At 45.6% G+C, this 72089-nt stretch overlaps 2 protein-coding genes and 1 pseudogene across 2 annotated transcripts; 2 read left to right on the top strand and 1 right to left on the bottom strand.

Moving 5' to 3' along the window:
• Window positions 1–24220: 24220 nt before the first annotated feature.
• LOC118473023 (protein TPX2-like) lies at window positions 24221–62079 on the bottom strand (annotated as a pseudogene).
• LOC100284580 (uncharacterized) lies at window positions 34067–35110 on the top strand. The gene has a single exon (XM_020541824.1). It carries the CDS (start codon window positions 34197–34199, stop codon window positions 34806–34808), a length of 612 nt encoding a protein of 203 aa, XP_020397413.1. The 5' UTR covers window positions 34067–34196; the 3' UTR covers window positions 34809–35110.
• Window positions 62080–62238: 159 nt separating the features above from the next.
• LOC118473022 (uncharacterized) lies at window positions 62239–64865 on the top strand. Its single transcript, XM_035961237.1, has 5 exons — window positions 62239–62320; window positions 62375–62620; window positions 62840–63168; window positions 64004–64034; window positions 64747–64865. The coding sequence occupies exons 1-5, from the start codon at window positions 62239–62241 to the stop codon at window positions 64863–64865; spliced, it is 807 nt and encodes a 268-aa protein (XP_035817130.1).
• The last annotated feature ends 7224 nt before the right edge of the window (window positions 64866–72089 follow it).

The raw sequence follows: 72089 nt of genomic DNA, 5'->3' as shown, positions 1-72089 counted from the left end.
CAAGCGGCAGATATCGGGGCACAGGGAGATTGCACAAGGTGACTGACATTAGTTGCTCTGGGTATTCCATCTGTTATGTCCCTAGGCCCACATGTCGGGGTTCAGTGTCTTTGTACGTGCCCCCCTTGAGCTATAAAAGGGAGGGCACGCGACACAGATAGGGTTAGACTCTGAACTCTTAGGCTTCCACAGCAATCCAACACATAGTGGAGTAGGGTATTACGCTCCGGCGGCCCATACCACTCTAAATCCTTGTGTGTTCATGTGCTCGGTGATCGCTTAGCAAGACAGGCAAAACGCTTAAGCCCCTTCCTCATCTTAGGATTTAGGGCGGGTGCACTCCGCCACCCGGTCGGAGAATTCCCTCTTCGACATTTGGCACGCCAGGTAGGGGGCTAGGCATTAGGTTTTTTCTTGTTTCCTCGCTCAACATGATGGTGCAAATCGTGGAGCACCGTGCCGAGACTTCAATGGATTTCCTAGTGGAGGAAGAAGTAGTTTGTTCCACGCCACAGGTTCCCAACCGCCCAGTGCCGAGCACTACTGCTGTGCACGCTGCACGACAGCATACAACTGCGCAGACACCCCAGACTCTGTCGAGGGCGGCTCCGGGAGCATTGTTAGCAGCCAGGGAGTTGTTGTGTCACCCTCCAAGCTCCACGGCCTCACCGGGGCCATGAAGCAGTGGCGGGACGACGTCGACCGACTGCTTGGCATGGCACATTCTACCTCGACCAGGTCGAGGCCACGGTCATCCCGGCGCCAACATGAGGCGTCGGCGTCTGTGCGCTCACCCTCAGTGAGGGGTGCACAGACCAACGACCTCCGGGCAGAACTCAACCGCAGGCGTGCGGGAGAGGACGCCAGGGTCTCTTTGGAAATGGCGAGCAAGCGCCGCCAAAACATCGAGGGTCGCAACCTCGATCAAGACTTCGTTGCGGTAGCACCGCAGGCCCCAATGGGCACCCGGTCCCAAGCGGGTGTCCCCTTGGCCAGCGTGGGCTGCGCCGCTCTCGCGGATCATCTCTGCGCGGCGTCATGGCCACCCAAGTTCCGGTCGCACCTGCCGGAAAAGTACGATGGAACGTCAAACCCGTTGGAGTTCCTGCAGGTGTACGTCACTGCTATCATAGCAGCAGGTGGAAACACCGCTGTGATGGCAACATATTTTCATGTCGCCTTGTCTGGACCTGCCCGGACTTGGCTCATGAACCTCACCCCAGGGTCAATCTACTCCTAGGAAGAGCTCTACGCGCGGTTCATTGCGAACTTCGCCAGCGCTTACCAGCAACACGGTGTGGAGGCCCATCTCCACACAGTAATGCAGGAGCCCAGGGAGACTCTCTGGACATTCATATCTTGCTTCACCAAGGTACGGGGCACCATACCTTGCATATCAGATGCTTCCATCATCATGGCCTTCCGCTAGGGAGTACCTGATAAAAAGATGTTGAAGAAGTTAGCCACGTACGACGTGGAGACTGTCTCCACTCTCTTCACTCTGGCAGACAAGTGCGCCAGAGCAGCCGAGGGCCGCGCATGGCACTCGGCGCCGCAAGCCGGAGTCGACAAGATGGGAGGCACCGGTGCAGTCTCCCAGGACGGCAAAAGAAGAAGAAGAACCGCGGCTATGAGAAGCCACAGTTTGCCGCTCCGACTGTCGCAGCCATGACTAGAGGACGGGGCAAGCGCAATAAGCGCCCCCGGCCACAGGGAGGCAATGGCGGCTCATGCCCAGTGCATCCCAATGCTCGCCACAGCGCCTCGGAATGCCGTGAGATCATCATGCTCGCGAAACGTGTCAGTGAGCGATGCGAGCAGTCGTCCAAGGATGCCTCCCCGCCCCGTCGCCGGCCTGGTAAGGAGAGGGTCAACGATGACGAAGTGATCGTAGGAGAACGAGAACTCGGGTATCAATCACCCAAGGGGGACCTCAAGGACGTCTTCACTGGAGATTCCGACTCCAGGGATGACAGCGACCGCCGCAAGAAGCTATACGTCATGTACGGCGGGAGCTGGGAACTCACCTCCCGCAGGAACGTCAAGTCCCTACACCGTGAGGTCCTGTCTGCAACTCCAGGGGTCCCGAAGGCTGCCCCACATCAACGATGGAGGAGCACCACCATCTCCTTCGGGGAATCCGACTTCCCCGACAACATGGCAGGGGTCGTCATACTACCACTCATCACCGCCCCTGTCATCGCCAACATGCGGCTGCACCATGTGTTGATTGACGGCGGGGCAGGCCTCAACGTCATCAGCCATGCTGCGTTCAAGCAGCTGCAAATCCCGGGGTCCCGTCTGGGACCCTCACGCCCATTCTCTGGAGTGGGCCCACAGCCGGTGTATCCCCTTGGGAGCATCGCACTCCCGGTTACATTCGGGACTGAGGGGAACTTCCGCATGGAGAACGTCGTGTTCGACGTTGCGGAAGTCAACCTCCCCTTTAACGCCATCATTGGCAGGCCGGCCTTGTACCGGTTCATGGCCATTGCCCATTACGGGTATTTGGTCCTCAAGATGCCATCCCCGATTGGGGTCCTCACCGTGCAGGGTAACCGTGCCGCCGCACTTGCGGCCGTAGAGAAGCTACATGCCCTGGCGGCAGAGACTGCTCGCCCAGACGACGGAGGGAGGAATCCCTCAACCTCTAGTACCAAGGCGCCTCCCAAGGCGCCAAAGGTACAACCATCCGGAGTGGATGGTGTCCCCGTCAAAGCCATCCGGCTCGCTGAGGATTGCACCCAGACCACTCGCATTGCGGGTGATCTGGACGAGAAATAGGTACTCGCGCTCGTCACCTTCCTCCAGGCAAATGCCGACGTGTTCGCATGGGAGCCGTCGCAGATGCCTAGGATCCCCAGGGAGGTGATCGAGCATCGCCTGAAGATCAACCCCGACACTAGGCTGGTGAGTCAGAAGCCTCGCAGACAGTCTATTGAGCGACAGGACTTCATCCGAAAGGAGGTCCAGAAGCTGCTAGACGCTGGCTTCATCAAAGAGGTTCATCACCCAATATGGCTGGCCAACCCAGTCATCGTCCCCAAGGCGAATGGGAAGCTTCGGATGTGCATCGACTACACCAGCCTGAATAAGGCCTGTCCCAAGGACCCGTATCCACTACCACGTATAGACCAAATCATGGATTCTACCTTCGGGTGCGACCTATTGCCATTCTTAGACGCTTACTCTGGTTTCCATCAAATCCAGATGTCTAGGGAATATAGGAAGCATACCGCTTTTGTAACAGTGGATGGGCTTCACTGCTATGTTGTTATGCTGTACGGTCTGAAAAACGCCTTGCCTACATTTGTGCGGGCGATGAGTAAGACTTTCGGGGACCTGATTAGGGACAAAGTAGAAGTCTATGTCGATGACATCATGGTCAAGACTGAGAGGGTCAACCCTAGTGGAAGACTTAACCCTGGTCTTCGACAAGCTGTGGGCAACCCGCACAAAGCTGAACCCGCACAAATGCGTTTTTGTCATTTCCGCTGGGAAGTTGCTGGGATTCCTGGTTTCGTACCGGGGCATTGAAGCGAACTCGGAGAAGATCAGAGCGATTGAGGCAATGAGGCCCCCGGTCCGAGTCAAGGACGTCCAGAAGCTTACGGAACCATTAGCCGCCCTTAGCCGCTTCATTTCGAGGCTGTCTGAGATAGCGCTGCCCTTCTTCAAGCTGCTGCGGAAGTCCGGGCCCTTCTCTTGGACCGAAGAGGCGGAGCAAGCCTTCCAGGAGTTGAAGCAGCACTTGGTGTCCCTACCAATATTGGTAGCTCCGGAACTAGAGGAGCCGTTGTATTTATACATCGAGGCGGCCGCGGAAGCGGTGAGCATGGTGCTGGTCGTCGAGAGACCGGTACCAGAAAGCCAGGAACCTGAGGACTCGGGACCGACTGCAGGGGTCCGAACCATTCAAAGGCCGGTCTACTACGTCAGTGAGGTCCTTCATGAGGCGAAAACTAGGTACCTTGAGACGCACAAACTCCTCTATGTTGTGTTTGTCGCGTCCAGGAAGCTGCGCCATTATTTCCAAGCGCATAGGATTGTGGTGGTGACCTCCTTCCCATTAAGGGCCATCCTCCACAACTCTAACGCCACAGGCAACATCGCCAAATGGGCCACGGAGCTCGCTGAGTTCTAGCTAGACTTCTGACCTCGCCACGCCATCAAGAGTCAGGTCCTGGCTGACTTCATCGTAGAGTGGACGCCCCCCTCAAGCGTCCCTGGGGGTTCGGGTCCTGATTCGGACCCCACACCTACGGAGCCCAGGGGTCCAGTCTTCACCGAGCCCCACTGGACGCTCTACTTCGACGGATCTACCTGCCAACAAGTTGGTGGGGCCAGGGTGATCCTCATCGATCCAAGCGGAGATCAAGTGAAGTACATGGTGCACCTTGAGTTCAAGGCCACCAACAACATGGCAGAGTACGAGGTGCTGATCTTCGGCTTATCGGCAGCCCTATCCCTAGGGATCCGCCAGCTCCTGGTGAAGGGAGACTCCCAGCTGATCATCAAGCAAGTCCGCGGAGAGTGTAGCTGCAATGAGCCCAGGCTCGCGGCCCACCTTCTTCACGTGAGGAAACTGGAGAAAGACTTCACGGCCCTAGAACTACAACATGTTCCTCGGGCCGACAACTCAGTGGCAGATGACCTCTCCGTGAAGGCATCAACTTGGGCACCCATGCTCGAGGGCGTCTTCAAAAGACGGCTGCTGAGACCCACCGCCCAGCCTGCCGAACTGGGCGAAGGGGGCGAGACTAGAACCTCGAAGCTAGCGGTCCTGGTGGCATCCCAGAACCCACCAAAGGATGTGTGTGCTACAGGGGGGCCTGCTAGCTCCTTAGCGCCGCAGCCAATATCTCAGAGTGGTCCTGATGCATGGATCTCTGAGATCTAGGACTACCTGAAGGAGAATATCCTTCCTGAAGACCATGTGTCCGCAGAACGCATAGTGCGGTTGGCTAAGCGCTACGCGGTGGTGGAAGGGGATCTCTACCGCCATGGCGCCAACGGCATTCACATGTGTTGCATTACCCAGGAGGAGGGCCTGAGTTGCTCACGGAGATCCATAGAGGAGAGTGCGGAAGTCATTCATCATCCCGCACACTGGTCGGTAATGCCTTCCGGCATGGCTTCTACTGGCCTACCGCTCTCTAGGATGCAGCTGAGATGGTGAAGTCCTGCAAGGCGTGTCAATTCCACGCAAAACAGATACACACACCAGCTCAGACCCTGCAGATGATTCCACCCTCTTGGTCATTCGCTGTATGGCGGGTGGATATCCTGGGACCATTTCCCAGGGCCGTTGGCGGGTACCGGTACCTCTTCGTCGCCATCGACAAGTTCACCAAGTGGCCAGAGGCCACCCCTGTGGTCAACATCACCCAGGGTGCCACTGTCGCCTTCCTCAAGTCCATCGTCTGTAGATTTGGGGTCCCAAACCGTATCATTATGGACAATGGAACCCAGTTTACAAGTTGGATCTTCCAGGAGTATTGCGAAGGCATCAGCACCCAGCTCTGCTTCGCATCCGTGGCCCACCCTAGGAGCAATGGCCAAGCGAAAAGGGCAAATGCAGAGATCCTCAGGGGACTCAAGATGTGCACCTACGACTACTTGAAGAAGCATGGTGCGAATTGGGTCAGTGAACTCCCATCCGTGCTATGGGGGAACCGGACAACACCCAGCCGAGCCACCGGGGAGACCCCGTTCTTCCTGGTCTACGGGGCCGAAGCCTGTCTTCCCCCGGAAATCATCATGGGCTCCCCTCGGGTCCAGGCTTTCGAGGAATCTATGCAGGGACAACTGCGGCGTGAAGACATGGACTTCATCGACGAGCGTAGATGGCAAGCAGCTATCCGAAATGCACGGTACAACCAAGCGCTCAGGCGCTACCACCAACGGTTCGTGCATAGTAGGGAGCTCAGGGTCGGGGACCTAGTCCTAAGGTGAGTACTGAACTGAGAAGGACTCCATAAACTCTCCCCCAGCTGGGAAGGACCCTTCAAGGTGATGGAAGTATGCCGACCCGGGTGTGTCCGCCTTGCCACAACTGAAGTAGAGTCTCTTCCCAATCCCTGGAACATATAGCACCTCCGTAAGTTCTTCCCATAAAAGCAAAGCTGGGGAATGCAGTTTTCTTCCTTTGTAACTAGGTAGCACATATATGTACGCCAGCCCGGTAAGGTCCGCCCTTATAAACCCGGTCTGTTGGTTTACGCTCATGAACATCAAGTTATGAAGAGAAGATTCACCTCCCCAGATTTGCTTTATGGTGGTTTTATTCTTCTTAAGCTTGCAACCATTATTTTTATCTAACCCACCCATACAGATTCCCTCCTTTGCTGGTACATTGACATCCGGATTGAATAGCCAGGCTGTGTAGCCTGGGGGCCAGTCCAAGAGAATGGATAATCGTTCATGGGGAGGTCCGGAGCCGTGCGGCTGCTTAGCTTGGTCCAGTACCCTAAGCCCACACGCTCCACCGCTCTGTGGCGGGTGTCCTAGTACCCGGAACTATAGTCCTGTAGGTCCGGAAACCCGAGGTCCGGCTCTAAAGAAAGGACACACGTCTCATGGAGAGGTCCGGAGCAGCGTGGCTGCTTAGCCTGGTCCCGTACCGTAAGCCTACGCACTCCACCACCATGCGACGAGTACCCTAGTAATTAGAAGCCGTGACCCAGGGGGTCCAGACACACGGGTTGGCTTCCCAGTCTAAATCCTATAGGTCCTGTTGCGTAAGTCAAAGGGTGAAGGATACCAGTTAATGGGTCCGATGGGTGCACTACTGAAACTCCCTAGTTAAGGTTGTGTGCAGGTCTGGGTCCCACTTGACATAACCTCTTGGGGGCCAGGTCACCAACTCTTTCTTAAATATACTGGCATCCAGCCTCGACAAGTCGAGACCACATCCCAGAGGGGCCAAGTACCAGGGAAGAAGTTGACGACAACACACATAGCAAAGGGAAAGTAGCATGCAGATAAGTTGTAATGTTGCTTGACAAGTAGTACTTAAAAGTATCTTACAAAACCAAAATATGATAAGCCACTTCCCTGCGGAACTCTTGCTTTCCCTCTGCAAATCCGACTACTCATCATTAGCGGGATCCCGCTGGAAGCGCTTGGCCACCACGTCTACAGCGTCTTGTACGCTCCCCGGGCGGCGTCTTCGGTATCGGCCACCAGACCAGCAATCACCAGCCCCAAGGAGATGGCTGGGTCGTGGCTCCAGAAGCAAGTCAGGATGTACTCTATTACCGCCCGGCAGAGTCTACTGCCCTCAGCCTCCAAGCGGGCGCCAAGGATCTGATCCAGGCGTCGGAGGCGGTCAACAGCGGAATCCAGCACCGGGAGCGCGTCGGAAATGGACACCGACTGCTTCGACACTGGGATGGGGCTCACCCCAGCGGCACTAGAGCCGAGCTCGCCTCATCGGCCCATGCGGCGATACGCTAGACCCCGATGCGATGCTCCGCCCGAAGATCTTCTAGCGTCTTCTTCATCACCTCCACCGCTTGGGAACCCGGAGCCGCCTGCGCTGCCTGTGTCACCTGGAACCGGCGGACCCGCTCCTCCAGTGTCTGCTCCTCCTCCAGTTTCTTCTCCTCCTCCACCTTGAGCTCGTGCTCGGCTAGCAACTTTTCTCGCCTTTCCCAAATCTCCTCCCTCTAGGCGAGGTCCTTCTCCTGCCGGACGAGATCCGTCGCCCGCTACTCCAGGGAGGCATCCTTTGCCTTGAGGTTTTCCTCGGCGAGAGAGATGTTGCTAGCCCTGTCATCAAGCTCCTGCCGCAGCTTTTGCATAGCCGCCTCAGTCATGGTCTGCTCATCCCGCTGCTTCTCCAGCATCACATTATAAGCTTTCAGCTTCTCATGGAATTCCGTGATGACTGCCTCCCGCTGGTCCAAGTGCTCTTTCTTCTTGACCAACCTCTTCTCCTCCTCGGTCTCCTCTCGTTCCCGCTCGAACACCTTCTCCAGGTCCTCACGCTCTTGCTCAAGCTCGGACCGCTCCGAAGCAAATTGGCAGGATCGCCGCCTCGGTCTCCAGGAGAGCCTGATGAGCGCGGGACAGCACCCAAGGGAGGGGAGGCGGCACCGTTTCTGGCCCAGCGCCGGTCTGGAGCCACCGCCCAAGAATAACCTCCGGCTCCTCCGGAATGGGCGGCGGGATGGAGTCGGGCGCCCCCCCCCCCCCACGTCTTCCGCCGTTGCCGACGGTATATTCGACGACATCGCCGCCGCCGTTGGGTCTGCAGTAGCCGTTGGCGATGCTGCTGCTACTGGACCCCCGACTGCAGCCTGGGGACCCGACAGCACTGCCTCGGCAGTGGTAGCTAGAACCTGGGGGCCCGACGACACTGCCGCGGCAGCAGCAGTCGGAACCTGGGGGCCTGACGGCGTCGCATCGGCAGTGGCAAGTGGAACCTGGGGGCCCGATGGCGCCGCTTCGGCAGGCAGAGGCAGGTCGCCGGCATCGAGGCCAGCAGACACCTGCTGCTGGGAGCCGGACTCACTAGTGGGAGCGACTTTAGAAGCAGAGGGAGAAGAGGCCCTGATAAGCAAAGGACGGATTAATACCCGTCAACATGGTAACTAGACCAATGGGGAAAATGAAAAGGGGTACACTTACTTGGGGCCCTGGACCTTCCAGCGACCTTGGAAGCGAGACGTCTGCTGCCCCTGCTGCTGTTGCTACCGTTGATGCTGCTGCCCCTGTGGCGGTGGCGAGCCAGATGATGGTGGCAGCGGCGGGACTGATGGTGGTGCTGGTGGAGGACTGACGCACCTCTGCGAGCCCTGGGCCAGGGAGCCGGCCTCCTCGACCCCGCCAGCTGTCCTCTGGCGCTTCTGGGGGAGGTCCGAATCAAGGGGCGGATCCGCGATGAAAGACCCATCGGTGCGACGCAGTCGGTGCCGCCTCTCTCCCTCCGACCTCCCGGAACCACCCGGGGCGGAAGAACTGCTCGCAGCCCCCTTGCCCTTGTCTAAGGGGCTGAGGGCCGAGGGGGAGCTCTGGAGCCAGCATCGGCGGGCCAAGAACCTCCGACCGGTACACCGGGGATCTAAATCCCGTGGTGGGGGTCCCGGCCGACGATCTGACGAACCGCTATGCCGCTCTCGTCAAGGGTCAACAGTCAATCCAAGATCGCTGCCCTTAACCCTTGGTCGTCGCAAAGCAGAGGAATGCCCTCGGGAGGAATTAAGGACTCAGCGACGAAGGACTCACCAGTAACCCCCTTCACCAGGAGCTCCAGTTCCTCCCAGGACAGGTCAGTGCCTGGCCCACGATGGACCTGGCCAAGGACGTTCGGGCCAGTAAACCAGTAGCTCAGGCGTGCCCTCGCCTGCAGCGGCGTGATCCGGCGCTTCAAGAAGTCGCCGACCACGTGCATCAACGTTAGACCGCTGGTCGCCAGGGACTTGATCCTGCCCAATACGGGCTCGAACTCCGGTGTCAATGGCGGCTTGGCCCTCCATTGCTTCTTGTCGAGCCTCGGCCCGTCACTCGGTAGTACGAGGCGGTCGCTGGCCTCGGTACTAGCGATCACCCATTCGGCCCACCATTTTTCCCACCTCGCGCCACTGAAGGAGGAGATATAGGCGCCGATCGAATCCACCCTCGTATGGAAGTAGTACGCACCGAGATGGTCCTTGGCCTTCCCGAACTTCACCAGCACGAAAAAATGGCAGAAGAGAGAGGTGCACGGCGCCACCCCCACGAACATCTCGCATAGATGAGCGAAGATGGCCGCCTGAAGGATGGAGTGGGGCATGAGGTGCTAGAGCTGGAGACCGAGATCCTCCAACAGTAACATGAAGAAGGGGGACATTGGCAACGCCAACCCGCACGAAAGGTAGGAGACAAAGAGCACAAACTCCCTGGCGGCGAGATCAACAAGGGGGGTAGCGCCGGCCTGGATCCTCCAGGCGTGCGACGGCGCACTCCATCCGAGCAGGCGGCGCACCATGTCGAGTCTCCTCTCGGTTTGGTAACGCTCGGGATGAACCAATGAAGCCATGGCGACTACAGTGGCAAAAAGCAGAAAAATGCGAGTGCAACAGAGGCGCAGAGGACTCGGAGGAGAAAGGACGCAACAGTTGAAGGAAGTGCAAAAGCGTAACTGCTGGCCGTAGGATGAGTCCCCTTTTCAAAGAAGGCTCTCCCGCTCGTGTCCCAATCCCATCCGATGCGCACCTAGTGCTCGCAGTGACACAGTCCCCGACATAGGGGCCCAGGTCCACATGTCACGCACCTGGAGAACCAGCCTCCGAGTGAGTAGAAGACGGACCGTCCTCCCGGAAGCAAACCATCACGCACGACCGCACGTCACCTAGGGGCCGCTGAAGGATGTTTTTAACTTAGGCAACGGCAATGGGACGCCCCGTGCACGGCCCGACAAAACCGCAAGGCGTGAGGGCCACGTACCTGCCAGCTGCGGGGATACACGTGGCAGGCGGCATGACTGAAGGCGGGTTGGCGGTGGCTATTTTAGCAAGTGCCCGAAAATGGCACGCCAATCAGGCTTTGGCCCCACCTTCAGGCTTGTAACCTCCCCTGAGGTGGGCCCGGGGCCACTGTCGGTACACTGGAACAGGGGTACCCTTTACTATAGTATGAAGGCGCGGTAAACAGCGCCCGACCCCACCACGTGGGCGACTCCGGGGCCGCTATGTGACCAGAGAAGGTAACATATAGTGTGATATCATCAGTGGATCCGGACCCCTGTGAGAAAGTGTCGGACCCCAGCATACATGACCTAGACCTCTGGGTACGACCCGAGACCTCCACGTTCCCCCGAATGGGACATGGACCCCTTTAAGTGAGGTCCGGGCCACCCACGACAAGATCCCGGGACGAAGAATACCCTGGCCTAAGTCAAGGACGTACAGGGGTCCATCGCAGACACTTGTCAGGGTCTTGCCCACTGTGCTTCCGCTCCCCGCCTGACATAAGGGCTCTGGGCCATGCGATCTTTGCATTTATTGCGGAAAAGACGCGCCGCCTGTCCGCCCTGCAGACAAGTGATGTGCCATCTCGGCATTTAATGTGCCCCGTCCACTCTGATGGCAGGCAACGACCAGACCACCCTACAGGCGGCGTGCCTGTCCAATCAGACAACGAGCAGTACGCCCATACCGCTGCGCGCGCGCAATGGTCATCATGACTTGTACGATGCCGGGGAACCTTCTGCTGCACGTCAATGCTACTCAAGCGGCGGATATCGGGGCACTGGGAGATTGCACAAGGTGACTGACATTAGTTGCTCCGGGTATTCCATCCGTTATGTCCCTGGGCCCACATGTCGAGGTTCAATGTCTTTGTACGTGCCCCCTTGAGCTATAAAAGGGAGGGCACACGACACAGATAGGGTCAGACTCTGAACTCTCAGGCTTCCACAACAATTCAACACACAGTGGAGTAGGGTATTACGCTCCGGCGGCCCGAACCACTCTAAATCCTCGCGTGTTCATGTGCTCGGTGATCGCTTAGCAAGACAGGCAAAACGCTTAAACCCCTTCCTCATCTTAGGATTTAGGGCGGGTGCACTCCGCCACCCAACCGAAGAATTCCCTCTCCGACAAACGCTAATCGATGAGTTTGTTCAACTCTAATCGATGAGCTTGTTCAAATCAAATCGTATGGTGTGTGCATTTAACTCAAAGCTGAATCTATTCAACTCAAATCACATGAGTGGTCAACTCCAATCAACGAGTTTGTTCAAATCAAATTCATGATTTTTTACTCTCAAATCACATGAGAGTGTTCAACTCACATTGCATGAGCTTGAACATATCACAACATTAATAAATATGATATCAATAATAATGAAATTATATGAAATCTCATGGATCATTTGAATAATACTCAAAAGCGAGTCATCTAACAAAGTGGTCTTCTCTTAGAAAATAAGTGTTGTCGCGTGATTTAGTTCAAATCACGATTTACACAACCAACCACTGTTATCATGTCAAATGGAAGATTAAAGTACAGTTCATATCTTAGCTTTCATGAGTAGGTTGCATCTATTGTGATTTAATATACAAGATTAGATACTTGGGCATAAAACACTATATCATGTATAGTGTCATGACGAACGAGTTTGTAATTCTCATTGCCCTTCTCTTTCTAATGTGCTTGTATATTTGCTTCTTGTTGTATTTGCATTGGTCAGCCGGGTTCATAGGTTAATAATAGTGTCAATTCAGTGAACCACATGTTATTCTCAACATTATTCTAAATACTATGAACCTCACAAAAGGGGCGCCACAAAAAAATTGGCATTAACGACGAGCCTTCAAAAGAAGTTCACCATATTATTCATTATGTGTTTGGAAAATGGAGAATAATGTTGATAGTATGCAAAATGTCAACCTCAAACAAAGATTTAGAATACAAAAGTTTAATCTACAACATAATGTAGACACTTACTCATAAGTCCATATCTCTTATGATTTCCTTTGCTATTCATTTTGCGCTAGCATATTAAGCCACAAAAGCACATAAGTTCTTTTCATAAGAACCATAAGAGAAAGAGAGCATCACACTTCTTCTAAAGTGCAGAGATGAATCCCCATATAATGCAAAAAAATGATTTTGATATCCAATGGACATTGAGGATAATTAAGCCCATTAGGTGATTTCATCGAACTCTATTAAATAATTATTCTTCAAATCACATAATCAATTTTCACAAAATATATCATATCCTCATATAATGGAGAAATCTAGGTTATCACATAAAGTGTACCAAAATGATTTTTGATAATTGGTGGACACAACATAGATAATCTCCATGTAATGAAGCAATAGAGTAGATCTCCCAGTGGTGGGCAAACTTTTGCTGCCTAAAAGCATGGCCTCGGGCTGATATATTCAAAGAAAATACCACAGCCAATGCTTAGGACTCCACTACCCTGTACTTGACTAAAATTTCAAAAATATAATGGTAATCACCATAAAGGTGAATAACCAACATCACATCTCCTACATACCTACTTGGGAAAACACATATAGGTAATCATCATCATCATATGATGTAGACCTCTTACTGATGGGCAAATAACCTTTTGCTGTCTAAAAGCTTGGTCTCATGGCATATAAATTCCAAGAACTTATTGCAACCAAAGCATATATATCCATCATGTATTAAATAATCCCAAGTTGAATATATGCATCATATTTTGCAGGAATTCATCATTTAATTAATTTACACTTAATTAAAAGAATTCTTTGAGTTGCCAGCATGTCTGTGATGTCCTGCCTAGCTTCATATCACGCGACGCCCATGTAAATTAAGAATCATGATTGGTGGTGTTGTAAGCTCAAATGCAAAATCCTTAAAATTACATACGATATGAGATGCATGAAGGTACTCAACCTTACAATTGAATGAATATTTTGAGTGTTGGTGAGCATTGTATAGATAATCCTCAAATTAATGAAGTAGATCTCCTAGTAGTGTGCAAGAAAACTTGCTGCCTAAAAGCACGGTCTCTAGGCTGATAAGTTCATTAAATGAACAAACCACAACCAATGCTTAGGTCTCCACTACCCATGCTCAACTAATTCTCAAAATAATATCCAAGAACTTCATATGATTTTCTTGGGTTAGCACTTATATGTAATCATCTCAAAAGATGTAGACCTTATAGTGATAGGCATTTCAAATGCGGCCTAAACCACGGTCTTTGGGCTACTAAATTATATAAAAGAATTTAGCACAACCAGTGCTTAGGACTCCACCCTATGCTTTTCCCAATTATGTAATTTTATTTTGCATGAGTTCCATTAAGTTTTGACTTAATGATGTGCTATGTTTTCCATGCAAACATAAAATAATGCAAAAACAATAGCACATAGAGGTATATGAATTATAAATGTAAAAACAAATATAATTCACGAACAAGTCTGAATTTTCCAATAAAACGGACATATATGTACAATTACATGTAACATCAGGTATCTAATTATTCTAAATTAGGTACACATAATACTGATGCGAACTGTAATAAAACATAGTCCAATTCTTATTTTTCAAAAAAATATAAAAATGTGCAACCCAGTTTAGCCTAAATCGACCCAAAGGCGGCATTCCCAGCCAAACCACCAGACAACCCAGGCATATAGAGGGGGTTGGGCGGTTAGGGTTGAAACCCTAACCGCTCATCCTCATCTCCTAGTGGTAGCCGCCATAGGCCATGCAGGGTCGCGGCGGCACCGGCCCTACACGGACGAGCGGGCGGCCACAGCACGAAACGGGTGCGCGTCCTGGCCAGGCACGGACCCCAGCGCAGGAGCGCAACCTTGGCACGATTGCGTGGGCGCGGCCCCCTGGCTATGGCTCGTAGCCTCGGTATCGCGGCGGCCACCTGTGGGCGGTTCCAACCAGCCACAATGCGGCACAGGTGCGGTGGCAGCCTCAGCGCGACACGGGTGTGTGGCCCGGCCAGGCGCGAGCAGCCCTGGAGCGACGGCGTGGGTGCGGCCCCCGTCTGGGGTGCGCAACCATGGCACGAGTGCGCGGGCGCAGCCACCTGGCGTGAGTGCGTAGCCATGGGCGCGGTGGTGCGGGCACGCGGCTTCCGCCCGAGCTCGCAAGCCCGGCACGAGCGCGGCTCTAGTGCAGGCTCACTGCCCTAGCGCGGACGTATGACCCTAATGCACGGATCCGGCGGCATGGCAAAGAAGACACACAGGCAGTGGTTTTAGAGTTGAAGAGGAAGATGGAGTACTGACCGCCACCCATTGACACGTAGGCAGTTCTTCATTTCCCTTTCTTCCACTTTCTCGCTTCTCTGATCTCGCGACCAATGTTGATAACATGTTGGATTGCAAATGTAACGAGACATAGAGAGTGGCTAGAAGTAAATCAATCCATAGTTCTTTATTGATAGAATGGTTGTTTATATAGAGGACAAGGGGTACGACGTATGGACACGTCCGTACGCCGAAGGGGTGTGACAAACGGACGTGTTCGTTCACCGATGACCCTTCCACAAAGGGTGGCTGTTGAGATCATCCTTCAACAAAAATAAGGAAGTTTACCGGTACACAGAGCTTTATAGTAGCGGTTCGCAAACTATTTATACTGGTATTTTTTAGAACCGTCAGTACTAGGGACCAGTAGAAATCATTTTCTTTACAAGCGGGTAATTGAGAACCGCTAGTGGAAATCGATTTCCACTAGCGATTGTGTAAAGAAAACCATCAGTGGAAATCGATTTTCACTTGCGGTCGAGATAAAAAACCGTTTTTTCAGGAAACATAAAAATGGTTTAGAAATAGCAAAAAATTAATCAAGGAGGACTCGCCCATCTTCCTCAACCACTTTGTCTTTAAGTTGCCTTGTGCTTAAATTACAATTTTGATGCTTACATATGATAACTAACTGAGTGTAAATTGACTATTTAAGACCGTAAATTAATTGAAACAAAAAAAGTTGTCAACTATAAAGTTGAATAACTTTTGAAGTTCTACAACTTTTATTTTGATACTTTTCCATCTGATGTCATTTGCAAAAAATTGCATTCTGAATTTGACAAAATTAGATGCAATTTTTGAGAGCGAAGATGATTTCAAATAAAAAATTAGTCAACTACAAAGTTTCATAACTTTTCAAGATCTGCAATTTTTTCTTTTGATAGTTTTATCATCCGAGATCGTTTGAAAACCTCAAAAAATAAGGATAAAAATAATTTCTAGTGGCGGTTTCTTATGAAAACTGCAACTAGAAATCATACATTTCTATATGAGGTTTCGATTTTCTTAACGAATCGTCTGTAGAAATATGATTTCTATTAACAGGTTTCTTAAGGAGTCGTATGTACAAATAGCATTGTCGATTGATAACCGAGTCTGTCTGTAAAAATTAGATCTCACTGTAGTCTTTAAGTTTCTTTACTAGTGTTTGTAGTATAGATAACATTGATTGCATAACACTGATTTGTATATTGAAATTTGAAATAATGAATGTGACAGAAAAAACTGTTGGGATAGCCTAACACGTGCACTAGCCCTGTCGGCCAGCTACCACCCGGTCGCGACTCCTAACCGCTGGTGCGACCCCACCGCCGGTCGTGAATAGGCACGGATGCAACCCTAGCCAGCCACAAGCACACTAATGGAAGGGGTGCAGACATGGGCTTCGCGGCTCCGCCTCCGCGAGGCACAACTAGGAAGGAGGACGTCACCATTGAGCGTGATGGGGAGATTGAAAATATGATATTTGAAACATTTTATTATTTATTTAAGAAATTATTTTTTATCTTGTAATGATTTTATTCAAATATTTATAAATGGATTACATAAAATAAACTTAACTATGGAAAATAACATGTGTAGATGGTCGATATTATGAATTGTGATGTAATGTGTTAGCCCCTACATAGCCAAAATTACCTTACAACGATAGCAATTTGGAGCAAGAAGCTCAAAGTTGTCATTAGGATTGACAGCAAAGAAAGTAGCCACTAAAGAGCACAATGATCAAACACTACACTTCCTTCGGCACCACCTCTCGCTGACTTTAAAAATGAATATATGACTGGGAGTAACCGAGTAAGACTAGGAAACATTGAACCGCACTAAAAATCGGTATAAAAAGATAAAAGTACAAAATCTTGCTCTAGGGACAACAAGTTTGGGCTCACCTTAGGTTCATTGATTTCAAGAATGTGGCCCAATATAATTTGGTATTGCAATCTATTTGCACCAAGCTATCACTTTGTGGTAAGAATATAATAGATGAGAAAAGGAAAGAAAACATCTTATCCACTTTCCATCTGAGCGTCGTTTAAAGTGTCTGCAACTATTCTCATGATGTTTACACAAAGTACAATGACTTGATTGATATTATGCATGTGAATGAGGCACAAGATAAAGTATTGAAGACAAACTTTAATGCTTATCCTAATGGCAAAGACTTTAGCATTGAAGTTAATGCAAGCTCGTACAAGATAAGGAAGCCCATTCAAAAGAAGAGGGGCAATCGTGGTCATGACAAAGGCAAGAAGCAAACATTCTCATGCCCATGAGAAGAAAACAAATAAAAAACCACAATAGAAACACATATGGACTCAACGACCAAATATTTTATAAAATGTGGCGTTTGGGGATATTGGCCCAAGATATATTGGTCACCAAAGCACATGATTGAGTTGTACAACGCAAAAAACATGCACAATAAGAAAGGTAAGACATATTTTTGCAATGATTGCCAACAATGAAGCCAATATGCATAATTAGCTTCATTGTTGGCAGTCATTCATAAAAATGACCCAGTCATGATCAATGATTTTAGACACATTTCTCTTCTAAATACTTCTATCAAGCACCTAACCAAAATCCTATCATGCAGACTTTAAATAGTTATGCTACAGTTAGTGCACCAAAATCAATATGGGTTTCTCAAAGGTAGATCCATTTAGGACTATCTCATTTGGTCTTTTGAATACCTTCATTCATGTCACCAATCCAAAACGTAAGTGATCATTATTAAACTTGACTTTGAAAAGGCCTTTAACATGGTGGAACATGAAATTATCATTGACACGATGCACGGGTTTTGGCCAGATATGGATCAAATGGATATAAAGTATTGTTTTCTTAGGTACCTTTTCTGTTCTCCTCAATGGAGTCTTAGGGAAAACATTTGATTGTCGAATAGGTGTCCAACAAGAGGACCCTTTATAGCCACTATTATTTGTTATTGTTGCCGACCTATTGCAATCAATTGTTAACCAGACAAAGGATAAACGACAGTTGAAGTGCTTGATTATCATGGGTTCCGCAATGGATTTCCCAATTCTCTAATATGCAGATGACACCCACATGATAACGGAAGACGGTCAACATCAACTCTTCTTGTTGAAATCAACACTACATACTTATACAATGGTCATTAGTCTAAAAGTGAATTATTCTAAATCCAATATCATTCTTATTAATATTACCCTAGAAAAATGAAGCTCTTGGCTCGCAGTTAACTATCAAATAAGCTTTGTACCTTTGTCTTACCTAGGCTTACCTTTGGGTGCTTCACAACCAAAAGTTCAATACTTTCTCCCACTAATCAATAGGATACATAATAGGCTAGGAAATACTTCCATGTTTCTGAGTCAAGGCTAGAAGCTTCAACTGTTAATTCAGTCCTATACTCTTTGCCTACCAACTATATGTACACTTTAAAGCTACCCATAGGAGTGATCAAGCAGATAGACAAATTTAGAAGACACTATTTTTTAAGAGGATCTGACATAAATGCAAACAAACTACCATATGCTTCTTATAAAATGTTATAGAGGCCTAAATTAAAAGGGGGCTTAGGGTTAATCAATCTGAGAATCCAAAATGAGCCTCTTCTAATGAAACATCTTCACAATATTTATAATAAGGATTTGGCTCCTCTTGGTTACCTGTTTTGATTCCTAAAGAAAATCAAAATAGGGAAACACGATTAAAAGTCTAGAACCTTCGTCCCTTTCTTTGTGTCTTCTCATGAAGGATAAAAAATGATGAAGGCTTTAAGTTTAAGAACGACATTCGAAAGGAAGGTAGTGCGAATGAATACACAAGCATAAATCATTACTGGTAAGCTCCCTTTCTTATTATTCTTCTTTCCATTACAAATGATTACAACAATACCTTCGTCTACAAGCGGAGTAGCACAAAGGTAAAAATATAGCTTTGGAGGTGGAGGGTTCTCGATCTTAGGGATCTCGTCCCCTCGTGCATGGCACTGTACCTCTATTTATAGTGATGGCACAATATACAACTTCGTACAAAGTTGCAATCATAACCTCAGTTCCTATACACATGTACTATATGTTCCGCAAGGACATTGTCATCCTCTTCCTTCACATATGTGTTGGTCAAGTTTCTAGATCCTTCTCATTCACATTTTTCTCATATACTGGCATTGCGGAGCCGAGGTTCCCTCCTTCGTACTTGTACACACGCCGGTCCAATGGAGTCGAAGCTTACTAGATTTGCATTTTGATCGTGCACTACTTCAAATGGAGGGTAGCTTCGTTATCATTTTTTAGTACATGAAACACACTTGAGAGTGATTGGTAACACGATGTTTTGAGGGTCTTCAGCAAAGCCACCCCCAACAGTAGCCCCTACTGTAACATATGTTTTCAAATTGTGTCTGTGTTTGTAACCTTCACTGCTCTATTCAAAGGATGGGTGGTTGGATCCATCCATAGGGCTGATTCAACTGATTTACTCAGTTGTCTTCGCTGAAATTTTGAGTCGGTTTTGCTCTTGCGTTCTTCCTTTCCTTCTCTTAGTGGATTTGTGAACCTTCCAGTTCTTGTTTTGTTGGTGTTTTTGGGGATTGATTGGTGGAGAGATATATTCTTTGGATCACTGCATATGCCCTCTTGGTGCAGTTCTTGGTCATGATCTGAGTTGATCTCGTTTTGAGTTTGTTTGAGAAAACCCCAACAAAACCCATCCTTCTCAGAAAATTTGATCTATGCATGGGTTTTTTATTTTCTCTAGGTGAAGCTTCAACATTCATCTTCTTTCCCTCAGCGCAAACTCCATGTGAAGTTTGAGCAGATTCTGGGCATTTTTGCCTGCTCAGCATTGTTGCTCATCAGTACGGCACTGCCGCTCCTTGGCACTATAGGCCAGTTGCCCGGCACTGCCGCTCGCCCTACTGTGTGATTTTGGCTCTAAAATTTTGTAGATAGTTGGGCAGTGTTCTGGTAGCAGTTTGGTATATTCAGTCGACATTAGACAAATTATTACTGTGTTACACAGTTTCAATCGTTTTGTGGGGATTCATTGAAATTGGGATCAAAGTCACGATGTTGTTCTCGAGAGATAAATTTTTAGTCGCTCCCATTCACCCCGCCTCCGTTCGCCTAGTCGGTCCTTCAGAAATAGGGTGTTTTGTTTTATCTATTAAGACATAATAGAGTACATGATTAGATTAGGATAGGTGGTCACATTATTAAGAGGGACCTATAAAGTTTAACTCTTGTTATTTAAGTGGCACTAGGTGGAATATTTGATTACATATGCATTAGACCTATTGAATGGAAAGCCTTTGAGCAAATATTTGTGAAAAGGCGAACTCATTTTCCACAAGTGTTGAAACATATTTAAAGTTGGCATATTTGCATAAGCTTACAAATTACAATGTTCACTTAGGCGACCCCAACTATCCAAGTTTAAAAAAAGGTTTGAAGCGAACCTCAAACCTTGGTATCTAGTCTAACATGGAGCGTTGGCTTAGTCCAGTGAGCAAAATTGTCTTTAGATTCTATGTGTGTTGCACTATACTTGCTTGGCCATAGGCTCGATGACCATTGGATATAGGGTATCGACCTATATGCTTGAGTAGACGTTAAGGTGAGTAACTGCTAGTTTCAACGAAAACTTGATACATCAACATAGGCATAAATGTCAAACTATTGAGGTTTAGTCTAATGGGGTCATTAGAGCCTCAAATGCCTCAGTCTATGTGCGCTGAGTTGCTCCAATGGTTCTTTAGCTTTGAGGTGTTATAAGTTGGTGGTGGTCATCTTGTTGTCAACTATCTTGCTTCTCTAATGAAACATACACCCTTTTAGCTTGTTCAAACACCTCCTACTTATCTCTTTGTCTAGTTATTCATGTGAGTTGAGATTTGGAGTGATTCTAGTGCATTTTCATTGAGTTCTTGCATCTAGTGGTGCTAGTAATCGACTGAAGCCTTCATGCTAGCTAAAGTATTCACCTATGAATCCATAAAAAATCACCAAAGTTGGCCTCAACATTAACTAAAGTATCCTTCTATAAAACCAAAAAATATCGAGCCTTCACACAAATAATAAAAAACTCCCTAAATTGTTATTGTAGTCCTTGACCTTAATGTTAAAACATCACACCAAGGCCTACAACCACAGATGTACGCCACTTCGCTTAGAGTGCTAGAGATATAGAGTGAAGAGAGTTGGGGCTTTACTGTGGTGATGAGGGAATCTCTGGTTTTACCCCCCCTTCCCTCATATATAGTCGTCAAAGCAACAATCCAACTTCTCTATGGGGGGAGAGAAACATTGTGCCTGAAGGTTCACTTATCAAAAGAAACAAAATGTTCTCACGGACTTCATGAACGCTAGTACTTAGCATAAGGTCCAAGTGTGGAAAAGGATCGATTGGGACACTAATGTAGAAGTTTAGGTGAAGCCCTTCATTGTGGATGCCACAACAAAAACCTAGTAGACCTTCATCAAGGCTCTTACAGGAGGGCCTTCACATAAGTCCTCCATTCTTCAGGGTGCCTTTAGGATAGGTCGACAGGCCAAGGGCTGCTAGAGGCCCACCAGGATGGTCAAAGATAATAGAAGAATCGAGCATAGAACACCAAAAAGTGCAACCATAGTGGTGTAAGTCATGAAGGCTAAGCCATATAGCTCAGTTGTGATATCCTGGTCCAAGGCTTAATAGGATTGATATAATACTCATACCAGCAAGGTGCATCTTCTTTTTCCGAAGCCAGTCTCAAAAGAACTTCTAGGTTAAGCGTGCTTGCCCCAAAGCAATCTTGGGATGATTGACCGACCGGGAAGTCTTCTCGGGTGCGCATGAGTAAGGACAAAGTGTGCACAAAATAATTGTATTGGTCTGTGGGGATGATATATGATCCTAGAGGGCTGTTAGGAGTAAGTACTACCGGTCCATGAGTGGCCGGAGTTTTACAAATGGTATCAAAGACGACTCTCATTGTTTCACATGCGTGTGTGGGCTAGGGGGTTTGGGCATATAGTGCATGCCGCATGTGGACACAGAGTGGTCACATGACATAGCATCTGACTACACTAGACATACAGATGTTGCCAAGAATGGAGGTTCCTAACTACACATGACATAGTTAAATATTTTTTCATATTAGCGAAAGATATTTTTCACGAGATTTATATAGTTTAGTTGGAATTTTTACGGTCTATTTGTAGGTTTTTATGTAAAAAAATCTTAGATACATTTTTTGAGATTTTAAAATCTTATGAAGCATTTAACAAAGAAAAAGAAAATCTAAAAAGAGTACAAAAACCACTGCCAGCCATAGTAGGGAAGTAACCTGAATATAATATAGGGTTTAAGGAGTTAGATGTCTGCTTTATTGTTTAGGAAGGAGCGAAAATCAGACCCCCGTACAAATAGTTTGAACAGCTAGAAAGAATCTTTTTTTTTCACTTGTATGATGCGGCATACGTACAGACGGTACGCTTCGTATTGGGCTGGTTCGTGGGCCGAGCAGGCCCATGGCTGGTCCATGGTTTCTCTTGTGTACTAGGAACTTGGTATTAAGTGGGTGTTTAGGATGACTCTAGTTCAAATTTCAGTGTGGTGCTGTAGTATATAATATTAATTTAATTATTTTTAAAAATATTTTAATCTAAATAGTAAAAAATAATTTATCTAAATGTTTCTAAAGACTTAAGCTTCAGCTCCACGATTTTCTGGAGCATCTAATGACCTACTCCACCAACTCTATCAAATTTTCTGAAGCTGGAGCTATCTGTTGCCATAATATCCACAATTATATAAAATATAGTGCAAAGCGAGCACTCGAACCATACCGCCTGCTACAAAAATTTAGAGCTAACTATCAGACCACATTTACTTTTATATGATATATAAAAATCGTAGTAAAACACGATCAACTGCTAGTATATGCATATGTACGCACGATGAGCTTTGTTGCGCATTCACAGTCGCTGTCAGCATGTTTCACCCGCTGCATACAATTGGAATAAACGAGCTTTCGCCGTGAAAGGGATGTGACACGTTAGGGCGACTAGGCGTGCATGCATGCATGAACACACAGAGAGAGAAAGACATTTATATTAAATTGTATGAAGCTGCATGGCAGGCATTCATCATTCTGGTCAGAACCCTTACTATTATTTAGGGCCCCTTTGGCAGGGCTCTGGCTTCTCCAAAAATGACTTTGGCTCTGACTCACGAGGTGAAGCCACTTCTTTAGATGAGCCAAAGCCGTTCTGAAAAATCATTTGGCAAAACGGCTTATAGGTTGTTTTTCAGAAAGACCCTATACTGGTCGATCTCTCCTGTACGTGGCTAGGGATTGAGGGTAGGACCAAAAAAAATAATTTAGGCTAGTGGGAGGGCTATTGTGCAAAAATGACGTGAGCTGAAGCCGGGTGAGCCACTTTTTTTGGCTCATGTCCTCTAGTTCATTTTGGAAAAGCACTTCACTGGTGAAGCCATTTGAAAAAGAGGTGTTTGGTACAACTTTTGCATGAGCCAGAGCCGAAGCTGAAAAATAAGCCCTACCAAAGGGTCCCTTACTCTCGTCCTGCTCTCTATAGCCTGTCCGTGCCGTGCCTGCTGCCTTGAGCCCTGCAAGATGGACAAACTGCTGCATCCGCACCGCATGCATGCACAACCGGCCGGTGTGAAGCGGATCAATGCATGCGCGCGTTCTCTCTAGCTAGGACTAGTAGGTACATATAAAATGAAATCATTGGCTGAAGCTGCATGCGGCACACATAGCATGCATGCAAATGAAACCTACGCGGGCATGCATGCATGTCGTCGTCGTTGACCTTGCATGCATCATTTCGATCGGGCCGGAACTCGGAAGCCATGCATGGATGCATGCCTGCGTGGTTCATTCGTCAACGTATACTACTACTGTGTCTGTGTTCCAGATCCATGTGCGCGCGACAAATTTGTCACACGCAAAAGCGACGTGCATATGTACGTGTGCGCGCGCAAAACACAAGCAAGCAAGGCTCATATCATGGCACGCTACTATATGCAAGCTTTATTGCTCATCTCTGCCAACAGACGTACGTACATGTGCATGGCGCATGCAAAGCAACGTCCTGAGTGACGATCGATGATGAACCCCTTTTTGTTTCCTAGCTAAGCTTCACAATTTGTAATAATCACAAAGCTACTATAGCTAAAAGAGAATTGAAGATAAAAGACAGGGAGAAAAAGTGAAAGTTAAAGGGGCACAAGCAGCGCCGTACGTGGAAATTTACCAACAAGCACCTAGCACAGCAGCCATGCACACATGCATTCGCGTGCTACGTAAGAATTCTTGCGTACATACTCAACTTTATAGTTTTAAAAAATATTATATATATATATATATATATATATATATATATATATATATATATATATATATATATATATATATATATATATATATATATATATATATATATATATATATATATATTCAGTGCCTTTGTGGGTGGAATGGCTTGTCAAATGCTGGCATAAGCTGGGCCTTGGGAACCATCTCCTTCCTCATCAGCTTTATCTCGCGCTCCTCCATCAGCTATATATTTTTATATATATTTATATGTATGAGCATTTCGATCAGCGGGGGAATAAACACTAGTAGAAAAGAGCTCATAGCCTGCGGCACTCATAAATTATCACTGGCGGTTTCAGTTATCGCGCGCCAGTAAAAAAAAACGAGGCGGGCCCGGCTTGGGAACCGCCAGTGGAAACCAATTTCCACTGGCAGTTATCTTAACACAACCTGTAACAGAACCGCCAGTGGAAATATGGCAGTTGTGTTAAGATAACCGCCAGTGGAAATAGATTTTCACTGGCGGTTTTTCAAGCCAACCGCCAGTGAACTGTCTGTTATAAATACCCCTCTTCTTCCCCCCGACAGTGAACTGTATGCTCGCAGCCAACTTCCATTGGAGGCGATTTTGGAGGTCCAGATTTCACAAAAATATAAGGGGGGAGGTTTTGGTCTTCATTTCTTGGAAGAAGGTGGATAAGAAAGGTTGGTTTATGTTTCTTTGTCAATTTTTGTTCATTCTTGCTCAATTTTAGCCACATTTTGGATCTAGGGTTTTACATGTGAGAGAGAAGAGTATAGCTAGGTTATTTTCTCTTTTTCCTCAAATGAGGTTGCTTAAGATGGTTAGTTTTTGTCTATTCCCTCTCCTTTTTCATGTTTAGTTCTCAAATAAGTTTATCCATAACACATATTTAGTTGCTTAATGAATGGTGAATGTGTTGTATGGAAGGTTGGTTTAATTATGTTTCAATTGTCAATTATTGTTCATTTTTGCTCAATTTTAACTACATTTTGAAACTAGGCTTTCACCATGTGTTAGAGATAGGTTTGGGTATTAAAATTTTTTGTTTATTAGTTGATAGGAAAGTTTGGCTTATGTTTCTTTTGCCAAATTTTGTTCATTTTTCCTCCATTTTAGCCACATTTTGGATCTAGGGTTTCACCATGTGTTAGAGATAAAGTAGTTAGGTTGCCTAATCGATCCAACCGCCTATGCTTCATCCTTCCCGACAAAAACTGTGTAGCTCGCGCGCAGCCCAACTTTTATTGGAAGGCCAGATTTCACAAAATACAAGGGGAGGTTTTGATCTTTATTTTTTGGAAGAAGGTCGCTAAGAAAGGTTGTTCATGTTTCTTTTGCCAATTTTCTTTATCCATGATATATTTAGTTGTTACGAAATATTGGTATATGTTTCTCTTGCCAATTTGTGTGCCTTGTGTGTTTTATGTTACTTTTTTACAGGTGATGATGGAGAGGATATCCTGGATGTATAACTTATCAAGGCTAGATCCATCATACATATCTGAGGTCCATAAGTTTATTGTTGTCGCTACGAACCATGCTTGGAGAACAAAGACAAAGCACATATATTATTCATGCATGGACTGCAAAAATGCTGTTGTATTTGATGACACAGAACAAATCATATCTCATCTGGTATGCCGAGGATTTGTGAAGGATTACATAATTTGGACAAAGCATGGAGAGGGTAGCTCTTCGCCTTATACAGCTGGAAACCCTGCGAACATCGACGACAGCTTTCAGTTCGTTCACGAGACACAACAACCTCTTCCACAGAGCGAACATGTAGTGCCAAATGTTACTGATCATGGTTACGCCAGAGGAAATGAACGTGAAAGAACCCATGTTCTGCCAAATGTTATGGACGAGGAAGATGCAGAGTTGTTAGAGGCAATGTTGCGTCGTCATACAGATCCATCGATGTTCTTCATGAAAGGTATGGAGTCCCTGAAGAAGGCAGCAGAAGAGCCTTTGTACGACGAGTCTAAGGGCTGTACCAAAGAGTTCACGATGCTCCGGTCTGTGTTAAAGTTGTTGATGTTAAAATCTAGATATGGTCTGTCTGATGCTGGCTTCGATGCGTTCTTGAGTATTGTCGCAGACATGCTTCCAAAGGAGAACAAAGTGCCTGCTAACACGTACTATGCAAAGAAACTAATCAGTCCACTCACTATGGGCGTGGAGAAGATCCACGCGTGTAGAAATCACTGTATCCTTTATCGAGGTGATGATTATAAAGACTTGGAGAGCTGTCCAAAGTGTGGTGCAAGTAGGTACAAGACGAATAAAGACTATCGAGAGGAAGAGTGTGTTGCATCTGTGTCTAAAGGGAAGAAGCGAAAGAAAGCCAAAAAGAAGACTTCAAAATCCACGAGCAAAGAAAAAGAAGAAGTAGACTATTATGCGCTCAAAAAGATTCATGCTTTGGTGATGTGGTACCTCCCCGTCGTCGATCGATTGAGGTGTTTGTTCGCTAACCCTGAGGATGCCAAACTTATGAGCTGGCATGCTTCTGATGAGCACAAAAACGATGGGAAGCTTCGACATCCAGCCGATGAACCAAGAACGATGGCAGTGGCAAGATTTCAATGAGAACCACCGAGACTTTGCCGATGAACCAAGAAATGTTAGGTTTGCACTGAGTACTAATGGAATGAATCCATTTGCTGAAAGGAGCAGCAAGCATAGCACATGGCCAGTGATCCTCACCATATACAACCTTCCTTCATGGTTGATGCAGAAACGGAAGTACATTTTGCTAACCATGCTTATTTGTGGACCTACACAACCTGGAGTTGATATGGATGTATTTTTAGAGCCCTTAATGGAGGATATGAAAATATTGTGGGTAACGGGTGTTCAAATGTTGGATGAGTATCGTAAAGATTCATTCACGCTGAGAGCAATTATTTTTGTTACGATCAACGATTACCCTGCACTCTTCACATTATCAGGCCAGTTTAAGGGAAAGGTTGGCTGCACAGTATGCATTGATGAAACTGCTTACGTGTCCCTTACTGCATCTAAGAAGATAGTGTACATGAGGCACAGACGCTTTTTATTGGAAGGACACAGGTACCGCATGCGAAAGATGGATAAGTACTTTGGCAATAATGGTGAACTACATTCTACTGCTCCATCGGGTAACAATAAAGGTCATAGAGTTTTTGAAATAGTCAGGAATATCAAGTTTGTTTTCGGGAAGAAGACAAAAGACGGAAAAACAAGGAAGGATGTCAAACCAGCTCCGGGGGCTATATTCAAGAAAAAGTCTATTTTCTTCGAGTACTTGCCTTACTGGAAAGAGTTAGATGTGCGACATGCGATCGATGGTATGCACGTTCAGAAGAACGTGTTTGAAAGCATAATTGGCACCTTGCTAGACATAAAGGGCAAAACAAAAGAAGGGCTCAATTCACGCATGGACTTGGTAAATTTAGGCATAAAAAAGGAACTACATCATGTTCTTCAAGAAAATGGGAAGTATCATCTCCCAGCAGCAAGCTACAATCTCAATGTAGATGAGAAACATGCGATGTGTGTTTGGCTTAAGAATTTAAAGTCCCATCTGGATTCTGCTCTAGCATATGAAGTATTGTGTCAATGAAAGACCTGATAGTCACCAACTACAACTCACATGATTGTCATGTCATGTTGACTACATTCCTACCTATTGCCATCAGGGCTATAAATCCTTTGTTTTTAAAGATGGCAATCACACGGTTGTGCTACTTTTTCAACAGAATTTCACAAAATGTAATTGACCGTGATGAGTTGGCATCTCTTCAGGAATTCGCAGTGGAGACAATATCACAGTTTGAGATGTGTTTCCCTCCATCGTTCTTTGATATTATGGTGCACCTTGTGGTGCACTTGGTGCCACAAATAGAGGCATTGGGTCCTATGTACTTGCATGAAATGTGGACGTACGAGCGTTTCATGTCAATACTGAATGGCTATATATCAACCCGTGCTCGTCCCGAGGCATCCATGATAGAGGGGTACTGTACCGAAGAGGCCATTGAGTCCGGAGGTCCATTCTGCAATAGTATCCTAAAAGACCAGGTTGCAATAGGTCTGCCTCCGTCACGACACGAGGGTAGATTGTATGGAAGCGGGAGGATGGGACGGAAATCTTTCATCCCACCAGATTACAATACAGTACTTGAGGCACATCACAGCATCCTACATCAGCTAGCGATAATAGAGCCATTTATCCAACAACACATCAATGAGCTTCACGAGCAAAATCCTGGGCATACGACTGATTGGGTAATGAAGCAACATAAGCAGCGGTTCAACACATGGCTAATGGTGAAGGACATTCCACGTGGAGAAACAATAGAAGAAAAAACCATCAAGGGGTTGGCATCTGGACCATCACGCCAGGTCACAACATGGCAAACCTATGACATTAGTGGATTCACATTTTGTACAAAGTCCAAGGACAAAAAGAGCATGTCACAAAACAGTGGTGTTCGATGCGAGGCCATAGATGATGAAACATGGCAAACATATTCCATTGTAGTACTATTAGCTAGTGAAATTAGAAGACGACGTACGACACACTTGCGTTGCTTCGATTAAGAGCAACTCTCAGAACCCCACTTGACAGAGCGAGTTCTCATCACCTCTCTATACGTTCTATACGACTCCTCCATCTCTCTCTATGTCCTATATGACTCCTCCTCTCTCCCTCTCTCCCTCTCTATACGTTCTATACGACTCTCCATCTCTCCCTCTCTCTCCCTCTCTATACGTCCTGTACGACTCCTCCTCTCTCCCTCTCTCTCTATACGTTCTATACGACTCTCCATCTCCCTCTCTCCCTCTCTCCCTCTCTATACGTCCTATACGACTCCTCCTCTCTCCCTCTCTCTCTCTCTATACGTTCTATACGACTCTCCATCTCCCTCTCTCCCTCTTTATATGTCCTATACGACTCCTCCTCTCTCCCTCTCTCTTTCTCTATACGTTCTATACGACTCTCCATCTCTCTCTCTACGTCCTATACGACTCTCCCTCTCTATACGTAACTCGATAATATTCGTATCACAATATTAGGGGTTAGGGTTAGTGTTAGTGGTTAAGGGTTAGGGTATTTGTTAATATAAATTTAATTATTGCTTATGTTAATATGTAGCTCAATGAGTTCTCCAACCAAGGACCAAGGATTAGGGCCCGACCACATGGACAAGAGTGTTGCTCAAGAAGAATCCAGCAGTGAAGGATATGAAACGCCTAGCGACCCTTTTCCTACCACTAGGATAGATAGGGCCGCTGCGCGTGAGTTGCAACGTGACCCTACTTATGATCCACAAGAACATGAGGTAAATTACACATCCTTAATTTCGTGTGTGTACCTAATTAATTAGCTGATTTCACAATGTCTATTACACATGAATGATTTCTTGTGCATTTTATTACATGAATAGAAGGTCTTGTCTCAATTTCGTGCGATGCTCGAAAAAGCTGCGGCACGATACCAAGACGCACCGGAACCGACCCAAGACGCACGAGAACCGATCCAAGGCGCACTGGAACCGACCCAAGGCGCACCGGAATCGACCGAGACAACCACCGAGAGGTCAAGGAAAAGGAAGCAGAGCGATCGAAACAGAGGTGACAGGGGGCTAAACAAGTTTCCTGACAAGACATATAAAATCACAGACGTGAGCCCGAATGGTCAGCCCCTAGCTCCAGAAGAGGCACTGCCTAAGTTCTGGAATGCACTTGGGTTCTTAGTTAGAGATAATCTTGACATCACAATCTGACAGTGGAGAGATGTATCAGATGATGTCAAGAATCAAATGTGGAATAAGCTAATAACGAATTTCGTTTTGCCTGGGGGTTCAGAAGAACTCGTGAAAAAATACACGATGAAGCAGTTTGCAATCAATTTCCGAAACTGGAGGTCTGAGATGAATACAAAGTTTGCAAAGAAAGGCCTAGACCCGACGAAAAAAATATAAAATCTCAGCAGGTCAGTGGGCAGTATTTCTAGAGCAGAGAAGCAGCCCTGATTTCATATCGCTAAGTGAGGCAAATTCAGAACTGTCTAAGAAGAACAAATACCGCCACCGCCTTGGCACAGGTGGTTACAAGCGTCAGGTTCCTAAATGGAGACAAGAAACGCCGAGAAGAAGGCTGCAGGGTTGCCGATGCTGTCCGAGCAACTTGGTGAAAGGACAGCTAATTGGATCCGTGCTAGAAAACCAAGGGAAACTGAGTCTGGTGTATCTTTTGATGATCCCATTGTCGAAGAAGCAGCAAAAAACATATATGCAATTGCAGCTAAGCAGAGCGAAGGAACATTTAAGCCGCAAAGGGAGAAAGACATTCTAACGACTGGTCTCGGTAACCCTGAGCATCCTGGGCATGTACGAGGAATCTCATCTAAGGAAGGATGGAAGGAAGGATTCGGACCATAATGGGAAGGTCTGTACAAGAAACGTGATCGATACAAGGAAGAGATGGCGAATTATTTTAAGGAGGAGGCCAAGAAAGAGTTCAAAGGCCTGATGTCTGAAATGCTATCGAATCCTCCTCCAGAATTGATGCAGCAATTGGCGATGGCGAGTGCGATGTCTGTTCAACAGATGACCACTCCACAGATGCAAATAATTCCAGCAGCTCAAACGCCGGCTGCCACCGAGGGTACGACCATCCCAAGCTCTGTCGCGTCAACAGGAAATAAGGTCCGCTATCCAGTTGATGACATCACAAGGCCTGTGTCATGCACACTAGTTATAAGATATGGTATTAACAATCAGCGTACAAAGAAAGTAGCCACAGGCCTTGCGATCCCAGGACGCAAGTTCCATGGAAACGACATTCCAGAAGAATATTGCAAGGTAGAAGTGACGACAGTCATCCAAGGATACGAGGACGACATGCTAGACATCCCTGGGCCCGAAGGTATCGAGACACTTGGACAAGCTATCAAGAATTTTATCCTTTGGCCTCGAAGGGATGTCGAATTGGTTGATTGGTCGAATTCGTCGCAGGCCCAACCGTCTCCGCCTTCTCAAATTGTTGTTCCTATTGTACATCCATCATCACCTCCTCAAACTTCACATGCTGCTCCTCATCCTCTTTCTGACCCTCCTCCTCATCCTCATGGTGGCCCACCGTCTCCGCCACATACATCGCCCTTCAGGGATCCACCTTCTCCACAGCCATCTCCACGACCATCAAAGAAATCTAAAGTTTCTATACCAAAATTAGTGTCCCCGTTCGATAAGAAAAAGAAGAGTAAATCCACTGCTGGCACTGTTCATTTTTTGAAAGGGATTGGACGGAGCCTCACGTCAGACACTGTTGATTTGGCCGATCTCGAGGAGTCCGCAAAAAAGGCTGAGGCAATGGCCGCAAAGATAAAGAAGCCAACTAAGGCAGATTATAAAAACGTGCCTAAAAAATATGTGCCGGGCAGACCACTACTCACTTTTGAGAAACTAAGGAAGGTCCCGGCTAATATTAAAAGGTTGCATGATTGGTACATGCGGGCATCTTCAGTTGGCATCGACACCATCAGTGTTAATATACCAGCCCATGCTTTTATTGGTTCAAATCAAAAAGCCGTTGTTACATTCGAGGACATGTGGTTAATGATGAACCTTCAGAGACTCGACGTGCAACTTGTAACCATATTTGCATTGTAAGTGTCACTCATACTCCACATATATGTGTTATTATTAGTGAGTTGTATAAATTTTCAATATCTGACATGCACGTGTGCGTTGCAGAATGCAACATGATCAGCAGGAGATCCTTTATGGTACCAATCCCAATGCTAGTGCCAGTAAAAGGGTTGGGTATCTCAACCCAATAAAGATATGCGAGGATAACCACACTTTTAGAATCGGAAAAGGCAACGAAGCATTACAGGGGCTAACAGACGAAGAAATTGAGGTGCGTATCCAGGATCTGAAGAAGGATTTTGAAGCAAGATACGCCACCTACATAGGACACGCAATGCTTCAATTTCAAGACAGGGAATCCATAGTGGCCCCGTACAACTTTAAGTGTGATTTTGCATAAATAAAATTAATAATTTCAATACACATGTATCACAAGTTTGATTCGTACAGGGACCACTGGATATGCTTCTTCATTTATCCTAAGGTTGGAAAGGTGCTGGTGCTCGACTCCTTGCACACCGAGCCTTCGGCCTATTCAAAATTCCTCAGCATCTTAGAGCTGTAAGCCTTTTCTATGCATGCATACTTATATCGATGAGAATTGTAGAATAACATGGTGATTCTATTTGAGATCACAGGGCATTTAGGTTTTATAAGCTACATGGTGGAAAGTACGACACGTCCAAAAAAGGCGTGCCACTAGACATCCATTATAACTGGCTGATAAGTATGTGAATTTATGAATACATATCATACATGTACGTACATAGGACAATGTTGCAACTAAATAACCAATCTCCCGTTATGTAGTGCCACAAGCAACCACCCGGATCGGTCCTATGTGGGTTCTACGTGTGCGAGTTCATGATAATGAACGGACGATACATCACGAACCCTGGCAAGGTATTATTAGTAATAGTCACGTATGTATTTATGTCATTAAAGATGCAAATGTGTTATTATTGAGTATACATAGATGATGTTTATAAACTTCCTTTACAACAATTTCAACAAAGAAGCCCAGAGAACTTGACTGAAGGTGCATTGTATGGCATAGTTGAGGACCTGTGCACATTCATATTGAAAGAGGTCATTCCCGCAGAAGGGAAATATCACGATGCTTCCGGAACATTAGCTTTGCCAGAGTTTAGAATACTAACAGAAATTAGTAGACTATCTCTTAGCCGAGATAGTTATTAGAGCTTAAGTGAAAACTTTGATGTATATAATGTGTGATGCATACATGGTTGTAAACAAGACTTTGATGTATATAAATGTATGATAGAATTTAATTCCATGTTGCTTTTAATATTAATACTACATGTAAATATATAAATTTCAGTACGAAAATTTAAAAAAAGGCGGGAAACCTTTCCACTAGCGGCTAAATAAAACAAACCGCTAGTGGAAATAGCATTTCCACTGGCGGTTTTCTTAATAAAACCGCCAGTGAAAATGCTATTTTCACTGGCGGTTGATTAAGGTTCTTGAATAACCGCCAGTGAAAATGGCGCCAGTGAAAACGTCTCTAGAACTGCCACTATAGAGGATCTGTGTACCAGTGAAAAACAAAGAAGAGATCGATCGATAAGCTAGCGTGTGCGTGTGTATTTATTTACAGTAGTAGTGCGTCGTCGTCGTACGTTTGCATGCTTCTCTTCAAACCTGCGAATGATTTCCTGGGTATTTATCTTGCTTGCAACCTGGAAGCGTGCAGCAGCACGTACAAGCAAATTATATAGTTTCTTTGAGTTTTTAAATTTGGAGGCAGAATGGATAATTTTCGTAAATTTTAGTTAACCTGGTAATTGTACCCAGCCAGCCCCTTATTGCTCTCTCCTCAGTGTGAAGCCTGTTGTAGCTCAGGGGCTGTTCGTGTCTCGGTGACATCTGAGACTATTAATTACAAAGAGAGAGTAATTAATTAACAGCCTTATTAACTTAAACCGCACATGCATGTCCTGCGCTGCGCGCGGTAACGAACCAAATTAACAGCGCGCGTATAATACAAGTTTTAGGTGAACAACCTTGGTCGAGGTTTGTGAGGTCGTTGATGAACATCCTCGGCGTTTGCCCTCGTCGTGAGACAGCATGTCTGCTTGTTGATGACCTTCTCTTCCTATTGGATAACCCTTTTGTACTGTATACGTACATATCCGCTACATGCCATATCCGCTGCATACCTTGCGTAGATATCCCATGAGCTGAGCCTCACCGTTTGCATGCCGCGTGAGCTGCGCCTCACCGTTTTGCATGCGTCTCTATCTGTAATGCACATAACCTATTTATAGGCATGAGATGAATGCAATGGACAACGGTTCATAGCTATTCTACATGGTAATCAGAGCGATACAGATCTAGTCGATCCCTCGATCCTCTTCTTCGTACCCTCCCTTGCCCACCCTTGTCAAATCAGTCGGCTCCCGTCATCAACTCCACCATCGCAGTCATGTCATCCTCCACAATATCATATACCACCACAACGGCGCTCACTGCGACCAGCTCCTTGTCACTTGCTGGAGCCGCTCAATCTGTCAATATCACCAGTCTCATCAACATTCGGCTGGACATGACGTCCACAGCCTATTGGCACTGGCGCCGCCTCTTCACCGTTGTTCTCGACAGATTCAATCTGATGCCACACGTCGACGGCTCGCCGGCCAGGCCCAATGATCCGCTATGGATCCAAGAGGACCTAACCGTCCTCATGTGGCTTCACGCCACACTTGCGGATGACCTCTTCGACATGGTGAATGAAGACGACATCTCCGCGCATGGCGTCTGGACCAGGATCGCCAACTTCTTCCTCGGCAACCATGACAGTCGCGCCATCCAGCTGGAACAGGATCTTCACAACCTTCAACAAGGTGATATGTCGGCATTGGCCTACTACCATCGCCTCAAGACTCTGTCCGACACGCTCACCGATTGTGGCTACGCCATCGGCGAACGAGCGCTTGTTCACCAGCTCATCCGCGGCCTCAACCCCAAGTTTCACGTCCTCAAGCAGATGCTGCCCCATATGCCTACCTTTCCAACGTTCATCCAGGCTCACGATTAGCTCATCGTCATGGAAAACACGATCACGTCGTCGACAGCGGACACCGCCGCAACTGCTCTCGTCATCACCAATGGCTCCACCATGTCCAGCTCCAACCCGGCAGCACCACGCCGCGTCAAACCAACGATCGTGCTCCAGCTGATTACACTTGAAAGGGAAATAGGGTCAAACCTTTTCCTAAATGATTTTGGTGGTTGAATTGCCCAACACAAATAATTGGACTAACTAGTTTTCTCTAGATTATAAGCTCTACATGTGTCAAAGGTTCACAACAAATCAATACAAAGTCCAAGAAAGGCTTCAAATAAAAAGAGCAAAAGACAACCGAAGGCTGCCCTGGTCTGGCGCACCGGACTGTCCGGTGCACCACCGGACAGTGTCCGGTGCACCAGGGAGATCAACTATGAACTAGCCACCTTCGGGTTTCTGGGATTGCCTCTCCGCTATAATTCACAGGACTGTCCGGTGTAGCACCGGACTGTCCGGTGTGCCAAGTGGAGTAACGGCTACAGCGCCAACGGTCGTCTGCAAAAGGTGAACAGTGAACTACAGTGCGCGGACTGCGCGCGCAGAGTCAGAGCAGGCGCCAGAAGGCACACCGGACAGTGAACAGTGACTGTCCGGTGCACCAACGAACTGTCCGGTGGCCCACATGTTAGAAACTCCAACGGTCGAACCCTAATGGTTGGGTGACATGGCTGGCGCACCAGACAGTGTCCGGTGGCGCACCGGACTGTCTGGTGCGCCCTTCGACAGCAGCCTTCCCCAATGACCACTTTGGTGGTTGGGGCTATAAATACCCCCCAACCACCAACACTTCAAGGCATCCAAGTTTTCAGCCAACACATTCAATACAAGAGCTAGTGCATTCAATACAAGACACAAATAGAGTGAATAAAAATCTCTCCAAGTCCCAATTCCACTCAAAACAATTAGTGACTAGAAGAGAGAATTTTGTTGTGTTCTTTTGAGCTCTTGTGCTTGGATCGCTTTTCTTCTTCCCCATTTCTTGTTCCCAAGTTCTTTATAATCAAAGCAAGAGACACCAATTGTGTGGTGGTCCTTGCGGGGACTAAGTGTCCCAATTGATTGAGAAGAGAAGCTCACTCGGTCTAGGTGACCGTTTGAGAGAGGGAAAGGGTTGAAAGAGACCCGGTCTTTGTGACCACCTCAACGGGGAGTAGGTTTGCAAGAACCGAACCTCGGTAAAATAAATCACCGTGTCATCCGCCTTATTTGCTTGTGATTTGTTTTCACCCTCTCTTTCAGACTCGATTATATTTCTAACGCTAACCCCGGCTTGTAGTTGTGCTTAAAGTTTATAAATTTCAGATTTGCCTATTCACCCCCCCTCTAGGCGACTTTCAATTGGTATCAGAGCCCGGTACTTCATTAAGAGCCTAACCGCTCGAAGTGATGTCGGGAGCTCACGCCAAGAAGGAGATGGTGACCGGCGAGAAGCCTGCAACAAGCCACGGGAAAGCTCCATCGGGAGAGTCCGGCAACAAGAAGAGGGAGGAATCACCTCCCCGCATCAAGTCGCACTGAAGTGGCGACAAGAAGAAGAAAATGAAGAAAGTGGTCTACTACGAGACCGATTCTTCATCGCCTTCCACCTCTAGCTCCGACACGCCGTCCGTCACTTCTAAGCTCCATGAGCGCAAGAAGTTTAGTAAGATCCCCTTACGCTATCCTCGCATTTCCAAATGCACTCCTTTACTTTCAGTCCCACTAGGCAAACCACCGGTTTTTAACGGTGAAGATTATTGTATGTGGAGTGATAAAATGAGGCACCATCTAACCTCACTCCACGCTAGTATTTGGGACATTGTTGAATTTGGTGCACAGCAACCATCCGTGGGGGATGAAGGCTATGACTCGGATTAGGTAGCCCAAATTCGGCATTTCAACTTCCAAGCCACCACTATACTCCTCGCCTCTCTAAGTCGAGAGGAGTATAATAAGGTGCAAGGGTTGAAGAGTGCCAAAGAGATTTGGGACGTGCTAAAGACCGCGCACGAAGGAGACGAGGTGACCAAGATCACTAAGAGGGAAACGATCGAGGGGGATCTCGGTCGATTCATGCTTCACCAAGGAGAGGAGCCACAAGCTATGTACAACCGGCCCAAGACCTTGGTGAACCAAGTGCGCAACCTCGGGAGCACCAAATGGGATGACCATGAAATGGTCAAGGTTATTCTTAGATCACTCATTTTCATTTTTCTTAACCCTACTCAAGTTCAATTAATTCGTGGTGATCCTAGATATAAACTAATGTCTCCCGAGGAAGTGATTGGAAAGTTTGTGAGCTTTGAACTAATGATCAAAGGCTCCAAACAAATCATAGAGCGAGGCGCCACCTCCACACCCGAGGTGCAACCCGTTGCCTTCAAAGCAACAGAGGAAAAGAAAGAAGAGTCTACGTCAAGTAGGCTCCCCATCGACGCCTCCAAGCTCGACAATGAGGAGATGGCTTTAATCATCAAAAGCTTTCGCCAAATCCTCAAGCAAAGGAGGGGGAAGGACTACAAGCCTCGCTCCAAGAAAGTTTGCTACAAGTGTGGTAAGCCCGGTCATTTTATTGCAAAATGTCCATTATCAAGTGATAGTGACAGGGGCGACGACAAGAAGGGGAGAAGGAAGGAGAAGAAGAAGTATTACAAGAAGAAGGGCGGCGATGCCCATGTTTGCCGGGAGTGGGACTCCGATGAGAGCTCCACCGACTCCTCCTCCGACGAGGACGCCGCAAACATCGCCGTCAACAAGGGTCTCCTCTTCCCCAACGTCGTCCACAAGTGCCTCATGGCAAGGGACGGCAAAAAGAAGGTAAAATCTAGAGCCTCCACTGAGGAGAACTCTAGTGATGATGAGAATAACTTGCTTGCCCTTTTTGCCAACCTCAACATGGAACAAAAGGAAAAATTAAATGAATTAATAGGAGCTATTCATGAGAAGGATGAACTCTTGGATAGCCAAGAGGACTTCCTAATTAAAGAAAATAAGAAGCATGTCATGGTTAAAATGATTATGCTCAGGAAGTAGAGAAATGTGAAAAATTAACTAGTGAGCTAAGCACTTGCCATGATATTATCTCAAACCTTAGAAATGAAAATGCAAAACTGATTGCTAAGGTTGAGAAGTTAGATATTTGTGATGATTCGATTGTTAATCTTAGAAATGATAATGCTAGTTTGATTACTAAGATTGACAAGTTGAATGCATCACTCTCTAGCCTTAAAATTGAGAATGAAAAATTAATTGCTAAGGCTAAAGATTTAAATGTTTGCAATGTTTCTTTTTCCAATCTTAAGAATGAAAATGCTATTTTACATGCTAAGATTGATGAATTAAATGCATGCAAACCCTCTACATCTAGTGTTGATCATGTTACTATTTGTACTAGATGTAGAGACATTAATGTTGATGCTATCCATGATCACCTAGCCTTAATTAAACAACATAAATGATCACATAGCTCAACTTAGTGCTAAGATTAAAGAGTATGACTTAGAAAATGAAAAATTTAAATTTGCTAGAAGCATGCTCTATAGTGGGAGACGCCCTAGCATTAAGGATGGCATTGGCTTCCAACAGGGAGACAATGTCAAGCTTAATGCCCCTAAAAGATTGTCTAATTTTGTTAAGGGCAAGGCTCACATGCCTCAGGATAACGAGGGCTATATTTTATATCCTGCTCGTTATTGTTGGGGACTTGTTCTCAAATGCTAAGAGTTAAGAACAAGGCAACATGAAAAGTGTTAAATGTTAAAGTCCTTCATCCTTCGAGACATTATTTCCTTCGGATATAATGAATTTCGGACGAAGGTTATGAAGGAAAAACCTTCGTAAACACAATAAATAATGAGGAAGAATTCATATACGAAATACGAAAAATAATATAAACACCATCATCAACTTATTTTTATTTGCATTACCATATCCACAATTACAAATTATAGATGTACCTTTGGTTTGAAGGAAAGCAAGGGTACAAGCATGATGCAAAAAGCGAATGCCCAGTCAGCGTGAACAGTACGGGAGTACTGTTCATCTATTTATAGGCAAGGGACGCAGCCCATGTAGAATTACATTCATGCCCTTTACATTTGCTAATAACTCTATAGTAATTCTTCGAGGTCTAATTTGCCTTTTCATCTTTAAGTCGGTTCCCCTTTTCTGCTGTCATGCCGAAGCTTTTCTGCGCACAGCTTCGTGATCACCTTGTCCTTCGTCATAATCACCTTTCGTCTTGCTCAGGCTTCGTCCTGACCATGCTCTTGTATGCTCATGATCTGATTCCGAAGATACCTGTTCACATATTTCACTTAGAAAACATTGTCACATCATGTTTTTGAGGACCTTCGGAAGCCGAAGGCCCCCAACAGTAGCCCCTCGCAATATTAATTTGCTAGAATAATAAATTCAGATTGCGATATGGACGGAGGCCTTAAGCCGAAGGTCCGAAAAAACACCTTTCCTTTGCTAGAATAGCAATAGTCAATGACAAGTGGGGCCCTGCCACATGCAACGCATTGGGCGTATAAATAAGAACGCACTGCGAGCACATTTAGCATGCTTTCTTGCCGTCTGCTCTTGCCTTCCTAATTTTTAGCTCTTTGCACACCAACGCTTGCCTGGCTTTTTTAAAATTTTAAGCTTCGTCTTTGAGAGCACTTTCTTGGCATTTTCGAAGATGTCTGAAGATAAGAAAGCTGTTGCTGAGTCGAAGCTAAGCCTTTCCGAAGAGATGAATCTCGGCTTCCTTGAATCAATAGCAAAGACAAACACAGAGAAGATTACTAAGGAGATTTTAGAGGGCCTCTCTGAAGACACTGGTGATAGTGACAGCTATGATGTGGAAAGTGGTGGTGAAGATTCCGAAGATCGACCTTGGCGACCAAGCCATGCAGTTTTTGGGAAATCAAGCATTAAACAAAGTCATCTTGTCAATATGAGGGGTAGATATTTTCGGGACTTGTCTATTGTGAGGGCTGACGAAGGAGAGAAAACTTGTCCGACTCCCGAGGAGAATGAAGTCGTGATATTCTGAAGCTTTTTTAAGGCTAGACTTTGGTTTCCCTTGAGCAGTTTTGTCGTGGAAGTTTTGAAGATATTTGAAATCTGCCTCCATCAAATTACTCCCGAAGCAATCATAAGGATGGGCATCTTCGTATGGGCTGTGAAGAGTCAAGGTTTGGAGCCAAATGCCAAAAGTTTCTGTAGCATGCATGAGTTATTATATGAGACAAAACCTTGGGATAAAGAGCAATACCATAACAATTTTGGCTGCTACAGCTTCGGCGCCCGCTCTGGGTCGAGCTGTCCCGTGCCAACTTTTTGGAAGAGATGGCCTGGGGACTGTATGAAGGAATGGTTCTATGTGAAGAACGACTTGAAGACGTGAGAAGATATTAAAGATATCATTATACATCCCATCTGGCAGCGCTTCGGCCTTCGGAAGCCGAAGGTGGAAATTGACGAAGCAGCCGAAGAATGCCAGAGGGCCTTCGGCGTGGTTTGTTCTTTCATCGGGACAAGGGATTTGATCCAAGAACACATTGCCTTCAGAGTATGGCCACTTGCAGAAAAGTGGGAAATGCCGAAGGAAACCGTCGGCGAACCTAACGAAGGTGGACTAGTTAGGTTAAAATTCACCTTCAAATATGGAGATAAATTCGTCGAGCCAGATGATGACTGGCTGAAAAGTATTGAGGCCATAAGCGATGAGCTACTTGGGCCATACTCGAAGGTAGAAGATAATGCATTGTCCGCAGCCTTCGGAGGCCGGAAGAAGAAAAGACTCAACCGAGTATTTGATGCCATTGGGTTCGTGTACCCTGACTACCGTTACCCAACACGGGGTCAGAAAAGGAAAGATCCTGCTTCAGCGAAGGAAGTTGCTTCAGCCGCTCCCAGTGTGCCAGCGCCGGAGAGGAAAAAGGTAAAGGTTCTTACGCACCGGCCACGCTATATTGAACCGGCCACAGTGCCTGAATTTGTCGGTGAAACCTCTTCGGCCACCGAAGCCAAGGAGCCGACTCCCCTACCGAATGTTGAAGAGCCAGTCATAATGCCGGAGATGGAGAAAATAGAAGAACCGAAGGCTACAGAAACAAGGACATATGAAATTTTAAGTCCTTCAGCAAAAGTTGAAGCACCAAAAAGCTAAAAGGGTCCAACAATGACCCCCAAAAGAAAAAGGATGGTTAATGTACTGGATGTTTTGGAGACAATAAAGTCTTCAAGCACTACTCCGAAGAAAATTGTTGAAACTCCCGAAGTGCAAATTGAAGCCTTTGGTGCCGAAGCTTCAAAGCACCAAGCTGAGATTGAAGCTGAGCATTCAGAGCCCGCTAAGGTGAAATCCTTGGAAACCAAAGAAACAGAAGCAGCAGAACAAATTTCAGCTGAAGAAACTGACACTGCCGCCCCCGAAGCATTTTCCGAAGCTTTCAATTATATTTTACGACATGCTTCGGGGAAAGAGATGACTGAAAAAGAAAAGCAAGAGGCTCAGTTCTATGCCCAGAAACTGAAATATCCAAAGGGGGCGTTAATATTCAAAGGCAGCGGAGAAGAAGACTTCTTGTATTGTCTCCCTGACAGCAAGGAGATCTCTGTCTGTCGGGAGATGAGCAAAAGCTTCGGATTCCCAACACTAGAAGACGGGCTCTCAGTGTTGTCAAAGAACAAGCTGGCCGACAGCTTAGCATACAATAGTTTAAAGGTGAAAAAAATGAGATCTTTGTATTTTTTCTTGAAACCAAATTTTTTTATTTGCTTAAACTTATTAACACATATTTTTTCCAGGGCCTTATACTTAGCAATGCCCTCAGGGCACAAAAAGATGCTGAAGACGAAGGGTGTACCATAGCCTTGAGCAACCTTCGTTCCGAAGTAATTGAACTAAGGAACGAAGGTCTCGAAAAAGATAAAATATTGCACTCGTTAGTGAATAAAATAAAAGAAGACGAAGCTGCTTTCAAAGATCAAGCTGAGGCTCAGAAGCGCGAAATCGAGGATCTTCGGAAACAACTAGTCAGAGCTAAAGAAGAGTGCACACTTGAAGAAACAAAACGAGAAATTAGTGAACAATGGGCCAATCACTTAGAAAAAACATTGAAGAGCTTCGGGCATCCGAGAAAAAGTGTTATGAAAAATCTATAGAATGTGTTAAGAAAATAAGAACCAGCTTCGCCAGAGTTGGCGCATTCTCAAGTGAGGAGAACTTCATAAGGGGTGACCCCGAAGGCCCAATTGGATGGATCAGCCACGAAGCTGAAGCTTTTAAAGAAATTTTGAATAGTCGTGGAGACATATGTGCGTTTTCGGGTGCCAGGAGGATTGCTACTATTTTGGAGAGGAAAGGCTATGACCATGTGAAATTCTTGGCACAATTCGAAGCCGCCTTATCCTTTGAAGATATAAAAGACCCCTCGGCCGAAGCGAGCCTGGTCGATGGAAAATTTTTCACCGACATCTGGGACAATGGTGGCTGGGAGATGGCCCAAGAAATTATACGAAAAAGCGAGAAAGGTATTCATGACGCTAGAAAAGTAGCAGAGGCCGCTGAAAAAAGTGCGGATCTCGAAGGGCAAATAGGTATTAACTAGTGGTTTTTGGCTTTTTGTTGTAATTTTTTGATTTCGAACTTGTTTACTCTTTGTAACACAGCCGCACTTTCTCCTCCCTCAGAGCCTACCGAGCCATCGGCGGACCCCCACGTGAAGGGGGACGACGAAATTAGAAAAATGGCCGAAGCCATCATGGATAAAGTTGTTGATCAGCTACTAAATGAAGCTACAGAAGTAGTTCTAAGGGAAGATTAGATGTTATTGTAAAAACATTTAGAATGTAATGTTTGTTGAGGAACATGTGTAATATTTTGTAACTTTGAATGTAATATATAAACTATTTATGGTTCTATTCTTTACGATGCATGAAACTTCACATACATACCGTTTTTGAGCCTTCGGCGAAAAAAACACCTTCCCTTCTTTTCATGCTTCGTAAATAATATATGTGTTCTCATGAAATCAGTAACCAATCCTCGTAAAATCAATAACCAATAGATCTTTTCATTTCAGAGTTTGACGAAGGTATAGTTCTTCAATAACTGTTTTTGTGCCCTAGCACTATTTCTTCGAAACAATCTTCAAATATCAATACTGAGACCCCCTTCTTGCGTCGTTGATGCAATATGATGTATGATGTTATGCTATGCAAATGATGTGATGATGTGATGTTATGCAAAATGATATTTGCCGAAGATCGACGTTTTTTCACTGCAAGCCTCCCTTAGGAGCTTCTTCGCCTTTTACTTCAGCGGAATCAGCGTTTATTTTTCGTTGTAAGCCTCCCTTAGGAGCTTCTTCGCCTTTTACTTTCAGCGGAATCAGCGTTTATTTTTCGCTGTAAGCCTCCCTTAGGAGCTTCTTCGCCTTTTACTTTCAGCGGAATCAGCGTTTATTTTTCGCTGTAAGCTCTGCATTCCCTTCGGAACGACTTTTGAGCAGAAAACTTACACTGTGCTCCCTTAGGAACGACTTTTTGTTATTTCAAAGATTCACCCCGTAACCATAAGTTCTTATGCTTTGGCAACTTTTTGGACTCCGTTATTCTGTGGAGAAGGTATACTTGTACTATATCAAAGTCGAAGCTATTATAAGAAATTGAAAACGACAAAAAACACTTAGACTTTCAATAATTGTTCCTTATTAAAAAGAAAATGATACTGAATGCAAAAACTGCTGCTGAGGTAGGATATTTGTCAATAAATGTGCTTCGATTCTGGCACAGTACTATTGACTGTTCGAGCTTCGGACTCTTCTCTGAAGTCTCGTTGGTGTTGAGTATGCTGACTCCCTTCTGGCTGCTGGCCTCGTTGCATTGGTGGTGGAGGTGGAAGCTGTTGCCAAGATGCCTGAGATTGACTTGTCGAAGCAACAAAAACTGCAGGGTGGTTACCCACATACTTTGGGATATAAGGCGAGTGGTACGAAGCAGTATGCATGACTTGCTTTGGCTGGGTCTGTTGGGCTGCAGCTTCTGCTATTTCTTTTTGTTTCTGGATGGTGATGTGGCACATCCTGGTGGTGTGGCCCTTGTCCTCACCACAGAATAAGCAATAAATTTTCCTTGGCTGATCCCCAAATCTTCCTCCGAAGCCCCTGGCACCTCTGCCCCTTGGAGCTGGAGGCCGAGGATAACTCTGCTGCTGCCCCGAAGCCTGGGAAGCCTAGGAGGAATATTGCGGCCTCTGCTGCTGGCTTCCCCTGTTATCATTCTGGGTGGAATGAATCGATCTGACATGTCTAGGATGAAACCTCCCTCCGAAGCCCCTGGCTATTTCGGAGAATACGTAAGCTTCCTCTCTTCTCTGTCGAAAGTCATTGTCAGCGCGGATGTATTCATCCATCTTCTGAAGCAATTTCTCCAGAGTCTGAGGGGATTTCCTGGCAAAGTATTGGGCTGAAGGCCCCGGCCGAAGCCCCTTAATCATGGCCTCAATGACAATCTCATTGGGCATTGTTGGCGCTTGTGCCCTCAGGCGTAAGAATCTTCGGACATACGCCTGAAGATATTCTTCGTGATCTTGAGTGCACTGGAATAAGGCTTGAGCAGTGACCGGCTTCGTTTGAAAACCTTGAAAACTGGTGATCAACATATCCTTCAGCTTCTGCCATGATGTGATTGTTCCTGGCCGAAGAGAGGAGTACCAGGTTTGTGCAACATTCTTGACAGCCATGACGAAAGATTTCGCCATGACTGCAGTATTGACACCATAGGAAGATATTGTTGCTTCGTAACTCATTAGAAACTGCTTCGGATCTGAGTGGTCGTCGTACATGGGTAGTTGAGGTGGCTTGTAGGGCGGAGGCCAAGGTGTAGCCTACAGTTCTGCTGACAGAGGAGAAGCATCATCAAAAGCAAAATTTCCATGATGGAAATTGTCATACCAGTCATCTTCGTTGAAGAAGCCCTCCTGATGAAGCTCTCTGTGCTGGGGCCTTCGGTTCTGCTCATCTTGAGTAAGATGGCGAACTTCTTCAGAGGCTTCGTCTGTCTGCCTTTGCAGGTCAGCTAGCCTAGCCATCTTTTCCTTCTTCCTTTGCACCTGTTGATGAAGCATCTCCATATCTCTAATCTCTTGATCCAATTCGTCCTCCTGAGGCGTTGGACTGATGGCCTTCCTCTTCTGGCTTCGGGCCTCCCGAAGAGAGAGGGTCTCCTGGTTGGGGTCTAGCGGTTGCAGAGCTGCAGTCCCTGTTGCTGAAGCTTTCTTTGGTGGCATGACGAAGGTCTATGCTTGCCGAAGGTGTTCGAAACTCAAAACGTGGAAGTGAGTTCACTGGAGGTGGGCGCCAATGTTGGGGACTTGTTCTCAAATGCTAAGAGTTAAGAACAAGGCAACATGAAAAGTGTTAAATGTTAAAGTCCTTCATCCTTCGAGACATTATTTCCCTTCGGATATAATGAATTCCGGACGAAGGTTGTGAAGGAAAAACCTTCGTAAACACAATAAATAATGAGGAAGAATTCATATACGAAATACGAAAAATAATATAAACATCATCATCAACTTATTTTTATTTGCATTACCATATCCACAATTACAAATTATAGACGTACCTTTGGTTTGAAGGAAAGCAAGGGTACAAGCGTGATGCAAAAAGCGAATGCCCAGTCAGCGTGAACAGTACGGGAGTACTGTTCATCTATTTATAGGCAAGGGACGCAGCCCATGTAGAATTACATTCATGCCCTTTACATTTGCTAATAACTCTATAGTAATTCTTCGAGGTCTAATTTGCCTTTTCATCTTTAAGTCGGTTCCCCTTTTCTGCTGTCATGCCGAAGCTTTTCTGCGCATAGCTTCGTGATCACCTTGTCCTTCGTCATAATCACCTTTCGTCTCGCTCAGGCTTCATCCTGACCATGCTCTTGTATGCTCATGATCCGATTCCGAAGATACCTGTTCACATATTTCACTTGGAAAACATTGTCACATCATGTTTTTGAGGACCTTCGGAAGCCGAAGGCCCCCAATAGTTATCCTGAGGATAAGATTAGGAGAATTCATGCTAAGAAGACTCATTCTGTTTCTCACCATGCTTTTATTTATAAGAATGAGGCCTCTAGCTCTAGGCGTTCTACCCATGTTAAAATGCCTAAAAAGAAATCTCCTATTGCATCAAATGATCATAACATTTCATTTAAGACTTTTGATGCATCATATGTTTTAACTAACAAATCAGGCAAAGTAGTTGCCAAATATGTTGGGGGCAAACACAAGGGGTCAAAGACTTGTGTTTGGGTACCCAAGGTGCTTGTTTCTAATATGAAAGGACCCAAGACCGTTTGGGTACCTAAGAACAAGGCCTAAATTTGTTTTGTAGGTTTATGCATCTGGGGGCTCAAGTTGGATAATTGATAGCGGGTGCACAAACCACATGACTGGGGAGAAAATGATGTTCTCCTCCTATGAGAAAAACCATGATCCCCAAAGAGCTATCACATTCGGGGATGGAAATCAAGGTTTGGTCAAAGGACTTGGTAAAATTGCTATATCTCCCGACCATTCTATTTCCAATGTTTTTCTTATAGGTTCTTTAGACTATAACTTGCTTTCAGTTTCTCAATTATGTAAAATGGGCTACAATTGTCTTTTTACGGATATAGGTGTTATTGTCTTTAGAAGAAGTGATGATTCAGTAGCATTTAAGGGAGTGTTAGAGGGTCAGCTATACTTAGTTGATTTTAATAGAGCTGAACTCGACACTTGCTTAATTGCTAAGACTAACATGGGTTGGCTCTGGCATTGCCGACTAGCCCACGTTGGAATGAAGAATCTTCACAAGCTTCTAAAGGGAGAGCACATTTTGGGACTAACAAATGTTCATTTTGAGAAAGACAAGATTTGTAGCGCATGTCAAGTACAGAAGCAAGTTGGTGTTCATCATCCACACAAGAACATCATGACGACCGACAGGCCGCTTGAGCTACTCCACATGGACCTATTCGGCCCGATCGCTTACATAAGCATCGGCGGGAGTAAGTACTGTCTAGTTATTGTGGATGATTATTCTCGCTTCACTTGGGTGTTCTTTTTGCAGGAAAAATCTCAAACCCAAGAGACATTAAAAGGATTCTTGAGATGGGCTCAAAATGAGTTCGGCTTAAGGACAAAAAGATTAGAAGCGACAATGGGACGGAGTTCAAGAACTCTCAAATAGAAGGCTTTCTTGAGGATGAGGGCATCAAGCATGAGTTCTCCTCTCCCTACACGCCACAACAAAATGGTGTAGTGGAGAGGAAGAATAGAACTCTACTTGACATGGCGAGGACCATGCTTGATGAGTACAAGACTTCGGACCGGTTTTGGGCGGAAACAATCAACACCGCTTGCTACGCCATCAACCGTCTCTATCTTCACCGAATCCTCAAGAAGACATCATATGAACTCCTAACCGGTAAAAAGCCCAATGTTTCATATTTTAGAGTCTTTGGTAGCAAATGTTTTATTCTTGTTAAAAGAGGTAGAAAATCTAAATTTGCTCCTAAGGCTGTAGAAGGCTTTTTACTTGGTTATGACTCAAACACAAGGGCATATAGAGTCTTTAACAAGTCCACTGGACTAGTTGAAGTTTCTTGTGACATTGTGTTTGATGAGACTAACGACTCTCAAGTAGAGCAAGTTGATCTTGATGAGCTAGATGATGAAGAGGCTCCATGCGTCGCGCTAACATGTCCATTGGGGATGTGTGTCCTAAGGATTCCGAAGAGCCTCCACATGCACAAGATCAACTGTCATCTTCCATACAAGCATCTTCACCAAATCAAGATGAGGATCAAGCTCAAGATGATGAGAATGAAGATCAAGAAGAGCCAACTCAAGAGGAGGACAATGATCAAGGGGGAGATGCCAATGATCAAGACAAGGAAGATGATGAGGGTCCAAGATCGCCTCACCCAAGAGTCCACCAAGCAATACAACGGGATCACCCCGTGAACACTATCCTCGGCGATATTCAAAAGGGGGTAACCACTCGATCTCGTGTTGCTCATTTTTGTGAACATTACTCCTTTGTGTCTTCTAATGAGCCATACAGGGTGGAAGACGCATTAAGGGATTCGGACTGGGTGTTGGCGATGCAAGAGGAACTCAACAACTTCACGAGGAATGAGGTATGACATCTTGTTCCACGTCCTAACCAAAATGTTGTAGGAACCAAGTGGGTCTTCCGCAACAAGCAAGATGAGCATGGTGTGGTGACAAGGAACAAAGCCCGACTTATAGCCAAGGGATATTCACAAGTCAAAGGTTTGGATTTCGGTGAAACCTATGCACCCGTAGCTAGGCTTGAGTCAATTCGCATTTTACTTGCTTATGCTACTTATCATGGCTTTAAGCTTTACCAAATCGATGTGAAAAGTGCCTTCCTCAATGGACCAATCAAGGAGGAGGTCTATGTTGAGCAACCTCCCAGCTTTGAAGATAGTCAGTACCCTAACCATGTCTATAAACTCTCTAAGGCGCTTTATGGGCTCAAGCAAGCCCCAAGAGCATGGTATGAATGCCTAAGAGATTTCCTTATCGCTAATGGCTTCAAAGTCGGAAAAGCCGATCCTACTCTCTTTACTAAAACAATTGCAAATGATTTGTTTGTATGCCAAATTTATGTTGATGATATCATTTTTGGGTCTACTAACAAATCTACATGTGAAGAGTTTAGTAGGATAATGGTTCAAAAATTCGAAATGTCTATGATGGGGGAGTTGAAGTATTTCTTAGGATTTCAAGTCAAGCAACTCCAAGAGGGCACCTTCATCAGCCAAACGAAGTACATTCGAGACATACTCACCAAGTTTGGGATGAAGGATGCCAAGCCCATCAAAACACCCATGGGAACTAATGGGCATCTCGACCTCGACACGGGAGGTAAAGCTGTAGATCAAAAGGTATATCGGTCGATGATAGGATCTTTACTCTATTTATGTGCATCTCGACCGGATATTATGCTTTCCGTATGCATGTGTGCAAGATTCCAAGCCGATCCTAAGGAAGTTCACCTTAGGGCCATGAAACGAATCTTGAGATATTTAGTTCATACTCCTAAGTTTGGTCTTTGGTACCCCAAGGGATCCACTTTTGATTTAATAGGATATTCAGATGCTGATTGGGCAGGGTGTAAGATTGATAGAAAGAGCACATCAGGGACTTGTCAGTTCTTGGGAAGATCCCTGGTGTCTTGGGCTTCTAAGAAACAAAATTATGTAGCTCTTTCTACCACCGAACCCGAGTACATTGCCGCAGGCCATTATTGCGCGCAATTGCTTTGGATGAGGCAAACCCTTAGGGACTATGGTTACAAATTAACCAAACTTCCTCTCCTATGTGATAATGAGAGTGCAATCCGCATGGCGGATAATCCCGTTGAGCACAGCCGCACTAAGCACATAGCCATTCGGTATCACTTCTTGAGGGATCACCAACAAAAGGGGGATATAGAGATTGCTTATGTTAGCACCAAAGAACAATTAGCCGATATTTTTACCAAGCCATTAGATGAGAAAACTTTTACCAAACTTAGGCATGAGCTAAACATTCTTGATTCTAGGATTTTGATTGATATTTTGCACACATAGCTCATTTATATACCTTTGATCACATCTCTTTCATGTTCTATGACTAATGTGGTTATCAAGTGTATTTCATGCCAAGTCATATATTGAAAGGGAAATGGAGTCTTCGGTGAAAACAAGGCTTCCACTCCACTCCATTGAATTATTCATCCTTCGCCAACACTCCGCCTCGCTCTTCACTTTGGTATAATCCTTCACTCATATATTATTTGCCAAAGGGGAGATAGTTTGAAATAGGGCTTATATTTCACTCACAAGTATCCGTTTTTGGCGATTCATGCCAAATGGGGAGGAAGTATTAGCCCAAAGCAAAAGGACCGTACCACCACCAATTTCAAAAATGTAGTCTTTCAATTTGTATTAAAGAAGTTTTTCAATTAGTATCTTATTTTTATTTCAAATTGGTTTGACCTCCTTCAAAATTAATATCTAAAACCCTCTTGAACACTAAGAGGAGAATTTCATTGAGGGGGAGTTTTGTTTAGTCAAAGGAAAAGCATTTGAAACAGAGGGAGAAAATTTCAAATCTTGAAAATGCTTCTCGAAATCTTATTCATATACCTTTGACTATTTGCAAAAAGACTTGAAAAGAATTTCCAAAAAAACATTTGCAAAAACAAAACAAGTGGTGCAAGCGTGGTCCAAAATGTTAAAATAGAAGAAAGCATCCATGCATAGCTTATGAAATGTATATTGGTTTAAATTCCAAGTAACCTTTGCACTTACCTTTTGCAAACTAGTTCAATTACTGCACTTATATATTTGCTTTGGTTTGCGTTGGCATCAATCACCAAAAAGGGGGAGATTGAAAGGGAAATAGGGTCAAACCTTTTCCTAAATGATTTTAGTGGTTGAATTGCCCAACACAAATAATTGGACTAACTAGTTTGCTCTAGATTATAAGTTCTACAGGTGTCAAAGGTTCACAACAAACCAATACAAAGTCCAAGAAAGGGTTCAAATAAAAAGAGCAAAAGACAACCGAAGGCTGCCCTGGTTTGGTGCACCGGACTGTCCGGTGTGCCACCGGACAGTGTCCGGTGCACCAGGGAGATCAACTCCGAACTAGCCACCTTCGGATTTCTGGGATTGCCTCTCTGCTATAATTCACAGGACTGTCCGGTGTAGCACCGGACTATCCGGTGTGCCAAGCGGAGTAACGGCTATAGCGCCAACGGTCGTCTGCAAAAGGTGAACAGTGAGCTACAGTGCGCAGACTGCACGCGTAGAGTCAGAGCAGGCGCCAGAAGGCGCACCGGACAGTGAATAGTGACTATCCGGTGCACCACCGGACTATCCGGTGGCCCACATGTCAGAAGCTCCAACGGTCGAACCTTAACGGTTGGGTGACGTGGCTGGCGCACTGGACAGTGTCCGGTGGCGCACCGGACAGTCCGGTGCGCCCTTCGACAGCAGCCTTCCCCAACGACCACTTCGGTGGTTGGGGCTATAAATACCCCCAACCACCAACACTTCAAGGCATCCAAGTTTTCAGCAACCACATTCAATACAAGAGCTAGTGCATTCAATACAAGACACAAATAAAGTGAATCAAAATCTCTCCAAGTCCCAATTCCACTCAAAGCAATTAGTGACTAGAAGAGAGAATTTTGTTGTGTTCTTTTGAGCTCTTGCGCTTGGATTGCTTTTCTTCTTCCCCATTTCTTGTTCCCAAGTTCTTTGTAATCAAAGCAAGAAACACCAATTGTGTGGTGTCCTTGCGGGGACTAAGTGTCCTAATTGATTGAGAAGAGAAGCTCACTCAATCTAGGTGACTGTTTGAGAGAGGGAAAGGGTTGAAAGAGACCCGATCTTTGTGACCACCTCAACGGGGAGTAGGTTTGCAAGAATCGAACCTCGGTAAAACAAATCACCATGTCATCCGCCTTATTTGCTTGTGATTTATTTTCACCCTCTCTTTCGGACTCGATTATATTTCTAACGCTAACCCCGGCTTGTAGTTGTGCTTAAAGTTTATAAATTTCAGATTTGCCTATTCACCCCCACTCTAGGCGATTTTCAACACTCCTCGTGCACGTGGACGCGATCGTGGCCGAGGCGGCAGGCGCTACACCAGTCGCGCACAGCAGCCCAATTCGGCCGTCCTGGTGCAGCAGCTTGCCTCCTGGCTCACCTCTGGAACACAGTGGGGATCCCCATGGACCGGTGCCACGGGCCTCGACGATGGACATCGTGCACCTGCTGGGCAGGCGCACTATGCTAGCACGCAGATGGCACCGCCTACACCACCGTCCTTCGACACTACGGCGCTTATCCAAGCTTTGCATGCTGCTACTCTACCTCAACAAACTCCGCCGACCGACTGGTTTATGGACACCGACGCTAGTGGCCACATGACAGGTAATACAGGTAACATACACAAGTATTGTCCTTCGTCAGTTCATGATTCCTTGCGTGTAATTGTTGGCAATGGATCAACCCTTCCAATTCTTGCCACCGGGTCGGCCACAATCCAAACACCACACACCAAATTCCACCTATCTGATATACCTCACACCCCACATTTGATAAAAAACCTCATATCTGTTCATAAATTCACTAAAGATAATGCATGTTCCATTGAATTTGATCCCTTTGGTTTTTCTATAAAGGATCTTCACAGCAAGATAGAGATCATGAGGTCCAGTAGCAATGGGGATCTCTATCCTTTTCACTCGCAGCGCGCCTCCAATAATACCACGGCTCTATAGGCTTCATCATCCTCCCCTACACTATGGCATCGTCGTTTAGGGCACCTGGGTCACCAATGCTTAGATTCAATCTTGTCGCAATTTTTAGTTTCCACTCGCAATAAACCATCACATGTGTGTGATGCTTGTCAAAAAGGGCGACATGTTCATCTTCCCTTTTCTTCATCCACCACAGTGACTTATTTTCCCTTTCAATTAATGCATTGTGATCTTTGGACATCGCCCATACCTAGCTTTACCGGTTTCAAGTATTATCTTATTGTTCTTAACGATTTTTCGCATTATGTGTGGACTTTTCCTTTACGCCACAAATCCGATGTCAATGCCACCATTCAAAACTTCTATGCGCTAGTTCAAAATCAGTTCCGGTGTACTATTCAATCACTTCAATGTGACAATGGCACCAAATTTATTAACTCCACCTTGCGCCAATTTCTCATTACACGTGGAGTTACTTATCGCTTGTCATGTCCTTATACTTCTGCCCAAAATGGCAAAGTCGAGCGAGCTCTTCGCACTGTCAATGATGTGCTTCACACTCTTCTTTTCTAGGCCCATCTCCCACCAAAATATTGGGTAGAAGCTCTCCACACTGCCACTTACTTGATCAATCGACGCCTGTCCCGACCCATTCAGCTTCGTACACCCTATCAAGTCCTATTGGGCCAAAAACCAGATTACTCCCACCTTCGTGTCTTTAGGTGTCTGTGCTATCCCAATCTTTCATCCACCATGGCTCACAAATTAGCCCCATGTTCTACACCTTGTGTCTTCCTTGGTTATCCTCACAAACACAAAGGGTATAGATGCCTGGACTTGCACACACGCAAAGTTCTCACATCTCGGCATGTTATCTTTGATGAACAAATTTTTCCCTTCAGCACACCATCCCCAACTCACCAACCAGCCGCAACGGATCCCAACAAACTTTCCTCTAGGCTGCTACCTGGACCGCCCCTTCCAACTCCATACCCCGAGACCGCCTCTCCCACTGGTGCCAATTCCCACTGCTCCCTGTCACCTGCGCCTGGTCATTTCGGCTCTCCGCAACGTACTTCCTCGCTCGATTCGGCTGGCCCCAACTCCAACAGCCCTGCACCTATCCCCACACCTGCTGCTCGGCTTGAGTCGTCTCCACAACCAGATCCTTCAACCACTTCTGCTACACACACAACTCCTGCTCCAGCTCTCAGATACGCGTCACCTGAAATCGTGCGCCATCACATGCGTACTCGGGCTCAGCATGGAATTTTCAAACCAAAACAATTCACAAACATGCACGTCGAGACACATGCTCCACCCATATCCCCCATCCCAACCACATACCGTACTGCTCTTAAAGATCCAAATTGGCATCATGCTATGCAAGAGGAATTTAATGCATTGATGAAAAACAATACTTGGTGTCTTGTTCCTAAGCCTGCAGGTGCAAATGTGATCTCTGGGAAATGGATTTTTCGCCACAAGCTTCATCCAAATGGTTCGTTGGCACGCTACAAGGCACGATGAGTTGTTCTTGGTTTTCGGCAAGAACATGGCATTGATTATGAGGAGACTTTCAGCCCGGTCATCATGCCGCAAACCATCTACACAGTCTTGAGTATAGCTACATTGGCAGCTTGGCCTATTCATCAACTTGACGTCAAGAACGCCTTCTTACATGGTAAACTCTCTGAGACTGTATATTGTGAGCAGCCTGCTGGGTTTCAAGATTCTTCTCAACCCTCCCATGTTTGCATGTTGAACAAATCCCTATACAGCCTCAAACAAGCACCCCACACCTGGTTTCTACGGTTCAAAAACCATTTATACACACTTGGCTTTCGTGCATCCAGAGCTGACACATCTTTATTCATATTACATAAGGCTCATTATTCTGTATACCTCCTCCTATATGTGGATTACATCATACTTACTGCCAACAGTAGACAACTGTTAGATCAGATTATTGCACAGCTCTGCCAAGAATTTTCTATGAGCGACCTTGGTCCTCTACAACATTTCCTTGGCATACATGTCACCACCACTCCTACCAGCCTTTTCCTTGGTCAAGAACAGTATGCTTTAGAGCTGCTCAAGCGAGCCGGGATGGAGCACTGCAACCCTGTCAACACACCCATCGACACCAAAGCCAAACTCTCTGCTACCGACGGCCAGCCAGTCTCCAATCCCACTGAATATCGTAGCATTGCCGGAGCTCTCCAATACCTTACACTCACTCGGCCTAATCTGCAATATGTTGTCCAGCAGGCATGTTTATTCATGCATGCACCACATACTACACACTACCAATTACTCAAGCGTATACTACGGTATGTCAAAGGCACCAGTGGCCATGGTCTTCAGCTTTATAAGTCAGCTAATCATGATCTGATTGCCTATTCTGACGCCGATTGGACTGGCTGCCCGGATACACGTCGGTCAACTTCAGGATATTATGTGTTCTATGGTGATAATTTGCTCTCATGGTCCTCCAAGCGACAACCCACTGTGTCCATATCAAGTGCAGAGGCTGAATACTGTGAAGTAGCTAATGTTGTCACCGAAACTTGTTGGTTCAGACAACTTTTTCAGGAATTGCATCATCCAACATCAAAAGCAACTGTGGTATTTTGTGACAACGTCAATGCGCAATATTTATCTACAAACCCAATTCAACATCAACGGACGAAGCATATAGAAATTGATCTTCATTTTGCCCGTGACAAGGTTACCTTGGGAGAGGTCAAAGTTCTTCGTGTGCCTTCCACGTCCCAATATGCTGATATATTTATCAAAGGGTTACCTTCGACTCTGTTTCACGAATTCAGAGCCAACCTACACATCCAGGAACATGCAGGTTGACGTGGGCTATTGGATAACCCTTTTGTATTGTATACGTACATATCCGTTGCATGCCTTGCGTAGATATCCCGTGAGCTACGCCTCACCGTTTGCATGTCGCGTGAGCTGCGCCTGACCGTTTTGTATGCGTCTCTATCTGTAATGCACATAGTCTATCAGCGGTTCATAGCTATTCTACACTTCCAACGCCTTGCTGTTCATTTCTCCGTCCACGTGCCTATGTAAAAATCATCCACTTTAATCAGTTAGTTTTGTGAATGTTTATTTTACTGCACCGGTAAATTGAAACTAGAGATCTATAGCTACATACTACTAGGTACACATATATATGCATGTATGATGAGCTAATATTTCAACGTGAGTAGTACACCATGCATTAGAATACACATATACCTCGGTAGTAGTGTTTTTCTTGTGAGGGGGAGATCCTCCACCATCATTCCTCACAGGGCTCTTGGGGCCGGTATTAGTTGTTGAGCTCTGAATAATAAACACATTAGTCAAGCAAATAAAACCAAACTTAGTTGAACATTCTAAATAATGATAATATGCATGGAGCTGTTGGCCATTACGTTAAGCCCGTTTCTCCTGTTAATTCTATTCAGTGATATATGGAAACGAGCTAGGTACGCAAATTAAAGAGCTCAACACTGACATAGGGAGGCAGAGAAAATGACATTTTTCGTAACGTAAAATTAATTCTTTTTATTTATTGATTTATTCCTTGTGTCGGAAGCCTTTAACTAACTTGACGTAACTTATATATAAGATGATGACAAAAGCCATGTGTTTGGAACCAAATTGAGCTTTGCGGACGGTCCGGCCCTGAGGCCGGACGGTCCGCGGTCCGGACAGTTCGCGCCTGGGGGCCGGACGGTCCGCGCGTGCGTAGAGCAGATTAGGGTTCCGAGTTTTGTGTTACGGTTGTTAGCTAAAATCACGGGAAAAGCTCGGAAATTAGTTTGTAAAGGGTCCAGCCCCCTCCTCTATAAATAGAGAGGTATACGACCGATTTGTAAATCATAATCAATCGAATCAATACAACTTCTATTCGCATTTATTTCCAGTACAATTAGGAGTAGTTCTAGTCTAGTTCTAGTTTAGCTTCTTGATCCTCAAATTCTCCGCTTCTCTTTGACTCTACGTCGATTAGAGGAATCTAGGTCGGCCGACCCGAGCCTAGACAACTCCTAGGATCTCTCCTCCCCGACGGGGTCCCTCCCGGGAGCGAGATCCAGGCGCCGTCGGCGATCTTCCGCCGCCCCTGTGCACGTGCGGACCGTCCGGCCGTCAGGCAGGAGCCCTAGCCTTGCACCAGGCCGCGGACCGTCCGGCCCCTGCGCGCGGACCGTCCGCCCCTATGCAGAGAGCACCGTCGCGCCTCGCACCAGGCCGCGGACTGTCCGGCCCCTACGCGCGGACCGTCCGCCCCTGTGCAGAGGACACTGCCACGGTTCTTGTTAAGTGTTTGGCGCTCCAAAAAGGCGTACACATACTTTTTGGCGACTCCGCTGGGGAGAACACATATAGACCTATCAAATCGGCTCTCAATGGCCGGTTCAAAGGATAACTCTGAAGTTTCCACCAGCAATATCATCACACCATCATGGGAAATCTTGCCGACTGAAGAACAACTCCTGTTCGAGGAGCGTCAGGAGCAACTGATCCAAGAAGCAAAGGCGAAGTTCCTAGCCGACTTCAAAGTAGACAGGAACAACAAAGTCGTTCGGCAACGGGCGACAGATCCGGCTTTGCTCCGACCTACTACGATTACCCCCAATGTAAGTAACACCAACGAACTCCAATCTCTTAGAGCTTACATAGACGAACAGCGAGAACAGTTACAACGTATCGTAGGGGATATAAAAAATGATCATAAAAGGCTAGTGTGTGTGCTTGATAAGTCTACTATGGCAAATCTTCCTTCGCACGAGGTTGAATTGGGGGAATACACACATAATTCATCGGCTACAGGTTGTCACGACCAGTCACAACCCCTTTATGGGATGCCGATGGACATGTACCCTAGGCAACGACAGCCTCCCACGCACATCGGCGATAAATTTGCCGATCTGCACATGTCCGGACCGTCCGCACGTGAGCACGGACCGTCCGGGCCAGCGGCGGCTGATCCCATTTTTAGAAGCAAATTACCGAGACCTGCACCTAAGCCACCACATGCCGTGCAAACCCTAGATAATCCATTCGGACCATCTGCGTATGGCGCCAGACAGTCCGAATACAATGTCGGACGGTCCGACCACATGGCCGGACAGTCCGCGCACGGAGCCGGACGGTCCGCGTATTTAACCGGACGGTCCGGCACATAGTTTTTTAAGGAGGATGGATATCCAACTCCGTATCCGTCCCAGCTAGACTCCCCATCTCACCATACGACACACCAGCACCATAATATAATCTATCAAACCCGTGAGAGTGAGTACTTTCCGGTCCCTAGAAGGCCAAAAGGAATGGCCAGTCCTATGAGCCTCATAGGGCATGCATTAACGCGCCGCAAAACCCAAACCAATGGAGAGGAAAACAATATACCAACATCCAAACAAACTCACCCATATTGGATCAAACAGCCGGTGGTCTCCCACCGGCTGCCATCGATATAGTAAGGGAGGAAATAGCTGGGACGTTTCGAGATAAGCTCGGAGTTAGTATAGTCCCTGGGGGGCAGTCATATCGGAGACCTTATGATAGCCAGTTTGACCGGCTTCCATACCCACAGGGGACCAGAATACCCGAATTCGTAAAGTTTTCGGGTGACCAAGAAAAGAGCACGCGTGAGCACATAGACCAGTTCTTAGCACAGTTAGGAGAATTGGCCGACAACGAAGCATTCCGTGTACGTTTATTTTCATTATCTTTAACAGGGACTGATTCACATGGTATGCCACGCTCCCTCCTAATTCCATTTTGTCGCGGGGAGATTTAGAATAAAAATTTCATGAACATTTCTTCTCTGGCGATTATGAGCTAGATTTAGTAGACTTAGTGGCCCTACGACAAGAAAAGGATGAATCGGTTAGTGATTACATCCGGAGATTCCGGGATACGAGAAACCGATGCTTTCAAATTCATTTAACAGATAAACAACTGGCGGGAATAGCCTTTGATGGATTGCGCTATTATTTAAAAGAGAAATTAGAAGGCATTCAGTTCTTTACGCTAGCACAATTACATCAGAAAGCTTCGGCTTGTGAAAGCCAAAGCAAAGAACTAGTCAAAACAGTTCATCATAATGTCCATATAGTAGAACACAATCAAAGTAGTTCGGACGGTGAACCAAAGAAAATTTACACTGCCGAAATAGTTTGGCCTGAGCAGGCCAAATCTTCGGCTTGCTCCTCCTTGCAGCCAGTTCAAAAGAAACAGCAGGAGGAGATTAAGTTTACATTTATTGTTGGCAAATGTGATAAGATATTCGATGAATTACTAAAAAATGGTAACATTAAAATTGATTATATCGTTCCACCTGCCGACGAACTAAAGCGTCGCGCATACTAAAAGTGGCACAACTCATTTTCCCATGCCACTAATGATTGTAATGTGTTCCGACGACAAATCCAATCGGCCATTAACGAAGGACGATTGAAATTTCAGGAGGACACGGAGCCCTTTCAATGAATATGATCGACTTCAAGGGCAAAAGGGTCCTAATTCGGCCCAGCACAGCCGATAAGGGCAAAGACAAAGAAGTCATCATCGGCAACTCACGGGAGGCCGATGGAAACAACAAAATTTCTTGCAGGAAAGTGGTGGCCAAGAAGACTCCTGATGGAGGAGAGACACTAAAAGTAACCATCACAAACTCCGGCACTGGGGGGGCAAGCGCAGACAAGGGGATATGCGCGAGAACACATACTACGCATCGCGGACGGTCAGGTATCCAGGCGCGGACGGTCCGTAGCATCACCGGACGGTCCGGAGCGTTCCAGCGGACGGTCCGGCAACGCCGCAGAGCCACGGCGACCACGTACCTTCAAACCACGACGACCAGAAATAGGTACGTGGAAAACTAACACGTTTAAGGCAACTAGTCGGTTGGTAAAATCTAGCCCGACCTTTGATCAATTATTGTCTAAATATGTGAAAAAGAAGGCTGGCCCCAGCAACCGGCCACCAAAGGGACCTCGCTTACTCACCCAGGTGCGACGGCAGGTTAGGCCGATTGGACCACCACACCAATCGGAAAGGACGGGAGGTCATAATGTTCAATTAAGACATAACGTGCCTGCATGGACACCTCCACCACCATATCCACCTATGCCAAGTCCAGACACATACATACCTCCACCATATGTCCCAAATCAAATGTGGGGCATGCCACCATACCCATTTGGGATGCCACAGTACCCCGCTTGGGGGGCACCCCAAACATCTGTATTCAATAGGTTGACACCTCCAGTACAAGACCGATTGAGAGCCCCTCAATCTGGTCCACGAGCACAGGCCCAGCAAGATTGCCGAACAACTCGGCCCCAAAGACTGACTAATCCGGCAGGGGGGCATACAGCTACAACCTCCAACAGTACGAAAAAGGGAGATGTCATTAAAATAGGAACGACAGATGTCGTCGTACAACAAAATAACGAAGGGCCGATGATTTTTGGTGAATCGGCCAACACAAACAAAAAAAAAGTACGACTGTCAATAAAATAGCCGATCCAAAATACTCCATGCCCCGATGGTGCCCATCGGGATTGACACGATCGCAAAAGCGAAAATTACAGCGCCTTAGAGCAAAGGAGAATCAGGAGAAGGAGGTGGAAAAAATATTCAATGACACACATCCGCAGTATCCGCCACCACAAAAGAGATGGAGACTAAAGGCCGTTGAGGAAAACCAAACGGCCATAAAGACAGAAAATAAAACAACAATTGTGCAGCTCTTTGCAGCTATAGCAGACAGTCCGGCTATAAAGACCGGACCAACCGTACAGGGCGCGTACCGTCCGACCCCTGAGGCCGACTCATCCGCAATACACCATGACACCTGCAACGACGTACCAACACCCATGGAGGAAGACGACCTGCAAGGAGAAGACCTGGTCGACTACAAAGCTACGCCAGAACACTTAGAAAATTAGGAAAGCAAGGTGACGAATTGGTCAGGACCAGTATGGCTCGGCAGTACTGGGACTAACAGTTCGATTAGAAAATTAGGAAAGCAAGGTGAGTCAACCATCGGGACTAAGGCCACTGCGTGTTATCCTAGTAAGTGTCAAGATGCCTAAGAAAACTGATGTGATCACATCGAGTTAGTTGCTTTTGGTTCGCTCAGCTCCACCAAAAGGCAGGGGGCATATGTTTGGAACCAAATTGAGCCTTGCGGACGATCCGACCCTGAGGCCGGACGGTCCGCGGTCCGGACAGTCCGCGCCTGGGGGCCGGACGATCCGCGCGTGCGCAGAGCAGATTAGGGTTCCGAGTTTTGTGTTACGGTTGTTAGCTAAAATCACGGGAAAAGCTCGGAAATTAGTTTGTAAAGGGTCCAGCCCCCTCATCTATAAATAGAGAGGTATACGACCGATTTGTAGATCATAATCAATCGAATCAATATAACTTCTATTCGCATTTATTTCCAGTACAATTAGTTGTAGTTCTAGTCTAGTTCTAGTTTAGCTTCTTGATCCCCACATTCTCCGCTTCTCTTCGACTCTACGTCGATTAGAGGAATCTAGGTCGGCCGGCCCAAGCCTAGACAACTCTTAGGATCTCTCCTCCCCGACAGGGTCCCTCCCGGGAGCGAGATCCAGGCGCCGCCGGCGATCTTCCGCCGCCCCTATGCACGCGCGGACCGTCCGGCCTCAGGGCGCGGACCGTCCGGCCGTCAGGCAGGAGCCCTAGCCTTGCACCAGGCCGCGGATCGTCCGGCCCCTGCGCGCGGACCGTCCGCCCATGTGCAGAGAGCACCGCCGCGCCTCACACCAGGCCACGGACCGTCCGGCCCCTGCGCGCGGACCGTCCGCCCCTGTGCAGAGAACACCGCCACGGCTCTTGTTGAGTGTTTGGCGCTCCAAAAAGACGTCAACATCATGCATGTAAGCAAAAGGAGGACGGCCAAACAACAAGATATATATAAACACGACGTCACTCTTCAACTCAAGTTGATCAAAGGTACGTGATGTTTCAAAATTTAAAAACTTTCTTTCTCTCCTATATATATGTAAGCTTTCGTGTAGGGAGGTAAAAGAAATTTCCTACCTAGTGGCATATATATGTGGGAACACACATGGTGCCAGACTGCCAGCTAGCGGCGGATCCAAAAAAATAGATTAAAGAGGGAGGCTAAATTATAGATTCGTGAGGCTGGAGTGGACGAGATATAGCCGCAATGCTAAGACTGTCCGCAACCGTTCCCCCTAAATTTTTCCCACTAAATGTTACTATGCAGCCACGTCAGTAAGATTCCATCCCCTATATTCACTCGTCCCGCAACCGTTCCCCCTATAGTTTCCCCTATATATCCCTCTACTCATTAAAAAACCATTTTCATATAACTAACTTAACCAACTTCAATTTTGATTTTATTTAATTATTTTGCACACGTCCGAAATGTTGCGCATGTATTAAAAAAATATAATTATTAAAAAATAATTAGTTTACAATTACTTGCACATATAATATATAACAACTATTATTTTACAATACATTCCAAATTGCATAATTTCGTGAACACGTATTATCCGTCCTCGGATCAGGAATATATTTTCCTGCGAACCAAATTCCACTTGTCGTGTGCGGCAAGCCGCACTTGTCTTGCAACGAAAGCCACGTTTGGCTTTCGTGGGAAGCCACTAGCTTCCACCTGAAGCCGCTTTCCTCTCCCCTATATATATGGAATCCATCTCTTCACAAATGCAGCAACAAAGTTCAGTAGATCAACAATTGAACCATTTCACGGTATGTCTCACAGGCATAGCGATGACGACTCTGATTCGAGTGATAGTGAGGACGAAACACTTATGCTTGTCAATCTTCTTGTCCTCAACATAGAGGCCAGACGCCACCTCCAACGACGGCCCCGTTTGCCTCGGCGGGTTATTCACAGAGATCATTTTCGTGGAGAAAATCTTATCCATCATCACTACTTCGCCGAGAACCCAGTGTATCCACCCCACGTCTTTCGTAGAAGGTACCCACTACTTATTATTCGAATACAGTTTGATATTTGCAATTGCATTACAAATATTCTTTATTCAAAACTTAGGTTCCGCATGAGTTGGCCTCTCTTCCTCAGAATCTTGCAAGGTCTTCAACAACATGATTCGTACTTTACACAACGGGTAGACGCAACTGGTATGCCTGGTCTAGGTCCACTACAAAAAGTATGTGCGGCAATGCGGGTACTAGCATATGGGTTACCTTCTGATGCTGTAGACGAGTACATTCAAATAGGGGAGTCGACAGCTAGGGAATGCCTTCAGCATTTCTGTCGAGGTATCATTGCATACTTCAGTGGGTGGTATCTACGAACTCCTAATGAAGCTGACATAACACGCATCATGCATCATAGCGAATCAAGGGGTTTCCCAGGGATGTTGGGTTCTATAGATTGCATGCATTGGGAGTGGCAGAACTGTCCTACCGCATGGCGTGGTCAGTTTTGTGGCAGAAATGGTCGAGCGTCCATGATTCTAGAAGCTGTGGCAACGTATGACCTTTGGATTTGGCATGCTTTCTTTGGCATGCCCGGGACAAACAACGACGTGAATGTGCTCCACCGATCACCTGTTTTCGACCCCATGACATCTGGTCGAATGCCACCTGTCCATTACACAATTAATGGTAATGCATATAACTTCGGATATTACCTAGCTGATGGTATTTACCCCAACTGGCCAACTTTCGTAAAAGCTATAAGGCACCCATATGAGCAAAAGAAAGTCTATTTCACACAAATGCAGGAAAGTTGTCGAAAGGATATTGAGCGTGCATTTGGAGTTCTTCAAGCTAGGTGGGCGGTGCTACGAGGTCCAGCATATGGTTGGGATCGTAGTCGTTTAACTGAAATAATAACAGCTTGCATCATCATGCACAACATGATTGTTGAAGACGAAGGGTCGTTTGCTGCTAATACTGATTTTGGAGATAACACTTCAACCAGTCAAGCACCACAACTAATTGCAGAAGGAAGGGCAGAATGGGTCATTAACCACTTCGATCTTCGTCGCCAAGAAAGATCGTGCTCCCTCCAAAATGATCTTGTCGAGCATTTGTGGGCTCGGCGTGGAAGCATGTAAACTTCAGCATTCGTATGCTAAAGTTTATTTCAACTTCATTCTACTATGTGTAATTTCCATTCTCATGTCCTACGTATCGGTTCTGAAATAAAGTAGATCCTCATTGGAAACCTGTACTTGTTCTTTGAACACAACAAGATGAACACTGCTAACGATTTGTACACATCACAAGCGATTCGAAGCTGAACACGCAGCAATTATTTGCAAACCTCGAATACGTTGACGATGAAATATTTGAAACTTTAACCAAACTTGTTCACAGCAAATGCAAATAATTATTGTCGATTACAACACCATACAACAAACAGCACAGCACGACTGTCCTTGACGACTTATGGTTCGAACAAAAATATAATGGTCTGCCAAACAAATGTAACGTTCTGACATAAGCAAATAATAGAAACCGGTTCGGTAAAACAAGCTCAAGTTACGAGTAACCGAATATATCTTTCACTCGTAACCAAATATGAATTCTTGCAACTTCTTTTTTTGTTTTTGCATCATAATCCAAACTTCGGGTTCGACATCTTCTTCATTCATTGCCTCCAGCCTTTGTAATCTTTTTTCAGCACAATCTAGTTCTTGAAGTTTCAATTCCCTTTTTCGTATGATGACCTTTTCTGCTTCCAATTCTAACCTCTTTTTCTCCATTTCCCTGTCTTCTTCTGAGCACTTCTCTTTCTTTTCACCCTTTTCTATGGACCTCTGAATTTGTTTTTCGGTTATTTCTTGCAAACAGCTAAGGTACTCTGGAGATGAAGATGATGCAGGTTTGTTTCTCTCTGATTTACTGAAATCACGACCACGCGGCCGTTTTCCTGTCAACCCTGCAGATGCACTATCATTTTCAGTTGTGGGAGCATACGGAGTACCTGTTGAGCCAATTGGATTTGCATTCAATCTGCGGAACGATTGTCCACTACAAATGCTCTCCCATTTCGGTTCTCCCTTTAGTTGGTGCCAGCAATGCATGTACTGGAAAGTTTTGTTCTCCTCGTGTGCAAATAATGTTGCCGCCTTCGATGTCTGTACAAATTATGGTTTCATTTTACAAATGTGTTAACATGTATACAATCATTTGTACATGATTTAAAGTCGGTAAAATTTGGGTTACCTTGTCGTCATCAGTTAACCCACTTTGTTTCTCTCTTAGAACTCTTGCGTAGTAGCCAGCAAACTTACTTACATCTGCTCTTATCTTGTCCCATCTGCTGCTAAGCGCTCTGTTCACTCTACAAGGAAAGTTGCCCCTCTGTTCGTTGTATCTTTTTTCAATTCTAGCCCAAAGCCCCTCCCTACGTTGGCCAGTGTGCACAACAGGGTCACTGCTTATTTGCAACCAGGTTGTGCAAAGTAGAAGATCTTCAGGGCCAGTAAAATTTTGTTCCTTAGACTTTTTGGGTTTATGTATAGGAGGTGCATTCTTTTCAGGACTATTGATGTCATGAACACTGTGTTCTGCATCTGAGTCCAAATTCACAGGTAAGGAAGGTATAGTATTGGAACCCTGCAATGGTGTACTGGTATTAGATGGTGGAATGCAATCAGGAAATGGGTTTACTTCAGGTGGCCCAAGAGGATTCCTGACAAAGTTCAAGTAATGATTCCAGTACATAGTTGATTGTGAGGCGGGAATCATGGTAGATTGGGAAGAAGTATTTCCTGTATGCATGGGTGCCCACATTGTTGTCGGACCTTGAGCAGGGTTTGGAAAATTCAGGTTTCCCATAAAGTTACAATCCATACCACTCTGCTGCATGTAACCCGTTGGCCACATAGGGGGTGGAGGAGGAAACTGCTGGCCAATTGATGAATTTGACATGGGCTGAGAAGAAGTGGCATTGTTTGATGGGTCCATTCTAGTAAGTGTGGAGAGGGGACAAATTAAGTCAGATGCTAAGAAGAGTTAAAAATGTACAGAAGCATTTGAACAAATGATTTAGAAAACAAGCATACAACTCAGCAACAGTTATAATAAAAGGTTCCCATTCACGGTTACAGTACTAAACCAAACACATCACAAATGGTACTGAACAAAGTTCACTGACTACATAATTGCTTACATCAAACTAAGTACTTCTTGGGACAGTGTACTGCTTAGACTTAGACATACATGACATATGGGTGTTCAAAAGGATGTCATGTACCTTTCACTGCGAACATAAACCTAAAACATATTCCAGTAGCTATTACGGGTAGACCTATCTGAATCACTGAAATACCATTCGTCACTGACGTCGGGGCAGTAGAACTCCTCTTCCTCAACAGAAGGATCAGTAACTGTTGGAGGGGGTGACGGAGAGGGAGGATCAACACTGATGTCATCCCACTCGTACTTAGCTATTTCTGGAAAGGCTTGGACTTTTGCCTCTAAGGCATCCTGCTGAAGCAACTCTAGTTTTTCTTTGATGGCAAACAATGTCCTAGCTAGGATTTCTTCATCATGCATGTGGTCTAATGCATGATCAACTAAACCCCCAGGGATTTTGTGGCATCCTCGGTACAGTCGACAAGGACTTTCATCAAAGCCTTCATCTTATCTTCTTGGGAGGATGCCATTATCAAATGGGCTGCAAACATTTAATTTATGAAGTAACATGTTGAAACCCTTTAAAAGCATATGCATTCTTGTAATGACAAAAGTTGGCACATAATATTGCATACAAATTTTGTTTGCACCACCAGGGTATCATAAAAACAAGGAAAAACATTACAAACTTGTAGGAAATATAAGGGAAGTATAAAATAGAGATTCCAAACCATAACTGATATGTACAAGCCCTTTCCTAAGATATATCATAATGATGATGAAATGTAACAGACAAATTGTATCTTAACCCATATGAAAAACATGAACATGTCCAAATGCAAATAGGGATTTTCAGTAAAGTGAAGATGACATATGACATGTACACTTCGAATCATAAAACAAACAGACAGATGCAAACTTTGAAGTTGTACATATCAGTTATATAATTGTTGGCAGGTACATGGGAATGAACGAAAGCAAGGACATTTTATACACAATTCAAGGTTAGGAAAATAAGTGCCACAGAAATATAAAGGAAACTAGTAAGTGCAGAGACAAATGTTAGAGCTAATGTCATGACAGAAAGACAAGTTGAAGTCTTCAATATTACATATTGTGCCAGATAATCATAGTCAAACACAAGTTGTGGCAGACACATGATCTGGCACATAATCGAAGTCATAAGTAATTTCACATGTCATTAATTTTAGTGACTCTACTCATGAACATACGTGTACTCCATGGAAGCACAAACAAATGTGAGAAAATAAGTGATTCAGTGTTTTGGCTTATATTGGTGCATACTCATATAGTGCGAAAGGGTAACATTGCACATAAATGACACAAATACATTGTCTTCAGTTTAAAAACATCAAGAACAGTCCAATGAACACCACTGGGGAAATATAATTGCTACCATGCCTAATGTTAGGGTTACTTTTGTTCGTGTATTTGCATCACGTGGAACATAAAGTTTGGTATACCAGGCGCCTAAATCGGAGGATGAAAAACTTCCTAAGTTCATACCTCGAACTGTAGTGTGGATCTGCTAAACTCCTATGGGCTTGGCAACAAAAATTACGAATTTTGAACACAACTTCAGTGCTAATGTACATTTATCCTCACTGAAGTTTTCGTTTGACGGGGTAGAAGATGCTATACCTCTAGTAGGGATGGATCTGGGCCGCAAGACGGCGAATCAAGCAAAATACGAGTGGTGTTGTAAATCAATCGGGAAATAAATAATGATTTGCCGTGGTTCATGAAGGTAATACCTTAAGAAGGGGAGATTTAGTGCCCACCACGCCGAATCGTAGGGGATCCGTCTGGATCTGATGGCGCCGTCGTTTGTCGGAGAAGGAAGCAAACCGATCGGTCGCGACGTTCGTCGCCGGAAGCGGAATGTACTCCTCTTCACCGTCGGTCGCGAACGGCTATGCGTGTTGACGAAGTCGACCTCCTCTTCTGCGCAACCGAGGGGGGCCGAGGCCGACTCCACCGGGCGACGGTGGATCCGCCGCCGCGTCGCCGCGCAAAATCGCCCGTCCGCGGAGGCGTCGAGGCGAAGTGAAGTGGAACGCGAAGTTTCCGTAGTCTGGCGCGGCCGGCAGCGTCCGCGCGAAGGAGGCGAGGGGGCGGCTACAGTCGTCCCCTGCATCTGGCGTGAGAGAGAAGAGTGTCGCGAGGAAGGGGAGAGGGTAGCGCGCGCCGCTGCGGGAGGAAGGGGGGCACTGTATCCCCTATACGATGAACAGTACAAGGGGAGGGGAGGGGAAGAGTATTGCGTTGCAGTCAGTCTAATGAACGGAGCTGCCGTGGAGAAGATGTGCAAATTCCAAACATGTGTGGGTGGCTATGTGTCGTGTGTATTGGTGATGGTCTGATACGCCTCCAGCCTGCTATTACGCTGCTACATCTTGTAACCTTGGGCATTCTATCTGTGACTGCTAAAATTACTACTCCCTCCGCTTTTATATATATATGACGCGTTGACTTTTTAAAAAAAACTTTGACTCCACTCGTCTTATTTGAAAATCTAAAATTTTAAGTCACGCTCAAACTACCCTAAGTGAAAAAATCAAATTATAACAAAATAAATATTATTTCACATTTTTTGTTGAATAAGATGAGTGATCAAAGTTTTCAAAAAAAGTCAACAATATCTTATATTTAAGAACAGAGGTAGTAAAGATGGTGCTACTGTTGAAGGAATAGGTATTTTCAGTTTTAATTTAATCCAGAAAATCAAAGTGATGTATGTGACACCATATATGTGCATATGTGTATCACTATTCACATAAACAGTAAACTGTAGTAAAATATGCACAACTACTAAGAACAAAGTGTAGCCTGCAGAGGGACCGATGCTCAAGGCATCAGTGGCTCCATTCACACGAGACATCTCTTGTGTATGTTCGATGTAGTCGTACATAGTCGACGCAGGCAGATGTACGCAGTGCAGTCCCGCAAACAGCGCCGACGATGAGGAACTTGATCATCGCTGGTGGAGCGGACGAAGCGAGCAGTCGCGAGTACGCTCCCCAAAAACCTGATCACCCGCACACCTGTGCAAGTGTTTCTCTGTGGACGGCGATTTCGGAGGCCTGCTCTCCCACATTCTCTGTGCTCGTAGAAGGTAGGACGGGAAGGGGCTGTATGCAACGCGTCCGAGAATGTCGTATGTGTGTACTGTTCTGTCAACCCAGAAGCAGCCTCCCCTCCTCGTATATATATGCACGCGCAGAGGGAGGCCAACGGACAATAACGATCGCTATTAGAGCTACTGTTACACTCAGCCAGAAACTGACGCCATCAGTGACGTCCGTTACTAGCTGACAGCCTAACAACTCGTCCGTTACTAGCCATAACATAGGAAACAACCAGTAACGTACGACAGCTCGTCCGTCTAGGCAAAATGCATAACCGTTAGGAAGGAATATTCGGACCAAGGTCCGATCTACCACGGCCACGGCTCAGCCCTGCCAGCGGCGCGCGCGTGTGGCAGTCCTTCATCCTTTCCTCAGCTTCTCAATAGATGCACCAATGGTCCACCTATTTAAGTTGAGTGAATTGTTCCTTGAACTTCCTGTATGGTACTAAAGTACTAGTACTCCGCAACATTAAAGTGGGCCTCTAGCATTGATTATTGTTGAATATTAATATGGGCCAAGCCCACATTAATTCAACAATCCCCACCAAATGCTAAGTCACACTAAAATGCTCTCTTCATCTCAAAAGTTTGATATACTGGTGTTTCGATGGAGACTGTTAAGTTGAACATCCACCTAGAATCTAGACTACACTTGACCACAACTGCATAATGGACTAGGCCTTGAATTGGCAGTTTTGTGTGGAATAAGTTTCATCTAAACTCTTTACCAGTACTAGGTTGCCGAGCATATCCCCTCTGGTTGGAGCATATAAGTCAAACTCCACTGCCTTTCATGGGTATCTAGAGACCACCCAGATCTCATAAACTGTGACTAGCAGTTAACTCATATAGGTATGGTCCTCTAAAGATGTTCTTTAGGACAACATATTTGCTTCACAAAGCCACTTGGAACATATTAAGGTGTAAACACCAACCTACCTTACAGTAAGGAAAGATGTGCATCTGAAATGAACCTTATTAAGGGTCTTTCCTCTCAGTCTACCACTAGCTTGTTTCACCATTCTAATTCATGGAATCTCCGATCACATAGAACAGGTTACCACTATGATAAACTTAAGGTGGGTCTCTGGCCCATCTCACTCAATGCACTATCTATCACACTACGTCATAGCCCCTTAGTAAATTGATCTGCCAGATTTTTAGACGTATGGACATAGTCCAACGCTATTACTCTGGAGTTTCTCAATTTCCTAACATATTTTAAATGCCTCTTTATGTGCCTTGTCGACTTCATATTATCCTTAGAACTGTTTATCTTGATTACAACAGTCTGATTATCGCAGTTCATAGAAATAGCCAGCACATGTTTTTCAACCACCGTTAAATTCATAAGGAGTTCACGAAGCCACTCAGCCTCAACTGAAGCGGTATCTAATGCTGCGAGTTCTGCTTCCATAGTTGACCTTGTTAAGATGGTCTGTTTGCAAGACTTCCATGAAACAACGCCACCTCCAAGTGAAAACACATATCCACTTGTGGCATATATCTCATCAGCATCAGATATCCAATTTGCATCCCAATAACCCTCCAGTACTGTTGGGTACCCGGTATAATGGATGCCTAAACTCATAGTACCTTTTAGATAGTGCAGAACTCTCTAAAGAGCACGCCAGTGATCATCTCCTGAATTTGAAACAAACCGGCTCAATTTGCTCACAGCAAACAAGATGTCAGGCCTCGTAGCGCTAGCTAAGTACATGAGTGGACCAATTATTTGGGAATATCTCAATTGATCCCTAGCTATCCTTTGATTTTTCTTCAATAGCTTACTAGGATCATAAGGTGTTGGAGCAGGTTCACATTCGTTATAACCAAATTGACTCAAAACCTTTTCCACATAGTGGGATTACACAAGTGTGACCCCACCATTGCCTTCTCTCAGTAGTTTAATGTTAAGAATAACATCAGCTTCTCCCAAATCTTTCATTTCAAAATTATTGGTCAGAAAGCCTTTTGTCTCTTTAATCACTTCAAGACTTGTCCCCAAGATTAAAATGTCATCAACATACAAGCATAAAATTACTCCCTCGCCCCCACCATACCGATAATATACACATTTGTCTACTTCGTTCACAATGAAGCCGACATATGTCAAAGTTCTATCGAACTTTTCATGCATTGCTTAGGTGCTTGTTTTAGGCCATATAAAGATTTCAATAACTTACACACCATGCCTTCTTGACCATTTTCTACAAACCCTGTTGGCTGCTTGTAGGATCTAGGACACCGGCTAGAGGGGGGGTGAATAGACGGTTTTGACTAAAATAAAAAACACTAGGGAACTTTAATCAATATAACAAGAGGTATAAATTCTCTAGTGATAACAAGTAAACAATCTATGAGAATCAACTAGGGTGATTGAATACTTGATGAACAATATGCAAAATACTTATCACTTGCACGGCAATAAGTAATGCAAGAAAGTAAAGACACCGAATTTTATCCCGTGGTATCGGTGATTTGCCGATCACCCCTAATCCACGTTGAGGTAGACTTCAAGCTCTCACTTGCACCTCTATCAAGACGCGGCTTGATCTTTGAGCCAAGTGGACAAGAAATCACTCAATACCTCGATTCCACTAATGTCACCTTTGCCGCTCCGGCGAGGTAGGCGCGAACCCCTCACAATCAACACCACGGCTTCTCCACAATCTTCTTGGAGAGCTTGACGGAGACAATCACCCGAGCCATCTAGGAGGCGGCAACCTCCAAGAGTAACAAGTCGATGACGCTTGCTCGGTGTATGTAATATCCCAAAAAAAATTGTTGACCAAAAGTTGATCTTCGGTGTGTAGATGTGGGAAAATGGTTGTGGGCCGTTGGAAGTTCGGAGTCCGCAGATGTGAAGATCTCATTTAAACGATATCATTTGAGTATTCATTTGTCTAAATCGGGGCATGGATGGGGGATTTGGTTGTGAGCCGTCGGTTTCGCATCAAGGGCATCGGGGGCATCGCTCCCTCGTCTTCTCAAAAACCCTAGCCGCCCCTCCCCTTCCCTCATAGCAGCAGCCGCCCCCCTCCTTCCCTCATTTTTGCAGCAGCCGCCCCCCCTTCTTCCCCATTGCAGCCGCTCCTCTCCTCCCCAAGGTGCTGCACCCACTTCCCTCTAAACCCTAGCCGCCCCCATGGTTCCTCCTTTGGTGTGTTGCATTCTCCATTGGTGGATTGGTGAGAGGAAGAAGAAAGAAAGAAAAGGAGTCCAAGGTGATATTATTTTCCTTTTGGTAATTGTGCTGCAATTTCGTTGGATTGGATGTGGGGGTTAGATTTTGATCTCGAATTTAGTTTCTGCAGAATGGTAGATTCGACAGTTTCTGTTCATGCCAGTTTTTTGTGGTCTTAGTGGGCTCAAAAAAATAAAAAAGTCTATCTATGAGTCGTAGAGAATTTGTAGATCTTTCCGTGGCCATGAAGAACATCTCAATCGGACATCAGATCAGAAAGTTATTGTAGTTTGATTATAGCAGTTTTTCAGTCTCATAATTCTGTACAGAATCTGTTCTCTTAAGATTTAGGCAATTTTATCAATAGAATTAAACTTTAGGATTGTAAAATAAGTTGTAGACAATTTTATAATCTCTCCAGATTGTTAAAGATTGCATTCATATGAATTAGGAAACTC

This window comes from Zea mays, chromosome 7, assembly GCF_902167145.1.
Source record: "Zea mays cultivar B73 chromosome 7, Zm-B73-REFERENCE-NAM-5.0, whole genome shotgun sequence".
Taxonomy (NCBI): Eukaryota; Viridiplantae; Streptophyta; class Magnoliopsida; order Poales; family Poaceae; genus Zea; species Zea mays.
This window is presented reverse-complemented; position numbering and strand designations above follow the sequence as displayed.

Bases quoted from the DNA above. Each gene is read 5' to 3' on its own strand.
- LOC100284580 (XM_020541824.1), top strand. From the start codon at position 34,197: ATGTCATCCTCCACAATATCATATACCACCACAACGGCGCTCACTGCG.
- LOC118473022 (XM_035961237.1), top strand. From the start codon at position 62,239: ATGAGTTGGCCTCTCTTCCTCAGAATCTTGCAAGGTCTTCAACAACAT. The intron at 62,321-62,374 runs GTATGCCTGGTC...TGCGGGTACTAG, and splicing joins ACAACGGGTAGACGCAACTG to CATATGGGTTACCTTCTGAT. The intron at 62,621-62,839 runs GTCAGTTTTGTG...GATATTACCTAG, and splicing joins CTGTCCTACCGCATGGCGTG to CTGATGGTATTTACCCCAAC.